This window comes from Pseudophryne corroboree, chromosome 4 (assembly GCF_028390025.1).
Source record: "Pseudophryne corroboree isolate aPseCor3 chromosome 4, aPseCor3.hap2, whole genome shotgun sequence".
Taxonomy (NCBI): Eukaryota; Metazoa; Chordata; class Amphibia; order Anura; family Myobatrachidae; genus Pseudophryne; species Pseudophryne corroboree.
The window spans coordinates 22,889,882-22,961,970 of record NC_086447.1 but is presented as its reverse complement, the minus strand read 5'-3'; the positions used below and the strand labels follow the sequence as shown (position 1 = coordinate 22,961,970).

The 72,089-nt window shown below is 45.4% G+C and overlaps 1 non-coding gene and 2 pseudogenes across 1 annotated transcript; 1 reads left to right on the top strand and 2 right to left on the bottom strand.

Moving 5' to 3' along the window:
• Positions 1 to 16,147: 16,147 nt before the first annotated feature.
• On the bottom strand, positions 16,148 to 16,221 carry TRNAS-GCU (transfer RNA serine (anticodon GCU)). Its single transcript has one exon. It is a non-coding gene; the product is annotated as a tRNA-Ser (tRNA).
• A 40,137-nt stretch (positions 16,222 to 56,358) lies between these two features.
• LOC134912423 (5S ribosomal RNA) lies at positions 56,359 to 56,478 on the bottom strand (annotated as a pseudogene).
• A 7,533-nt stretch (positions 56,479 to 64,011) lies between these two features.
• On the top strand, positions 64,012 to 64,131 carry LOC134913807 (5S ribosomal RNA; annotated as a pseudogene).
• The last annotated feature ends 7,958 nt before the right edge of the window (positions 64,132 to 72,089 follow it).

Genomic DNA, 72,089 nt, shown 5'->3' with positions numbered 1-72,089 from the left:
ATTGCGGGCTCGTCCTATACTTCTCACATCTGCACTAGGTAGATCAGCAGACATTATCCCTCCAGCAAAGGGTGGGAGGTTGTCTCACAGTGCTGACGGGATAAGCGTCTGCTTCGCTTAGATAAAGAGTGCTGAAGGAACCCGGTAACCGGAAGTAAGAACAAAACGCTTGTGTCTTTTAAAACTTTTATTTCTCTTCTGTCTTGCGTATACACGCACGCATACATATATCTGCATTTCTGTTTCATTTTTCGTATATCACTATTCCTGTTTGCCAATTTTATAGTTGATAGAAAGTGCTAAAAAGAGATTTGCTGTTATTTAATAGTAGAGGTGATAGTTAAAGTATAGAACAAACACACGGTTTGTCTGAGATACAAGGCAGTCAGTGTGGATTGCGGTAGATGATCAGGGATCATTTACATTGATAAAAATATATTGTGTTACGGTGGATCCTTTGCATTGCGTACACGTGTCGCTAACAAAGACTAGCGTACGCAATCCAAAAGGCAGACGCACGCAGCGTACATTACGCAACGTAGCATCTGGTTACGCAACGTAGCTCAAGTCACGAAAAGTTGAATTAGCGCAAAGCGATAAGTAACGCAAAGGCGATAATTAACGCACAGCGGTAGATAACGCGAAGCGGTAAATAACGCAAATCTATTTTTGGAAAATCTGAAATTTAGTTTAGCAGATCCTGCTCCTAATTGGTAACACTTTTGGCCTAAAGACAATTTCTGCGCAGAAATAGATATAGAAACAAAAGTGTACTTGTGTTGAGTGAGTGTGTTTTGTATACAAAAGTTTATATAACTTTAAGGTGGAACCAAAAGGAAAGCCGGGTACTCGTCAAGGGACATACGTGTAAGTGACATATACGGTGGCTAGGGAGGCATCCCTGGTTAAATAATATTTGAGCATTAGAGTATAGCGGACCATAAGGTAACAAGACCAGGAGGTCATAAGGTAACAAGACCAGGAGGTCGTAAGGTAAAAGGTCCGCTATAAAAGTCCAGTGGCACAACGCCTGGGGTGTTGGTGCAGAACCCATATAGGCCATACAAGCTCTGGCTGAAGGAATCGCAGCCGGAAACATAGATTCCATTGATCTTTCAGTACATGACAAGTAGTGCTCGTATACTGAACGATTGGACCGCACGTTATTGTGTGCAGTAGTTAGTAATCTGACCTAATACCATTAGAGTAAAGTGGTCACAAACGCTATCTGTACATTCTGACGTGATTTGTGTAATTTTTTATTTTTTGGAAGGGAAGTTCGCTGGTCACTCAGGAACTATCTAACAACCCCAACTTTACTGGAAAGAGTAAGTGTCCTGCGGGTAACCCTCATATGTTCCAGTAAACTAAAGGTTCACAGGGGCCCTAGGTTGGGTCCAGCAGCTCTGGCTACAGTGATTGCAGCACAGGCCAACGTGGGCGAGAAGTAAGTGGGGTACTTGATAAACCACCACCGCCGGCCTGCCCAAGGACATCTTGGTTTGTTTGTAAGGGTTCGCTGAAAGCCTTGATATTCAAGGAGGAATAAGCAACGCCTGCAGATTATGGGGGCCATTTGTTCAGGTAGGGGGCGATCAACCCTGGTTCAGGTTGATTCTGTGAACCGACCAGTTGGGTCGGCACGATATGTAATGTGTGAAAAATATGGAATTCACACCGAATCTTTATGTGATGAATGGGAGAGAATGACTGTACAAGACAGGGACAAGTTCCCAAGAATAGGTAGCTTTAGTCCAGAAGTGTTACAAAATTTAAGGAGGAGGATATGTCTCGTAAAATCAACAAAGAGACGAATTCAACATCATGATTGTTTACAGTTATGGCACCAGGAAGGTGAGATACAGAGAGGTTTGGCTCTGGCGGCAGGATCTGGGGCAGTCAGGAAGTTGATTGCCACAGCTCCTCCTCCACCATACATTGCAGGAGAGAAGTTGATTGCGGAGAGAAACGCACTGGGTTGTAAAACACAAACTCTTAGTAACCCTGTAAATGTTAATGATGTTAACCAAATAACTCATGCAAGTATTAACCCGTGCAAGATGTACCCTGTTTTGAACCTTCCTCAGGAGTGTGATCAAGAAGACGATTCAGCAACAATTTCAGCTCTCTCTCTTGCAGCCACCATAGCAGAGACCACAGTAGGCACAGCGACACCCACGAGATTAGTGAAAGCCCCTAGCGGAGGGATAGGTGAGGTCGTGTCAACGGGTTGTCTTATTGATAGATGGGAAGGACCATACCAGGTCTTATTGACTAGCACCACAGCATTGAAGGTTGCTGAGAGAGAGACTTGGGTCCATTCATCCCACTGCAAAAAGGTTGCTGATCCAGAGAAGTCCCGCGATAAGGAACAGACGGTAGAGGTTGTATCACTGGAGTGTCTGTTCCAGGAGGATTGAGGCGGCACCTGAGCCTTGAAGATCGAAAGCAGCTGTCGACTCCCCTCTCCCTTTTATTGTTTTTCTCCACTTCCCAGCCCCTCTCCCTTAAAATTTCTTTTTCCCCCTCCTCATTCTTCTCTATTTCCTCCTCAAAGATGGACTTGCCCCAAGAGACTGTGATCCGGATTTTGATGTTAACCATGATGTTGACCAGAGCAGTCTGTTCCGGCGAGAGTACCATAGAGGTCGAAAGAGGTTCTGGAATGGGTTCCGATTATGATGATGGAGGCGTAGTTTTCCAAGATCAACCAAACCAACAAGCAAAGGCGAGTATCAGAAAACGATCCGATAGAAGAAATTGTGATGGATTGTTAGCTGAAGAAAATTGTATCTGTAGGCTCTGTGATAATCTGGTTGAAGATGGATGCATAAAGAAATGCCAATCTAGTTTTAATATCCATATAGACCGGCATCCATTGAGTGACTATCACTCCTTAGTGGGTAACGTGTTAAACCAAACAGATTGTTGGGTATGCTCTCAAGTACCTCAGGGTCACAGCAAATCAGGGCTAGTACCATTTCCTTTAACGTTAGGGGAGGTACTTGAGCTAAGTGGTGGGAGACCGGTGGACAGGAGGTTTAACATCTCCAGCCCTCCTAGTTTGAAGCTCCACCAATACCATGTGGATAGGTCCCTCTTATGTTTTAACATCTCCAATCCCAGAAAACCGGGAAATTGGGAAGTGTCATGGAGCAACCTTACCATGACCTTTTCACACAGAGCAGATAGAATGCCTACAGATACAGAGCTCGTACGCCACATAGCCAGTAGAGGAAAATCTTTCCGGTATCGATATACCTTAGGAAATAGGATTACTAGAGTTGGAGAGGTATCACCAGGATACTGTGCACATATCGTACAAACCGATACGTGCATTAAGCAGTTGGAAGAATTAGGGTCAGGAGATTTCACCTGGAAGGTTTGTAACATGGTCATGTCCTTCTCCGTCCCATATGTTCTCCCCGATGATGCATATTTCATATGCGGGAGAAAGGCGTACAAGTGGCTTGCCCCAAACTCTGAAGGATTGTGTTATATTGGAAAAGTATTGCCTGAAGTGATGACTGTTACACATGACAAAATGAAGGACATACACCGTGGTGCCCAAGCTCCTTATACTCACACTCATTACGAGCACCGAGTTAAAAGACAACTGTCAGAAAGGCTAGAGCATCCGGCCTCTGATCTTATCCATGAATCCACCGGGATTCAGGTTCTGGTAGCGTTAGATTTCACTCGTACCGCTCGGGGAGTGATGAATTATAGATACATTTCCGCACTCGCCAATTTGTTAGATAATATCACTGAAATGTATGATGACACGTTTAGATACACTGGAAGAGAACTTCAAGCTTATAAAACAGAACTAGTTCAGCATAGGATGGTTCTTAATTATCTTACAGCAGTAACAGGCGGATATTGTGTTACATTGGCAACACAGTACGGCATAAAGTGTTGCACGTATATCACAAATAGCACCGAGGATCCGGTAGAGGTCATAGACCAAAAGATGGACGATATTCTCCAATTGAAGTGGGAATTTCGTCGAAAACACAATCTCACCCTTGCTGCTGTAGGTAATGAGCTGACTGGTTGGGTGTCATGGTTGAACCCGCGAAATTGGTTCTCCGGTTTAGGAGAGTGGGCTCAAGGAGTCATAATGGATGTTGGAAAGTTTCTACTATGTATCTTGGGTGTCGTTATATCGATTGGATTGATATTTAGATGCGGGCAGGCTTTAATGAGGTGCAAACAAAGTACAAAAGTGATGAGCTTGAGGAGTGAGGAAACTGTAATTAACCTGGATTTGATTTATGACCCAATGATAGAAACCAGGATGTGATGAAAATGCGATTATACGGTCCGTTTCTTTCACCTGTTTTTCTGCTTTTCTCCAAGATACAAAGACCCCCTTGGACGAGGAAGCTGACGAGACGAGATGTATACAGACAACGGATTGACCAAAGAAGAAGATTTGACAACTTTAAATATGGACACTTGATGAACTTTGCCATGGATCCCCAGTTTCCCTAGTATTTTTAAACTCACGCTAGCCCAACATTTTTGTAAATCTGATGGCACTGACAAAGCTTGTTGCTCATGCCTAAGGAGCAAAACAGCGCAAAGAAGACGACTCTCAACAGATACCGAACACAACTTCGACGACAGATGTACATTTCCCTGACATAGAATATCATTGCATTTTTTCGTAAGTGTTCTTTATCTTCATCTCTACAACCCTCAGGTAACGACACACATAGACGATAGGGAACACAGGCACAGATATCAGCAACCACATACCTCCCCCATTCATGTATCATCAACTAAAATGTGCATCCCCATTTTGTTACAACCATAGCCGAAAAGAGCTCGGTAAAGTTTGACAGCCCATCCACAGACCTGTACCACAGGATAAGAAGGAATTCAAATGTATACTTCGCAATACCTCGAAGCTTGATTTACCACACGTACGGCACGATGATACATGACCCCCCAAACATGGACTCATACACACATGCTTCTGCTTTCTCACTAGGTCATACCCTCTTCACACCTTCTCCTCTCTCCTCCCCTACCCAACCATGGAAATCAATTAACCCCTGACTTACATTTTTCTCCTTAAATGTTTTGTGGCAGTTATTATTGACTGCCAAAGGGTGGACTGTCAAAGTCAGAAAAATGTCTCAATGCACGTTGCCATATTTGCACCGCACACTGGTCCGCGCTGCGCGTGCATGCGCTCTCCCGTGGATTCGCATACCCGCAATAACGTGCACTCGCAGGCGCGGTATGCGTATTTACGGTAGAGTTTATGTAGTCGTAGCGTGCGACTCATTCGTTACAAATGTTCACAATTAATGTAGTTTATAGATCATGGTCCCTTTGATAGATTCTGAAAGTTTGGTTAAAATACAATGTCCCAGAGCTGAGGAATCCCTCTTTATATCGTACAAAGGGTCTAACAGGAATCATACAGCAGTGTTTGGTACCCATCGGAAGAGTATTTAATTAGCAATATTCCGGTGTTGGTTTGGAGCGTATTAATCGCTCGTGCGAATAGTTATGGACATAAGAAGTTTATGTCCATTTCTATTAATTACACATACTCAGGTATGCGGCGGGAAACCCAGTTTCCCACCCACCTGAGCTGTTGGAAATCGTCACAGCACACCTGTATGAATCACCCTATGACCTTTTGTTATGATGCAGGGCCGAATTCCTTCGGCCAATGGACAATGGGATTGTAGGACCAGGAGATTGCATTGTGTGTGGGGCATAAATAGGCAGACCGACCACATCCAGCTCTCACTCTCTCATCAACGGTTATCTGCTGATAGCCGGGAGCTGGATATCGAGGCGCAGGCGATCATACCCTTTGTGCGTAAGTTTCTCTCCGTTATCATTGTCTTTCTGTGAGCCAATTTCTCTCATCTCATCTCTCTCTCTCTCTCTCTCTGGTCTGTTCTCTCATATCTCCCCTAGACTAGGCTAGTATTGTATTGTATTAGATAGTATTGTATTGTATTAGATAGTATTGTATTGTATTTCATTTAGGTCAGAGTAGTATTGTCCTTTTGTATTTATTGTTTAGTTCTGTGGTTAGGAAGTCTCTGTTATATTGTAGTGTATCATTTGTACTGTTATCCCCTTTTACAAGTATATTAGATATAATACAGTTAATAGGCCTTGGAACCTAAACCAGTATCTGTGTATTTTCTATAGTGTTAAGTGTTCACTTGAGCGTCGGTGACGCTCAAGCAGCTTTGTAGTTAGTCAGGTTACACAAGGTTGCACTTACACCCTGTACTCACATTAAGGTATTCAGTGTATTTCATTGGTATAAGGTTTTATCATAAAGGTATAGTGTTGTGAGCGTCTGCATCGCTGGTGACCTCCTCGTGGTCTCGAGCGTATGCTACGCTACAGCGAATCATTCCCCTAGACATAACCAATAACGTGTCCTGTGATCACTGGGCCGTGAGCGAACGTGACGCTTGAGCGTCTCACCTACGGCTGAGCGATCGCTACGCAGATAGCGTACCATTACGGTACTTCTTAAGTAAACAGCGTACAGTGTTCTTAGCTTCATAAAGGGTTGTTTATACGACAAAGGAATTTAGCATTGTCACTATTTTGGGGAGCATTATTAGGAGGAGTACTACTATACTGTATACTACTCTACTACTTGCTGAAGTGATATTTATAGAGTCATAGGGAGAGGACGTGGCTGGCGTCCTCTCCGTTTAGAGAAGAGAGAGACAGTATTTTGGGGAGCATTATTAGGAGGAGTACTACTATACTGTATACTACTATACTACTTGCTGAAGTGATATTTATAGATTAGATAGTGTGACTGTAAGTGTATTATCTGACTTGTGGGGGAGACACTGACAGTGGGGAGCAGTTAGAGTCTGAGAGCAGGACTCAGGAGTACATATAACGTACAGTGCACACTTTTGCTGCCAGAGTCAGTGCCACACTGCCATTGTTGTGACCACACTGACCACCAGTATAATAATATATTTTGTGATTGTCTGCTTAGGACTCGGAGTACTAGTTGCAAGTTGCAACGTGACCTGACCACCAGTTTAATAATCAATCACCACCAGTTTAATATATATATAATTGTATATAATATATATATATATATAATATTGTATACCACCTACCCGTGGTTTTTTTTTTTTCTTTCTTCTTTGTACATGCTACTATAGTATAGTAGCTTACTGTAGCAGTCTGCGGTGCTGCTGAGCTGACAGTGTCCAGCAGGTCCGTCATCAGTCATCATTACCAATACCTAATAAATATATTATCTACCTGTCCGGTTGCAGTACTAGTGATATTATATATACATACATATATATATTGATTTCATCTCATTATCAATCATCCAGTCTATATTAGCAGCAGACACAGTACGGTAGTCCACGGCTGTAGCTACCTCTGTGTCGGCACTCGGCAGTCCATCCATAATTGTATACTAGTATCCATCCATCTCCATTGTTTACCTGAGGTGCCTTTTAGTTGTGCCTATTAAAATATGGAGAACAAAAATGTTGAGGTTCCAAAATTAGGGAAAGATCAAGATCCACTTCCACCTCGTGCTGAAGCTGCTGCCACTAGTCATGGCCGAGACGATGAAATGCCAGCAATGTCGTCTGCCAAGGCCGATGCCCAATGGCATAGTACAGAGCATGTCAAATCCAAAACACCAAATATCAGTAAAAAAAGGACTCCAAAACCTAAAATAAAATTGTCGGAGGAGAAGCGTAAACTTGCCAATATGCCATTTACCACACGGAGTGGCAAGGAACGGCTGAGGCCCTGGCCTATGTTCATGGCTAGTGGTTCAGCTTCACAGGAGGATGGAAGCACTCAGCCTCTCGCTAGAAAACTGAAAAGACTCAAGCTGGCAAAAGCACCGCAAAGAACTGTGCGTTCTTCGAAATCCCAAATCCACAAGGAGAGTCCAATTGTGTCGGTTGCGATGCCTGACCTTCCCAACACTGGACGTGAAGAGCATGCGCCTTCCACCATTTGCACGCCCTCTGCAAGTGCTGGAAGGAGCACCCGCAGTCCAGTTCCTGATAGTCAGATTGAAAATGTCAGTGTTGAAGTACACCAGGATGAGGAGGATATGGGTGTTGCTGGCACTGGGGAGGAAATTGACAAGGAGGATTCTGATGGTGAGGTGGTTTGTTTAAGTCAGGCACCCGGGGAGACACCTGTTGTCCGTGGGAGGAATAGGGACGTTGACATGCCTGGTGAAAATACCAAAAAAATCAGCTCTTCGGTGTGGAAGTATTTCACCAGAAATGCGGACAACATTTGTCAAGCCGTGTGTTGCCTTTGTCAAGCTGTAATAAGTAGGGGTAAGGACGTTAACCACCTCGGAACATCCTCCCTTATACGTCACCTGCAGCGCATTCATAATAAGTCAGTGACAAGTTCAAAAACTTTGGGTGACAGCGGAAGCAGTCCACTGACCAGTAAATCCCTTCCTCTTGTAACCAAGCTCACGCAAACCACCCCACCACCAACTCCCTCAGTGTCAATTTCCTCCTTCCTCAGGAATGCCAATAGTCCTGCAGGCCATGTCACTGGCAATTCTGACGAGTCCTCTCCTGCCTGGGATTCCTCCGATGCATCCTTGCGTGTAACGCCTACTGCTGCTGGCGCTGCTGTTGTTGCTGCTGGGAGTCGATCGTCATCCCAGAGGGGAAGTCGTAAGCCCACTTGTACTACTTCCAGTAAGCAATTGACTGTCCAACAGTCCTTTGCGAGGAAGATGAAATATCACAGCAGTCATCCTGCTGCAAAGCGGATAACTGAGGCCTTGACAACTATGTTGGTGTTAGACGTGCGTCCGGTATCCGCCGTTAGTTCACAGGGAACTAGACAATTTATTGAGGCAGTGTGCCCCCGTTACCAAATACCATCTAGGTTCCACTTCTCTAGGCAGGCGATACCGAGAATGTACACGGACGTCAGAAAAAGACTCACCAGTGTCCTAAAAAATGCAGTTGTACCCAATGTCCACGTAACCACGGACATGTGGACAAGTGGAGCAGGGCAGGGTCAGGACTATATGACTGTGACAGCCCACTGGGTAGATGTATGGACTCCCGCCGCAAGAACAGCAGCGGCGGCACCAGTAGCAGCATCTCGCAAACGCCAACTCTTTCCTAGGCAGGCTATGCTTTGTATCACCGCTTTCCAGAATACGCACATAGCTGAAAACCTCTTACGGCAACTGAGGAAGATCATCGCGGAATGGCTTACCCCAATTGGACTCTCCTGTGGATTTGTGGCATCGGACAACGCCAGCAATATTGTGTGTGCATTAAATATGGGCAAATTCCAGCACGTCCCATGTTTTGCACATACCTTGAATTTGGTGGTGCAGAATTTTTTAAAAAACGACAGGGGCGTGCAAGAGATGCTGTCGGTGGCCAGAAGAATTGCGGGACACTTTCGGCGTACAGGCACCACGTACAGAAGACTGGAGCACCACCAAAAACTACTGAACCTGCCCTGCCATCATCTGAAGCAAGAAGTGGTAACAAGGTGGACTTCAACCCTCTATATGCTTCAGAGGTTGGAGGAGCAGCAAAAGGCCATTCAAGCCTATACAATTGAGCACGATATAGGAGGTGGAATGCACCTGTCTCAAGTGCAGTGGAGAATGATTTCAACGTTGTGCAAGGTTCTGATGCCCTTTGAACTTGCCACACGTGAAGTCAGTTCAGACACTGCCAGCCTGAGTCAGGTCATTCCCCTCATCAGGCTTTTGCAGAAGAAGCTGGAGACATTGAAGGAGGAGCTAACACGGAGCGATTCCGCTAGGCATGTGGGACTTGTGGATGGAGCCCTTAATTCGCTTAACAAGGATTCACGGGTGGTCAATCTGTTGAAATCAGAGCACTACATTTTGGCCACCGTGCTCGATCCTAGATTTAAAGCCTACCTTGGATCTCTCTTTCCGGCAGACACAAGTCTGCTGGGGTTGAAAGACCTGCTGGTGAGAAAATTGTCAAGTCAAGCGGAACGCGACCTGTCAACATCTCCTCCTTCACATTCTCCCGCAACTGGGGGTGCGAGGAAAAGGCTCAGAATTCCGAGCCCACCCGCTGGCGGTGATGCAGGGCAGTCTGTAGCGACTGCTGATGCTGACATCTGGTCCGGACTGAAGGACCTGACAACGATTACGGACATGTCGTCTACTGTCACTGCATATGATTCTCTCAACATTGAAAGAATGGTGGAGGATTATATGAGTGACCGCATCCAAGTAGGCACGTCACACAGTCCGTACTTATACTGGCAGGAAAAAGAGGCAATTTGGAGGCCCTTGCACAAACTGGCTTTATTCTACCTAAGTTGCCCTCCCACAAGTGTGTACTCCGAAAGAGTGTTTAGTGCCGCCGCTCACCTTGTCAGCAATCGGCGTACGAGGTTACATCCAGAAAATGTGGAGAAGATGATGTTCATTAAAATGAATTATAATCAATTCCTCCGTGGAGACATTGACCAGCAGCAATTGCCACCACAAAGTACACAGGGAGCTGAGATGGTGGATTCCAGTGGGGACGAATTGATAATCTGTGAGGAGGGGGATGTACACGGTGATATATCGGAGGATGATGATGAGGTGGACATCTTGCCTCTGTAGAGCCAGTTTGTGCAAGGAGAGATTAATTGCTTCTTTTTTGGTGGCGGTCCAAACCAACCCGTCATTTCAGTCACAGTCGTGTGGCAGACCCTGTCACTGAAATGATGGGTTGGTTAAAGTGTGCATGTCCTGTTTATACAACATAAGGGTGGGTGGGAGGGCCCAAGGACAATTCCATCTTGCACCTCTTTTTTCTTTAATTTTTCTTTGCGTCATGTGCTGTTTGGGGAGGGTTTTTTGGAAGGGACATCCTGCGTGACACTGCAGTGCCACTCCTAGATGGGCCCGGTGTTTGTGTCGGCCACTAGGGTCTCTTATCTTACTCACACAGCTACCTCATTGCGCCTCTTTTTTTCTTTGCGTCATTTGTGCTGTTTGGGGAGGGTTTTTTGGAAGGGACATCCTGCGTGACACTGCAGTGCCACTCCTAGATGGGCCCGGTGTTTGTGTCGGCCACTAGGGTCGCTTATCTTACTCACACAGCTACCTCATTGCGCCTCTTTTTTTCTTTGCGTCATGTGCTGTTTGGGGAGGGTTTTTTGGAAGGGACATCCTGCGTGACACTGCAGTGACACTCCTAGATGGGCCCGGTGTTTGTGTCGGCCACTAGGGTCGCTTATCTTACTCACACAGCTACCTCATTGCGCCTCTTTTTTTCTTTGCGTCATGTGCTGTTTGGGGAGGGTTTTTTGGAAGGGACATCCTGCGTGACACTGCAGTGCCACTCCTAGATGGGCCCGGTGTTTGTGTCGGCCACTAGGGTCGCTTATCTTACTCACACAGCTACCTCATTGCGCCTCTTTTTTTCTTTGCGTCATGTGCTGTTTGGGGAGGGTTTTTTGGAAGGGACATCCTGCGTGACACTGCAGTGACACTCCTAGATGGGCCCGGTGTTTGTGTCGGCCACTAGGGTCGCTTATCTTACTCACACAGCTACCTCATTGCGCCTCTTTTTTTCTTTGCGTCATGTGCTGTTTGGGGAGGGTTTTTTGGAAGGGACATCCTGCGTGACACTGCAGTGACACTCCTAGATGGGCCCGGTGTTTGTGTCGGCCACTAGGGTCGCTTATCTTACTCACACAGCTACCTCATTGCGCCTCTTTTTTTCTTTGCGTCATGTGCTGTTTGGGGAGGGTTTTTGGAAGGGACATCCTGCGTGACACTGCAGTGACACTCCTAGATGGGCCCGGTGTTTGTGTCGGCCACTAGGGTCGCTTATCTTACTCACACAGCTACCTCATTGTGCCTCTTTTTTTCTTTGCGTCATGTGCTGTTTGGGGAGGGTTTTTTGGAAGGGACATCCTGCGTGACACTGCAGTGACACTCCTAGATGGGCCCGGTGTTTGTGTCGGCCACTAGGGTCGCTTATCTTACTCACACAGCTTCCTCATTGCGCCTCTTTTTTTCTTTGCGTCATGTGCTGTTTGGGGAGGGTTTTTTGGAAGGGACATCCTGCGTGACACTGCAGTGACACTCCTAGATGGGCCCGGTGTTTGTGTCGGCCACTAGGGTCGCTTATCTTACTCACACAGCTACCTCATTGCGCCTCTTTTTTTCTTTGCGTCATGTGCTGTTTGGGGAGGGTTTTTTGGAAGGGACATCCTGCGTGACACTGCAGTGACACTCCTAGATGGGCCCGGTGTTTGTGTCGGCCACTAGGGTCGCTTATCTTACTCACACAGCTACCTCATTGCGCCTCTTTTTTTCTTTGCGTCATGTGCTGTTTGGGGAGTGTTTTTTGGAAGGGCCATCCTGCGTGACACTGCAGTGACACTCCTAGATGGGCCCGGTGTTTGTGTCGGCCACTAGGGTCGCTTAGCTTAGTTATCCAGCGACCTAGGTGCAAATTTTAGGACTAAAAATAATATTGTGAGGTGTGAGGTATTCAGAATAGACTGAAAATGAGTGTAAATTATGGTTTTTGAGGTTAATAATACTTTGGGATCAAAATGACCCCCAAATTCTATGATTTAAGCTGTTTTTTAGTGTTTTTTGAAAAAAACACCCGAATCCAAAACACACCCGAATCCGACAAAAAAAATTCGGTGAGGTTTTGCCGAAACACGGTCGAACCCAAAACACGGCCGCGGAACCGAACCCAAAACCAAAACACAAAACCCGAAAAATTTCCGGCGCTCATCTCTATTAAAAAGGCAATAATCTGGAGAGTTTTGCAAGATTTTTCTACCATTGACCAACGAAGAAACACATTGGTACTTTCACATGATGAGTGAGTACTTCAGGGTCTCTGACACTAAAATGAGCAGCAGAGTGGCGCAGCGGAAGCGTGCTGGGCCCATAACCCAGAAGTCGATGGATCGAAACCATCCTCTGCTATGTGCACTTTGTTTTTTGTTAATTAAATTCTTCCAAAACTGGGATTGATATTTTGACTCTTTTATTTTTACTTAAAGTACAATAACTTTTAACATTTTAATTTGTTTTAATAGTATATTGACAGCATTGTTTTCTTTCAGAAATCCACTTAATTTTCTTTACCCTATTACAGAAATGGTAATTGACAAAAACAATCTACATTGTCACCAGAAGAGCAATGCAAAATGTACAATTGATATTTAAAAATCATCTTTCCAGCTTGAAATTCAATGATGAATTGGGGCAACGATTTTGTGAGAAACATCTTCACCCTTAAAGAAAGATTTTCTTAACTCTTTACCTGTGTGCTGATTAGATATCACCTGGTTTTCACATTAAACAGATTCCCACTTGAGAAAGCAGCAAGGATGCAGTGAGGTTTATGTTTCCTGGTGTCAACCTGTATTATTTCAGTGGACATTGTAATGAGGATGCATCTTGCTGCCTTTCCAATGAAGCAAGTTTTAATCAGTAATAGGTGAAAAACCATTCCTACAAAGGTGTTAATCAGAGACTTGGCTTTGTGGACACTTTTCAGAGAGCAAATGTGTTAGCATAAAAATAAAGCCAGAAAATGGAGAGCTGATTAATCACTCAATTGGATTTCTCTGCCTGTACAATTTTTTTTCTCTGCAACCCCATGCTAAATTGTGCTTCCTAACTGTTTTTTAATAACATGACTAAATCAAATCTAACTCTGATTGCATCAGAGAAGGCCAGGTACCCTACACTATAAGAGGTGGTTTGAAATTTTGACTTGTATACTTAAAGATCACCAAAATTTGATAACAAGGTCAATTACGCTCCTGGGTGGGATTGAACCACCAACTTTTATGGTTAATAGCCAAATGCGCTAACCAATTGCGCCAAAGAGACACATTGGAAAAGCATATACTGACAAAGGCTAAAAAGCATTCATCTAGAAAGTTTCCTAGAAAAAGGTTAAAAAGGCAATAATCTGGAGAGTTTTGCAAGATATTTCTTCCATTGACCAACGAAGAAACACATTGGTACTTTCCCATGATGAGTGAGAACTTCAGGATCTCTTACACTTACATGAGCAGCAGAGTGGTGCAGCGGAAGCATGCTGGTCCCATAACCCAGAGGCTGATGTATCGGAACCATCCTCTGCTATGTGTACTTATTTTTTTGTTAATTAAATTAATCCAAAACTGGGATTGATATTTTGGCTCTTTTATTTTTACTTAAAGTACAATAACTTTTAACATTTTCATTTGTTTTAATAGTATATTGACAGCATTGTTTTCTTTCTAAAGTCCACTAAATTTTCTTTACCCTATTACTGAAATGGTAATTGACAAAAACAAGCTACATTGTCACCAGAAGAGCAATGCAAAATGTTCAATTGATATTTCAAAATCATCTTTCCAGCTTGAATTTCAATGATGCATTGGGGCAACGATTTTGTGAGAAACATCTTCACCCTTAAAGAAAGATTTTCTTAATTCCTTACCTGTGTACTGATTAGATATCACCTGGTTTTCACATTAAACAGATTTCCACTTGAGAAAGCAGCAAGGATGCAGTGAGGTTTATGTTTCCTTGTGTCAACCTGTATTATTTCAGTGGACATTGTAATGAGGATGCATCTTGCTGCCTTTTTAATGAAGCAAGTTTTAATCAGTAACAGGTGAAAAACCATTCCTACAAAGGTGTTAATCAGAGACTTGGCTTTGTGGACACTTTTCAGAGAGCAAATTTGTTAGCATAAAAATAAAGCCAGAAAATGGAGAGCTGATTAATCAATTGGATTTCTCTGCATGCACAATTTTTTTTCTCTGCAACCCCATGCTAAATTGTGCTTCCTAACTGTTTTTTTATAAAATGACTTAATCAAATCTAACTCTGATTGCATCAGAGAAGGCCAGGTACCCTACACTATGAGGTGATTTGAAATTTTGACTTGTATACTTAAAGATCACCAAAATTTGATAACAAGGTCAATTACATTCCTGGGTGGGATTGAACCACCAACCTTTTGGTTAATAGCCAAATACACTAACCAATTGCGCCAAAGAGACACATTGGAAAAGCATGTACTGACAAAGGCTAAAAAGCATTCATCTAGAAAGTTTCCTAGAAAAAGGTTAAAAAGGCAATAATCTGGAGAGTTTTGCAAGATGTTTCTTCCATTGACCAACGAAGAAACACTTGGTACTTTCCTATGATGAGTGAGAACTTCAGGATCTCTTACACTTACATGAGCAGCAGAGTGGTGCAGCGGAAGCATGCTGGTCCCATAACCCAGAGGTCGATGGATCGGAACCATCCTCCACTATGTGTACTTATTTTTTTGTTAATTAAATTAATCCAAAACTGGGATTGATATTTTGGCTCTTTTATTTTTACTTAAAGTACAATAACTTTTAACATTTTCATTTGTTTTAATAGTATATTGACAGCATTGTTTTCTTTCTAAAGTCCACTAAATTTTCTTTACCCTATTACTGAAATGGTAATTGACAAAAACAAGCTACATTGTCACCAGAAGAGCAATGCAAAATGTTCAATTGATATTTCAAAATCATCTTTCCAGCTTGAATTTCAATGATGCATTGGGGCAACGATTTTGTGAGAAACATCTTCACCCTTAAAGAAAGATTTTCTTAATTCCTTACCTGTGTACTGATTAGATATCACCTGGTTTTCACATTAAACAGATTTCCACTTGAGAAAGCAGCAAGGATGCAGTGAGGTTCATGTTTCCTGGTGTCAACCTGTATTATTTCAGTGGACATTGTAATGAGGATGCATCTTGCTGCCTTTCCAATGAAGCAAGTTTTAATCAGTAATAGGTGAAAAACCATTCCTACAAAGGTGTTAATCAGAGACTTGGCTTTGTGGACAATTTTCAGAGAGCAAATTTGTTAGCATAAAAATAAAGCCAGAAAATGGAGAGCTGATTAATCAATTGGATTTCTCTGCATGCACAATTTTTTTTCTCTGCAACTCCATGCTAAATTGTGCTTCCTAACTGTTTTTTTATAAAATGACTTAATTAAATCTAACTTTGATTGCATCAGAGAAGGCCAGGTACCCTACACTATAAGAGATGGTTTGAAATTTTGACTTGTATACTTAAAGATCACCAATATTTGTTCACAAGCTTAATTATGTCCCTGGGTGGGTTTGAACCACCAACCTTTCAGTTAGCAGTTGAATGCACTTACCAACTACGCCACAGAGACACTTTGCGAAAGTGTGTACTGACAAAGGCTAAAAAGCATTCATCTTGAAAGTTTCCTAGAAAAAGGTTAAAAAGGCAATAATCTGGAGAGTTTTGCAAGATGTTTCTTCCACTGATCAACGAAGAAAAACATTGGTACTTTCCCATGATGAGTGAGTACATCAGGATCTCTTACACTTACATGTGCAGCAGAGTGGAGCAGCAGAAGGGTGCTGGGCCCATGACCCAGAGGTTGCTGGATCGGAACCATCCTCTGCTATGTGTACTTATTTTTTGTTAATTGAATTAATCCAAAACTGGGATTGATATTTTGGCTCTTTTACTTTTACTTAAAGTACAATAACTTTTAACATTTTCATTTGTTTTAATAGAATATTGACAGCATTGTTTTCTTTCAAAAATCCACTTAATTTTCTTTACCCTATTACTGAAATGGTAATTGACAAAAACAAGCTACATTGTCACCAGAAGAGCAATGCAAAATGTACAATTGATATTTCAAAATCATCTTTCCAGCTTGAATTTCAATGATACATTGGGGCAACGATTTTGTGAGAAACATCTTCACCCTTAAAGAAAGATTTCTTAATTCCTTACCTGTGTGCTGATTAGATATCACCTGGTTTTCACATTAAACAGATTTCCACTTGAGAAAGCAGCAAGGATGCAGTGAGGTTTATGTTTCCTGGTGTCAACCTGTATTATTTCAGTGGACATTGTAATGAGGATGCATCTTGCTGCCTTTCCAATGAAGCAAGTTTTAATCAGTAATAGGTGAAAAACCATTCCTACAAAGGTGTTAATCAGAGACTTGACTTTGTGGACACTTTTCAGAGAGCAAATTTGTTAGCATAAAAATAAAGCCAGAAAATGGAGAGCTGATTAATCAATTGGATTTCTCTGCATGCACAATTTTTTTTCTCTGCAACTCCATGCTAAATTGTGCTTCCTAACTGTTTTTTTATAAAATGACTTAATCAAATCTAACTCTGATTGCATCAGAGAAGGCCAGGTACCCTACACTATAAGAGGTGATTTGAAATTTTGACTTGTATACTTAAAGATCACCAAAATTTGTTCACAAGCTTAATTATGTCCCTGGGTGGGTTTGAACCACCAACCTTTCGGTTAACAGTTGAATGCGCTTACCAACTACGCCACAGAGACACTTTGCAAAAGTGTGTACTGACAAAGGCTAAAAAGCATTCATCTAGAAAGTTTCCTATAAAAAGGTTAAAAAGGCAATAATCTGGAGAGTTTTGCAAGATGTTTCTTCCACTGATCAACGAAGAAAAACATTGGTACTTTCCCATGATGAGTGAGTACATCAGGATCTCTTACACTTACATGTGCAGCAGAGTGGAGCAGCAGAAGGGTGCTGGGCCCATAACCCAGAGGTTGATGGATCGGAACCATCCTGCGCTATGTGTACTTATTTATTTGTTAATTAAATAAATCCAAAACTGGGATTGATATTTTGGCTCTTTTACTTTTACTTAAAGTAGTATACAAGACAAGGCCAGTGTACTTTGATTTTAACAACAGCACCCCTGTATTTTTACAGCATACAAGACAGGGCTATTGTACCTTATTTTTACAGCACCCCTGTATTTTTTTAGCATACAGGACAGGGCCAGCACCCCTGTATCTGAGCAACACCCCTGTAGTTTTATAGTATACAAGACAAGGCCAGTGTACTTTTATTTTAACAACAGCACCCCTGTATTTTTACAGCATACAAGACAGGGCCATTGTACCTTTATTTTCACAGCACCCCTGTATTTTTACAGCATACAGGACAGGGTCAGCACCCCTGTATTTGAACAACACCCCTGTAGTGTTATAGTATACAAGACAGGGCAAGAGTACTTTTATTTTAACAACAGCACCCCTGTATTTTTACAGCATACAGTGTTATGAACCACAAGCAGTGGTTCATTACTGTTTGCTTTCTGTTCATGAATTTTTTGTTATATTTCTGTTTGCATGCCAGGATTTCTCTTGTACTTGTTTAGAAGACTCTTGTTGGCCACCTGTGGTGAGTCTGTGTAACTGCAGCCTGTTTTCTCTGTGTTAAGCCTCACCTGTCAGATAATTTGGTCATTATGTGGTGAGTCTGTGTACTGCAGTCTGGCTCTTGTCTGTGTAGCCTCACCTGCCAGTATTTTGGCCATTACCTTGTGTCTGACTTCCAGCCATCCTGATTGGGGCGTGCTTTCCTTGTTACCCAGCTAGCCCTGTATTCCAGCGCCGGTGATAGAAGTTTGTTGTTGTACCTGTATGTTCCAGTTCTTGGTTAGCTTCCTGCAAGCTTGTTCCTGACCCCTGTCAGCAGCTTCCTGTGGAGCCTGTCTTCCTGTCTCTGGTGTGTTCCTGCATCCAGCTTGTGTACTCCAGTGTCCTGTGTCCAGTTTCCTGAGTCCTATCTTTGGGATCATTTCCTGCTATCCTCTGAGTTGCCGACCAGTAAAGTGGTCTGGTATCCGAAGCTTCTGGGTTTTGGTTGTTTTCTGCGTACACCTGTCGTGATGTCGTGAGTAGCGGCTCTGCTGCACTTTATGGCTGAAGCCTTATTGTCTTTATCTATTATTGGTTGTGTTATTTTTGTGGAGGTTTCCGCATTGCTGTCCTCGCCTTATTACGACGGGTTTGTATTTGGCAGTTAGGCTGCATTACTTGATTTGCTGTTGTTCCAAGCGGATGCGCTGCACATAAACTACTTTGTTATTTTTTGTATCCTTCTCTGTTTTAGTCGTGTCAGTCTTAGTTAGTTCTCCTTGGTCTCGGTTAACGCCTTGTCTACTATTAAGACCGGGGGTATTGGAGTCTGTGCGGACCTAATTCGCCCATTCAAACGCGGCTGCCGTGGGCACAAGAAACCATAGTCTTGCAGGCGTTAATCAACCACTGGGAAGGACAACGGAGTCAGGGATTTTTGTCAGGGGAAGCTGCGTATCTCAGTTCTATCGCAGCTTTACGTATCTGTACTCGGAACCCTTCTATTGCCACCCAATCTCTTGGGTTCCAAGTATGTTGAACATAATATACAGTACAGGGACAGAACCCCTATATTTGAACAACACCCCTGTAATTTTACAGTATACAAGATAGGGCCAGTGTACCTTTATTTTAACAACAGCACCCCTGTAATTTTACAGCATACAGGATAGGGCCAGCACCCCTGTATTTTTACAGCATACAAGACAGGGCCAGTGTACATTTATTTTCACAACACCCCTGTAATTTTACAGCATACAGGACAGGGACAGAATCCATGTATTTTTACAGCACCCCTGTATTTTTTACTGCATACAAGACAGGGCCAGTGTACATTTATTTTAACAACAGCACCCCAGTATTTTGACAGCATATAAGACAGAGCCAGTGTACTTTTAGTTTAACAACAGCACCCCTGTATTTTTAAAGCACACAGGACAGAGCCAGCTACCCTGTATTTAGACAACACCCCAGTAATTTTACAGTATACAAGGCAGGGCCAGTGTACCTTTATTTTAACAACAGCAATCCTGTAATTTACAGTATACAGGACAGGGCCAGCACCCCTGTATTTTTACAGTATACAAGACAGGGCCAGTGTACATTTATTTTAACAACAGCATTCCTGTATTTTTACTGCATACAAGACAGGGCCAGTGTACATTCATTTTCACTTCACCCCTGTAATTTTACAGCATACAAGACATAGCCAGTGTACCTTTATAACATCCCTGAATTGTTTACAGCATACAGGACAGAACCAGCACCGCTGTATTTTTACAGCACCCCTGTATTTTTGCAGCATACAGGACAGTGCACATGTACAGCAGTGACAGAACATCAAAATACATGTACTGCTGCAGCACCCCTAACTGCACATGACACCACAGTGACAGGAAAGCACCCCTAACAGCACAGGGACACACAGTGACAGGACAGCACCCCTAGAGAGCACACACTGACCCCACCCGATGCCACCACCTGAAGAGAGACAGAGGTCTGTCTCCCTCACTCTCCAAGTCCTGAGTAAAAAGGCACCCCTGTATTTTTACAGCATAAAGAACAGCACCAGAACCCATGTATTTGAACAACACCCCTGTAATTTTACGGTATACAAGACAGGGCCAGTGTACTTTTATGTTAACAACAGCACCCTTGTATTTTTACAGCATTCAAGATAGGGCCAGTGTACCTTTATTTTCACAGCACCCCTGTATTTTTACAGTATACAGTACAGGGCCAGAACCCCTGTATTTGAACAACACCTCTGTAATTTTTCAGTATACAGGACAGGGGCAGTGTACTTTTATTTTAACAACAGCACCCCAGTATTTTTACAGCATACAAGACAGGGCCAGTGAACTTTTATTTTAACAACATCACTCCTGTATTTTTACAGCATCCAAGACAGGGCCAGTGTACTTTTATTTTAACAACAGCACCCCTGTATTTTTACAGCATACAGGACAGGGCCAGCACCCCTGTATTTGAAGAACACCCCTGTAATTTTACAGCACACAAGACATGGCTAGTGTACCTTTATTTTAACAACAGCACCCCTGTATTTTTACAGCATACAAGACAGGGCCAGCACCCCTGTATTTTCACAGCACCCCTGTATTTTTACAGCATACAAGACAGGGCCAGTGTACATTTATTTTCACAGCACCCCTGTAATTTTACGGCATACAAGACAGGGCCAGTGTACATTTATTTTCACTGAACCCCTGTAATTTTACAGCAAACAAGACATGGCCAGTGTACCTTTACAACACCCCTGAATTTTTTACATCATACAGGACAGAACCAGCACCCCTGTATTTTCACAGCACCCCTGTAATTTTTACAGCATACAGGACAGTGCCCATATACAGCACTGCAAAATCCATGTACAGCTGCAGCACCCCTAACAGCACATGACACCATAGTGACAGGTAACAGGAGAGCACCTAACAGCACAGGAACACACAGTGACATGACAGCACTCCTAGAGAGCACACACTGACCCCACCCGACGCCACCACCCACAAAAAGACAGAGGTCTGTCTCCCTCACTCTCCAAGTCCGGAGTAAAAATGGCGGTGATGCGTGGCTCTTTATATGGAATCCAAAACCTGCGAGAATCCGCCAGCAGGATGATGACATTTTGCCTCGTTTTGGGCTCCGAGTCTGGCGGGAAGTCCCAAGCCGGACCCGGTACCTGGCTCGGATCGTGAAGTTTGGGGTGGTTCGGTTCTCTGAGAACCGAACCCACTCAACGCTAATATATGTATATATATATATAAATATACACACACAGTTACACGCACCTTCCCTATTTCCAATATGGGGGAGGGGCGCCAGTCCCTTACTTTGCCAGGGGTTCTCAGACCCATAGATACAGCCCTGATAGAAACGTTCAAATATATCAAGGGTTTTAACAAAGTCCAGAAGGGAAACAGTCTTAAAATGAAGAGATGCAATAGGATACGAGGACAGGCACTGATACTGGAGGAAGGTAGGTTCAGAGGAAATCTGAGGAAAAATTACTTCAGAGAAAGAGTAGTGGGCAAGTGGAATAGCCTCCCATCAGTGGTGGTAGAGGCTAAGACAGTAGAGCAATTTAAACATGCATGGGATACACATAAGGATATCCTTACAAAGAAACAAGGATCAAAAAAGGTTTGAGGGAAAAAATATGGTAAAAAAGGGGCAAACTATATGGGCCAAGTGGTTCTTATCTGCCATCACATTCTATGTTTCTATGTTTCTATCCATGACTGGAATGCCAATTCACAAGGTGCAAAGTCCACTGACTGGGGAAGACCCTTCATAGTCACCTCTGTAAGGGATGTCACTAAAGAACTAAAGTCAGTGACAACTTGTCTGTAGGGCTTTACAGTTCATAAGGTCAGTACCTGTCTGGGGGTAGTCTGTCAGGGACAGCCTCTGGTCACCTCTACCTCTGTGGGTTTAGGCCAACCCCTGTATCCTCCCACACAGTACCCCAGGCACTGCACCTGTCATCTCTGTCTGACATTTATCTGCACTAACTGTCAGACCTGCCCTCCAGTCATCCACTAACAACCTATGACTCGGGGAACAAACCCTGTCACCTAGGTCTGCTTTTACACCTCATTCGCTACCTGTTCCACAGTGATGGCAGCCAGACTACCAGCCTCTGGATCCCATGTGGCATTCACCATGGGGAGGCTGCGTGTCTTCCCCAATCTACTGGGCACAGACAGGGGAACTGCAACTTGCTGTGTGTCACGGTCCGGCAACTTGCTGTGTGTCACGGTCCGGCGGATCGGGTTCCGGGACCAGCGGTACTTAACTGTCCGGACGCTCTGGCGCGGTCCCTCTGGTGGGGGTGCGGGCTGCTGGCGAGGGGCACGACTTGCAGGCATATCTGGGAGGAGAGGTCTCAGAGGCAGCAGTAAATGTTTGTGCAGCTTCCAGCTGCAGAGGTATGGGATGGGCGTCGCCGCCTTGGAAGGATCAGCTAATCTAAAACACTCAGTCACCTGCAAGGTTTGCAAAACCAATGGGAAACAGTCTGCAGGTATAAATCTGGGGATTTCTGGGTAAGGAATCGCCAGTACAACGTCTCTCACACAGTACTGTGTGTTTGTGTGTGTGTGTGTGTGTGTGTGTGTGTGTCAATCTGTGCTCCACAGCCTTGAATCTACAGCATTCTGTTCCAGTTTCTCTGCAAGTTCCTAGAATTCCAGGCTTCTTCACTTCACCGACTGAATCCTCAGTTTTCAGCTCCAGCATAATCCTCTCAGAAGTCCTATGAAAAAGACTTTCATCCAGCCTGCCCGTTTTATCCTGTGGAAAGCTACCGACACCGAAACCCAAGCCACAACTCCGGATATTCAAAATCCAAGCCCCGTGACAGTTTGCACTGGCCCAATGGATTCGGAGGAAGCTCAAGGTTCTGGTGCGGACCTTCTACAGAGTATCGCTTCTCGTCTCGGGAGCCTGGAGGAGTCCCAGCGTCAGTTGGCGCAATTTTTTCAAGGTATATCTACTCTGCAAGATTCCATGCAGGTCGAGATCGCCAACATTTCTGCCAGTCGACGAACTGAACCTCAACAGGTTGTGCCTCCTCCAGTGCCTATGGTTGCTTCACCCTCTTCCTTACGCTTACCCACGCCCACCAAGTTCGACGGGAACCCAAAGATGTGTCGCGGGTTCTTGAATCAGTGTGAGATTCATTTCTCTCTACAGCCTTTCAACTTCCCGTCCCAGAAAGCTAAAGTTGCTTATATGTATCTCTCCTGGCGGGCTCTGCTCTGGACTGGGTGTCACCTCTGTGGGAAAGAGCCGATCCCCTACTTGATAATTACTCTAAATTCCTAGTCTCCTTCCGGAAGATTTTTGACGAACCCGGAAGGACCACATCGGCTTCTATTGAGATAATGTGTCTCCGGCAAGAAAACTGGACCGTCGGTCAATACGCAGTACAGTTTCAGACCTATGCCTCTGAACTCCGGTGGAACGAGGAAGCGTTAGTAGCCGCCTTCTGGAGTGGTCTGGCAGAGAAAATTACGGATGAACTGACTACTAGGGATTTACCACCCAAGTTGGACAATCTGATTTCCCTGTGTACCAAGGTGGATCTGCGCTTCCGAGAGCGACAATTAGAAAAGAATCGAGGGGAACGTCCAAGATTCCATCCTCTGCCACCTCCTTCTACCTCTCCACCTGAGGTGACTCAAGACGAGCCTATGCAAGTTAATAGGGCTCGCCTCACGCCTGAGGAACGTCAAAGGAGATGCAGGGAGAACTTGTGTCTGTATTACGGAGCTTCTGGCCACTTGGTGGCTTCCTGCACTCAGCGTCCGGGAAACTAGACCTCCTAACCAGCCGTGGAGACACTAGGTTAGGAGTGTTGAATTCGTCTCCATCTCACTCTGAACCAGCCTTTGAAGTTACCTTGACCTTGCCGCAGGGTCCTAAAGATTTCCTTTCTCTTCTAGATTCGGGAGCCGCTGGGAATTTCGTCACAGCAGATGTGGTGCAGCAATTTCAGATACCTACAGTCAAGCTTCCTCGTCCGATTTCTCTTTCCGCTGTGGACGGTAGCAGAATTTCCAGAGGAATTGTCACCCAACAGACTCTCCCTCTTCAGTTATGTGTAGGTGCACTCCATAAGGAGTTACTTAATTTCTTAGTTATTCCAAAGGCTACTCATGATATTGTTTTAGGGCTTCCTTGGCTCCAGAGGCACAACCCAAGAATTAATTGGGAAAATATGCAAGTTTTGGCTTGGGGAGAGACCTGTTTCCGTTCTTGTCTTCCTTGTATCAAACCTCTGAATAAATGCAACCTGGAATCTCACCCTCTAATTCCGCCTCAGTATTCTTCTTATTCCGATGTTTTTAGCAAGCAAGCAGCAGAGGTTCTTCCTCCTCACAGATCCTGGGACTGTCCTATTGATCTTCTACCTGGGAAAACACCTCATAGGGGGCGAGTATACCCTCTCTCGGCTCCTGAGACAGATTCCATGTCGGAGTACATTAAGGAAAATCTAGCCAGAGGGTTCATCCGGCCTTCCACGTCCCCGGCCGGTGCAGGGTTTTTCTTTGTACAGAAAAAAGATGGAGGTCTTCGCCCTTGCATCGATTACAGGGGTTTAAATGAAATAACAATGAAAAATCGTTACCCGTTACCCCTGATCTCGGAGCTTTTTGATCGAGTTAAGGGTGCTTCAATCTTCTCCAAATTAGATCTCAGAGGAGCATATAATCTGATCCGGATTAGAGCGGGTGATGAGTGGAAAACGGCCTTTAACACTCGAGACGGGCATTTCGAGTATCAAGATATGCCCTTCGGTCTTAGTGATGTGCCAGCTGTTTTCCAGAACTTTGTGAACGAAATCTTCAGAGATCTACTGTATATATCGGTTGTAGTCTATTTAGATGACATCTTGATTTTCTCGTCCTCTATGAAAGACCATCGTTTGCAAGTTCAAGAGGTGCTTAAGAGACTGCGGCAACACCACTTATACTGCAAGCTTGAAAAATGTGTTTTTGAACAGCCTTCTATGCCTTTCCCTGGGTACATAATTTCAGGCTCTGGGATGGAGATGGACCCAGCCAAGGTACAAGCGATCCTCGATTGGCCCAAACCCAACACTCTTAAATCTATAAAGTGATTCTTGGGCTTTGCAAACTTCTATCGAAGATTTATCAAGGGATTCTCTGCTATAGTGGCTCCCATCACCGCTCTCACCCGGATGGAGGCTAATCCTAGGGACTGGTTGCCAGCAGCTGAAGCGGCGTTCCTACACTTGAAACAGGCCTTCACTACGGCTCCGGTTCTAAGGCAACCTGATACCAACAAAGACTTTGTATTGGAGGTCGACACTTCTGCCGACGCTGTGGGAGCAGTCCTCTCCCAGAGGTCGGAGGATAACAAGTTGCATCCATGCGGATTCTTTTCCAAAAAATTTCTTCCAGCGGAGAGGAATTATACTATAGGGGAGCAAGAACTTTTGGCCGTAAAGTTAGCTCTAGAAGAGTGGCGGTATCTCTTGGAGGGAGCCAAATTCCCCATCTCTATTTTTACTGATCATAAGAACCTAATCTTCCTCAGGAATATCCAGTGTCTGAACCCTCGCTTAGCTCGGTGGGCTATGTTCTTCACCAGATTCAACTTTGTTCTTACTTTTAGACCCGGGGCTCAAAACCAAAAAGCGGATGCTCTCTCCCGGTCCTACTCCTCAGATGACTCTAAGGACTCACCTCCCCCTCAGCCGGTACTAGAGACTCAAAATTTTGCTTTGACTAAGATTCAACCCCCAGTGGGGAGGGTGTTCGTTCCTCTCTCTCTCTCCAGAAGAAGTTGTTAGCCTGGGCTCATTCTTCACGGTTTTCTGGTAATGCTGGAGTCCACAAGACGACCGAATTTATTCAGCGCTCTTATTGGTGGCCTTCTTTAAAGTCCGATGTCTCTACCTTCATTGCTTCCTGTACCAAATGTGCACAACACAAGATCCTTCGACAACGTCCCGTTGGGCAATTGTCTCCGTTGGCTGTTCCCAAGTTGCCTTGGACACATCTTTCTATGGACTTTGTAACAGATTTACCCGCCTCTAAAGGGTACACAACCATTTGGGTAGTTGTCGATCGCTTCTCCAAGATAGCTCGATTTGTACCCCTCAAGGGTCTTCCTTCGGCACCTGAATTAGAACAGCTCTTCATCTCAGAAATCTTCAGATTCCATGGTCTTCCAACCGAGATAGTTTCCGATCGAGGAGTCCAGTTCGTGGCCAGGTTTTGGAGGACTCTCTGCACAGCTTTACAAATTCAACTAAAATTTTCGACAGCGTATCATCCTCAGACCAACGGGAGCACGGAAAGAGTCAACCAAGATTTGGAGACCTTCCTTAGAATTCATGTCTCTTCCTCCCAGGACGACTGGTTCGAACAGCTGCCATGGGCAGAATTTGCTCATAACAATTCCTACCACTCTTCCACAGGTCATACTCCTTTCTTCACAGTATATGGGTTACAACCCCGGGTTCCTCAGTTCTTAGCTCTACCTACTCTGGATCTTCCAGCGGTACAAAAAACTTTCAAGGAACTCTCCAGAATTTGGAAAATAGTTCATCAAAACCTACGAAAGACATCCATCCGTTATAAATTCTGGGCGGATAAGAAAAGAAGTATTGCACCTAAACTATCTGTAGGTGATCAAGTTTGGCTCTCAACTCGTAACTTGAGGCATGGCCGTAACTAGGGGGGCCCCGGGCGCTGGAAGAAGGGGGGCGCTGAGAACTCTGCCCAGCAATTCGACCAGCCGCTCCTCCATCCCCGCTGTCCCCACCGTCACTGTGTGCTGTCCCTCCCACGTTAATAGGTGGAGTGGGCGGGCAGCGATTAAACGGTGTCTCCCATAGCCCACCTCCTCAAGTCCCCCTCCGACGTTGACCGCAACGGCGGGAATTACACAACGCAGTGCCATCACCGTCTCGCCTGCACCGTTAAGAGGAGGAACTGCCAGCCAGAGCCCATAGACAGGATAACCCACGGTGAGTTACAAGTAGAAAGATGTAAATGAGGGTGGGTAATGTGCGCTGTGTCAGGGATTAAATGTGTTGGGGAGGGGGAGAGCTGTGTGTGGAATTATTTGTGCTGGGGGGGAGCTATGTCAGGGATTATATGTACTGGGGAGAGCTGTGTAAAGGATTATATGTGCTGGGGGGGAGATCTGTGTCAGGGATTATATGTGTTGTGGGGGAGATCTGTGTCAGGGATTATATGTGTTGTGGGGGAGATCTGTGTCAGGGATTATATGTGTTGTGCGGGAGATCTGTGTAAAAGATTATATGTGCTGGGGGGGAGATCTGTGTCAGGGATTATATGTGTTGTGGGGGAGATCTGTGTCAGGGATTATATGTGTTGTGGGGGAGATCTGTGTCAGGGATTATATGTGTTGTGGGGGAGATCTGTGTCAGGGATTATATGTGTTGTGGGGGAGATCTGTGTCAGGGATTATATGTGTTGTGGGGGAGATCTGTGTCAGGGATTATATGTGTTGTGAGGGAGATCTGTGTAAAAAATTATATTTATATGTGCTGGGGGGAGAGTTTTGTTGTGGATTATATGTGCTGCTGTGTGGAGAGCTGTATCATGGATCAAATGTTATAATGTGCTGGGGGAGGGCTGTGTGTGGAATACCCCCGTATACCTGCCTGGCACCACACACTTTGTTGCAGGGTTATGTAGGAGTGCATGCCCCCCCTCTCTCCCGCCCCCCCATCTCTCCCTCACCCCTCTCTCTCTCCCATCTCTCTCCTCCGTGGGACTGCGTAATGATAGGTACTACTGTGCAGTGTTTTTTACTTTAAATTTTTAATTATGTATTTTTAATTTATTTTATTTTATTTATTTATTTTTAATTTTGTTTATTTTTTAGTTTGGGGCGGGAGGGGGAACCAAATGACTGCCTTGCCCCGGGTGCCGAAAATCCTAGTTTCGGCCCTGCTTGAGGTTACGTGTTCCGTCTATGAAGTTTGCTCCTCGCTACATCGGTCCCTTCCCGGTGGAACAGGTGATCAGCCCAGTAATTTGCAAACTTAAATTACCTTCCTATTTAAGAGTCTTCCCAACCTTCCATATCTCGCTTCTAAAACCCCTAATTTTAAACAAGTTCTGCAAAATTCTTCCCCATTCTCCAAGAGTGGTCACAGACCGTGGGGTCGAATTCGAGGTTAAAAAGGTCCTTGATTCCCGGATGCGACACGGTCGTCTACAATATCTCCTGGACTGGAAGGGGTATGGTCCTGAAGAGCGTTCTTGGGAGGATCCATCAGATATACACGCCCCTGCGTTGCTTCACAAGTTTCATGAAAAGAATCCCAGCAAGCCTGGTGGCTGTCCAGTGGTCATTCCTAAAAGGGGGGGTAATGTCACGGTCCGGCGGATCGGGTTCCGGGACCAGCGGTACTTAACTGTCCGGACGCTCTGGCGCGGTCCCTCCGGTGGGGGTGCGGGCTGCTGGTGAGGGGCACGACTTGCAGGCATATCTGGGAGGAGAGGTCTCAGAGGCAGCAGTAAACGTTTGTGCAGCTTCCAGCTGCAGAGGTATGGGATGGGCGTCGCCGCCTTGGAAGGATCAGCTAATCTAAAACACTCAGTCACCTGCAAGGTTTGCAAAACCAATGGGAAACAGTCTGCAGGTATAAATCTGGGGATTTCTGGGTAAGGAATCGCCAGTGCAACGTCTCTCACACAGTACTGTGTGTGTGTGTGTGTGTGTGTGTGTGTGTGTGTGTGTGTGTGTGTGTGTCAATCTGTGCTCCACAGCCTTGAATCTACAGCATTCTGTTCCAGTTTCTCTGCAAGTTCCTAGAATTCCAGGCTTCTTCACTTCACCGACTGAATCCTCAGTTTTCAGCTCCAGCATAATCCTCTCAGAAGTCCTATGAAAAAGACTTTCATCCAGCCTGCCCGCTTTATCCTGTGGAAAGCTACCGACACCGAAACCCAAGCCACAACTCCGGATATTTAAAATCCAAGCCCCGTGACACTGTGAGGGCTCTACTATGGGCAGAGGCCTGGAGAAAACATAAACAATGGAGTGCTTAAACTGCCAATACATGGCACAGTACTTATAGTTGGTCTGGGCATCGTTTGATATTCCAGGCTCTGTGACAGGCACTTCAGTGTATGGTCCTTCTCCGGGTGACTATCCAAAGGGGTTTTGTGGGCAACTGCAGCAGTTGCGCAGGAGAGCTCCTGGGGGGACCAGCTGGACATGTCCCTAATCTGGACTATCCCCTTCTACCTTCCTGGCTTCCCTGTACATTAACCCTACCTGCAAGGTCACACTTCCAGCACCAATCCCATCAAGGCCACTTCCAGCTTGGTGCCTCAAGCCTTTAAGGGATGGGTCAAAGAGTTGAGCCTCACTAAACTCCTGCCTGGGGCTCTCAATCTCTCCTAAATTGGGACACTCTACAGTGGGATCTAGGTTGGAATTGCTAGGGTCAGTCTGGTTAGTGTCAGTCATCGAAATGTCAGTGTGGTCGCTCATACTCACCACCAAAGTTGGCAAACGACTAGGGTCAGGACCATTACTGGACACCCCCACAGGAACAAACAAGCTGGAACCCACATCCTCTGCATTGCTAGGGGACATAGGCATACCAGAGGCCAATGGCATGCTGGATAGATGTGCTGTTCTAGCCGCAGTAATCTTTTCCTCTGGGCTGGTTGATGCTGTGGTTGGCTGTGCTGGCAGTTGTCTAGCCACTGTAGTCTTTTCCTCTTGGCTGAACTGTGCTGGTGCAGATTATGCAACTTGACTCCGGGTGATGGTGTTAGCAAAGGCAGTAACTATTCCACCACCAAGATCATTCCCCAAGGCTACATCAGTTGGGGGGCCATCCATGATGGCAACATCTTGCAACTCTTGTCCAGCTCCCCAGTCTAGATAGACCCTTGCCAGGGGTACCTCTCGCTCCATTCTATCTACCATGGTAACTCTGGTAGTGTAACTCTGCAATACTGAAGCAGGATCTATAAGGTGGGGGCTCACAATGGTGATTGAGGCCCCAGAATCCCTTAAGCCTTCACCCTGCAGGGACCCTACTTGGACGACTGCAGGTGCCACCACATATTTTATGGGGGCTTCTTGGCAATGCAGGTGACTCTCTTCGCAGAGTCCACATGCTCTACAATGCACTCTGTCAGACTGACTGGAGGGAAAGTCTCTGTTGGTTCATCTCCATGTGTTAAACAAGCATGCCGGGCTCCAGCACTCGGATTTGGGGCATGAGTCTGGTGTGCTTGGAGTGTAGAACAGCTAATCCTCAGAGGTCCAATTTTTCCACAGCCATAGCACTTCCTGTCCAGTTGAGGCTCTGGTGGTCTCTGATGGGACACTGTTGGGCGGTTGCTGGCCAAAAGCACCCAGGTTGGAAGATGGTTATTTTAGGCAATAAGCTGAAGAGGGGTGTCCCCTGGTTGTACAGTCTTTCGGGGTTTGCTGCTGCTTGGGAACTTCTGCCCGTGTGGCCGAATTGCCAGTTATACTGTATGTCAGCTAGCTGAATAGTCAGCTTTAAGCTGGGTGGCTCCCAGTTTAGCACCCACTCCATCACTTCTGGAGCGCACTTGCAATAAACTGGTCCTGGCAAATCAGGTTGATCAGTGCATCCCAGGTAGTGGCTTCAGATTCCTTCACCCACTTTACCATGTTTTGCCACGGCATGGGTGCTGTTAGGGTTCTCCGGCAAGTACTGGAACTTCTTCCTGTAAGACTCGGGAGTGATGAAGAATCGCTGGAGGAGGGCCTTTACAACTTCATCGTAATCTCTACAGTCCTTATTTGTAACTCCTCGATAGGCCTCCAGTGCCTCTCCATGCAGAGTGGGCAAAAGGTGTCTTACCCACTCCTGCTTGGCTAAATCATGGAGTTTGCAAGCCCTTTCAAAAACTTGTAAATGTCCATTAATGTCCCCATCACTGGCTGCAAACTTGGCAAACTGTATATGTACCAATCTGGGTGCAGCAGCTGGCAATGTTTCTCATGGAGCCCACTAATCACACCACATCTCGATGATGATAAAGCATTCTCACTCCATTGCCATTTCTCCCAATTCTGCTAGCCGATCTGCTAGGGTATCCTGGTATGCTGGGATTCCTGCCTTGCTAGGGAAGGTTGAGAAACATGGCTGCTGTGAGAGAGGGCGGGGCTTGGGGAATCTAATCTCTCTGGGTCCTGATGAAGGTCCACTGTTTGGTCACCCTCTTGGGTATTGCTGCCTTCAGTGCTTCCCACCTCCATCTGATGCATCTCTTCCCAGCTCACGATTGCCGCCCTCATGATGCTTTTTGATGCATTGAAAGGGATCACCACACTCTTTTCCTGACACACTATCGCAAGATCGTCCTTGGGCTGTAGTCAGCCATCCTGCATGTTCTCCTGTGCTGCAGTTAATTTTCTCCTGAGTAACTTGGCTTCTCCAATCAGGTGACCGAAAAGCTACCTGGGACTATCCCACAGCTATGCTACCAATATCTGTGACTAGATGCCTGCCCTCACTGTCTATGCCCAGTGATCACAGATTGGGTTCGGGTCACACAGGACCTGGCCTATAAGGGGATTCCCTCTTACCATCAGTAACCACCTGTCACTGACTCCATCCACTTTGCAGTGAGCGGGTATGTCACTGCCACCACTAGGCTCCTAATACGTGGGACCCAGAACAGTTGGGGGGCGTGACTTAATCATGGACCCGTGGCCACGCCCCCTTAAAAAACACAGAAGTTACCGCAAGCCTGCCCAGCAGAGACCATGTTAACAGCCCACCGGTATTTTACCCCGGCATCCCACCAGGTCAATACACCCCTGCTCAATTGTAACTTACTCTACTTTAAAACACAATTTATGCAACATTATAATCTTTTATTTCACTTGAAACTATGGGGCAGATGTATTAACCTGGAGATGGCATAAGGAAGTGATAAACCAGTGATAAATGCAAGGTGATACATGCACCAGCCAATCAGCTCCTAACTGTTAATTTACATATTGGAGCTGATTGGCTGGTGCATGTATCAGCTTGCATCTATCACTGGTTTATCACTTCCTTATGCCTTCTCCAGGTTAATACATCTGCCCCTATATTATTGTTGTTGAACATTCACATTTACCAACAATGTACTTTTACCTGCACTCCTGCTATTCTACTGCTCTGTCTCTATCATACTGTCGCCACTCCTATCACACCGCACTCCCTCCCTGCCCTCCTTCTGCAGTTTTCCCTCCTAGCTCAGAAGCCCGCACCAACACTACACCCACTGTACCCCTGCCATACAGATTAATCTCACTTCAAAGCTACAGCAAACCTGATAATCTCATTTACATCTCTCTCACAAACTCACCCTTCCATCCTGCGCCCTATGGAATGCCAGATCTGTCTGTAACTAATTTGTCCCCACCCATGACTTATTCATCTCTAACTCTCTTCATCTTCTAGCTATTACTGAAACTGGATTACCCCTTCTGACACTACTTCTCCCACTGCTCTCTCTGCTGTGGGTCTCACACTCTCTGCCCCCCACCCCCTTCACGACCTAAGGGTTACCAAAGCAGTTACACCTCTAACAACTCACACCAACTCCTACCACCGAACCATCCCTTACATTCTCTACATTTGAGACCCATGCTATACACCTCTTCCAACCTGTCCATCTTCGACCAGCTGTCATTGACTGGGCCACAGTCATTCTCTACAAATTCCTTGACAACTTTGCTTCCTGGCTTCCTCTCTTCTAACATTACCTCCATTATCTTAGGTGATTTAAACATTCCAATCGATATCCCCACAAAATCCCCTGCCTCCAACTGCTTAATCTCAGATCTTCACATGGTCTCTCCAAGTGGACCTACTCACCCTCCCATGTGAATCGGAGCTCACTTGATATGGTCTTCACTCACCGTTGCGATATTTCTGATTTCTCCAACTCCCTATTTCCCCTCTCTGACCACCACCTGCTCTCTTTTAACTTATCTCTCACTGCTTCTTCATCTCTACCTCAAAAGGCTACCACCACTAAGCATAGCATTGAGGCTATCGACACCACCTTTTGACTCTGTCGCTCCATTGAACACTATTCACCCTCGCAGATTAACACCTCATCCTTGGCACACTAAATGCACCAGATATCTGCAAAAATGCTCATGCACTGCTGAGCGACAGTGGAGGAAATCACGCTCTAAGGCAGACTTCTTCCATTTCTATCTTAATCGCTCATCCTTAAGTGCTGCCCTTTCCCTCGCTAAACAGTCATACTACAAGAACCTCATCTCCTCCCAGTTTCAAAGCCCCCGGCGCCTTTTTGCCACTCTCAACTCCCTCCTCTGTCCACCCTACCTCATCTCCCCCACCTCTTTTCCCCCTCTCACTTCTGCTCTTGACTTTGCAACTTCACATCTAAAATTTACGCACTATATGTCAGGACATCACATCCCACCGAACCATCAGCAACCGGTCACATCCTTTCTTTTATCACCCCTCCCCATCCCTCTTACAACTCTGACATCTTTCTCTCATGTATCTGGTAAAGAAGTCATGGCCCTCATCCATTCCTCCGCCCTCCACTTGAGCCTACATCCCTACCAGCTCCTTCACCCTCTTTTTTCCTGTTCCCATCATGCCCACATCCAGTGCCAGATTAAGGTCCTCATGGGCCTGGAGCTGAAATTTTCGAAGGGCCTATTGTGTACTTCCGTAGGGGTTGTGGGGGGGTGACGGGGGCTACTGATATGGGTGCGTGACCAGTGCTGTATTTAAATAAATATATACAGTGGTCGAAGTGGAAATTTTGAAGTGGGGGTATGGAAAAGTGAAGGTTGTAATTCGACGTGCGCTCCGGAAAAGGGGGCGTGGTCACTCAAAAGGGGGCATGTAGTTTACCACACCATGTACCCCTTATACACCACATTAGTAGGACCCCTTTTCCTATCTAGTACTGGTGACCTTGCACATTATACCACACTGTATGAGCCGAAAATTCACATTATAGCACATGGAATGAGCCAAAATTCACATTATAGCACACGGTGTGACCCGAAATATCACATTATAGCACACAGAATGAGCCGAAATTCACATTATAGCACACAGAATGAGACGAAATTCACATTATAGCACACGGTATGACCCGAAATATCACATTATAGCACACAGAATGAGACGAAATTCACATTATAGCACACAGAATAAGCCGAAATTCACATTATGCCACATGGAATGAGACAAAATTCAAGGAGAGTGACAGCAGGGACAGGGAAAGTGACAGAGAGAGGGACAGCAAGGGCATATAGTAGGGACTAGAGAGAGAGAAAGGCAGCAGGGTAAGATTACCTATTTAGCAGCGGTGGTGCTGAGGATGCTGTGGTCTGCGGTGCGGTGGATGAGGAGGCTGTGGTCGGCGCGGAGCGGAGGAGGCTGTGTTCCTCGGAGATGGTGCGTGAATAAGGAGGCTGTGGGAGTTGGCGGAGGTGCAGAGAGGTGCAGAGAAGGACTGAGGGCGGCAGAGGAGGCTGAGGGCGGCATCGGTGCAGCGGAGGAGAAGGCAGAGGACGGCGGTGCAACGGAGGAGGAGGCTGTGGTCGGCGGCCTTTGGTGTGGCACTGCAGCTCCTATGACCGCAGCGGTACTATTTCAAATCTGCCTTGGACCGGCAGCCAATCAGGAGCAGCCACTCCTGATTAGCTGCCGGTCCGCGGCAGATTTGAAATAGTAGTGCTGCGGTCAGCTCGATGCGGTGGCGGGGGTCACACACTACATATAAAAAAAAATATTACATTTAAAAAATATGTATATCTAATATGTACAACTCGTTCATATCGTTAAGTGTGTAGGCACCAATGATGAACGATCCGCGGCCCCGTGCGCGTTCATTGTTGGTGCCTGGTGGCTTATACAAGCAGGCCAATATGGACAATATCGTCCATATTAGCATGCACTGCTATGGAGCCAGGTGACGGGGGGTGCCGTATCAGCCGTCGGACACCTCGGGGGCATATCGCCGAAAGTGTAGGGCCCTTTAGTCATTTTTTTATTCATGATGGGAGTGCTGCACTTCTGGCATCGTGTGTGTGTGTGTGTGTGTGTGTGTGTGTGTATATATATATATATATATAAAGAGCAGATTTGCCTGGCACTCAAGTATCCCGGGTGCCCACGCAGCAGAATAAAGTAGAGATGAGGTAAATGAAGCAGCGGCACTCCGGTTTAAATCAATCAACGAACGTGTATTGTATCAAAAGCATGCATGAAGTGGTCACATAGGGCCAACGTTCCGGGGTCCGCAACCCCTTTGTCAAGGTTTGAACTGTTCACGTCTTGACAAAGGAGTTGCGGACCCCGAAACGTTGGCCCTATGTGACCACTTCTTGCGGACCCCGAGACGTTGGCCCTATGTGACCACTTCATGCAAGCTTTTGATACAATACACGTTCGTTGATTGATTTAAACCGGAGTGCCGCTGCTTCATTTACCTCATCTATATATATATATATATATATATAGATATACAGATACTGTGTATATATATATATATATATATATACACACACACACACACACACACACACACACACACACACACACACACATATTGTACAGGATATATACATGCTATATAAATATATATACATATGTACAGTCAGGTGGCCCGCCCCTTGAAGTGTCAAATATCTCACTGTGATCCTCTCTACTGAGGAGCGACGGCGTCAGACACTATCCGGACCAGCCAGGGCTTCCTTCACTGGGCTTGCAGCAGAGGGAGCAGTGCCTGTGCTGTGCTGCGCTGCGAAGCTGGACACTGTGTGCGGTGGCGGGGCGGTGCCTATATGACGTCACACGTCGTGACGTCTGCGGCGCGGAGGAGGCGCCGGGTCTCACTGTAAGAACGCGGCGCAGGGAGGGCAAGGAAAGCCTTTCACTGCGCCGTCATTGTGAATATTTTTATGCCTGTGGGCTGTGGCGGCATTTGAATCATCTCTAAGGCGGCGGGGGAGGTTAGGAGGAGGAAGGCAGCGGGGATGTTGGAATGCTGTTGTAGAAGGAAAACATTTTTCCTGTCTACAGCAGCTTAGAGCAGTGGAGATGCAGTGGGCCTATTTGATGTGTGGGCCTGGAGCTGCAGCTCCATCCGCCCCATTGTTAATCCGGCCCTGCCCACATCTCTCCCTCTCATCAGGCACTGTCCCCTCTGCCTTCAAGCATGCACTCGTCTCCCCTATTCTTAAAAAAAACCTACCCTTGACCAATACTCTCTCCATCTACTGACCCATCTCTCTACTCCCTTTTGCCTCCAAACTCCTGGAGCGTATTATCTACAACTTCCTTACTGCCTTTTTTTCTCTCCTCCCACTTAATGTTTAACCCATTCCAGTCTGGCTACCATCCTCTCCACTCCAATGAAATTGCCCTCATGAAAGTTTGCAATGACCTTCTCTCTGCTAAATCCAAAGGCCACTACTCTCTGCTAATTCTCCTTGACCTGTCTGCTGCTTTTGACACTGTGGACCACCCACTCCTTCTGCAAATCCTTCACTCCATTGGTCTGCATAATACTACCCTCTCCTGGCTATTCTCCCACCTCTCTGACCATTCCTTTTCAGTCTCCTCTCAAGATTCCACCTCCCCCCCCCACACACACTTCCACTAACTGTAGGTGTCCCTCAAGGTTCTGTTCTTGATCTGCTCCTTTTCTCTCTCTATACGTCCTTCTTAGGTGGGCTCATTAGCTCTTTTGACTTACAATATAACTTTATGCAGATGATACTCAAATCTAGCTTTCCTCACCTGACCTCTCCCCCACTCTCCTCACTCGTATCTCCAACTGTCTCTCTGCTATCTCTTCTTGGATGTCCCAGCGCTTTCTTAAACTTAACATGTCTAAGACTGAGCTGATCATCTTCCCACCCTCCCACATAACCTCACCTCCCACAATTTCATTTTCTATGGTACTACTATCTTTTCTAGAACCCAATAATAAGAATAATCCAACTCCCATTCAGTACCTCTCACAAACCTTCCAATTTCACCTAAAAAATATTTCCAGAATCAGACCCTTTCTCACCCAGGATGCCATGAAGACCCTTATCCAGATTGGTCATCTCCAGATTGGACTACTATAATCTCCTCCTATGTAGAAATGAGCGGGTTCGGTTCTCCGAGATCCGAACCCCCCCGAACTTCATCTATTTTACATGGATCCGAGGCAGCCTCGAATCTTCCCGCCATGCTTGGTTAACCCGAACGTGCCCGAACGTCATCATCCCGCTGTCGGATTCTCGCGAGATTCGTATTCTATATAAAGAGCCACTCGTCGACGCCATTTTCACTCGTGCATTGGAGATTGAACGGAGAGGACGTGGCTGCGTTCTCTCCCTGAAAAGCTCCGTAATCTGTGCTCAGTGTGCTGCAAATATCTGTGCTCAGTGTGCTGCAAATATCTGTGCTCAGTGTGCTGCAAATATCTGTGCTCAGTGTGCTGAAAATATCTATGTTCTCGGCCTGAAAACGCTCCATATCTGTGCTCAGTGTGCTGCAAATATCTGATCAGTGTGCTGCAAATATCTGTGCTCAGTGTGCTGAAAATATCTACGTTCTCTGCAGAGGCAGAACTCTTGGAGGCAACGGAGTCAGCTGCCGCCGGGCTCCTGCTTTGAAGGGGGGCACCTCTCCTCCTGTTCCGTGTGTTCAGCGACATTAAACAATTAAGTTAATTGACAGCAGCCGGTATCTCTTCCGTAGCCGACTTCCCCACTAGTCACTACACCTTACAAATCATACCCTCTTTATTATAGATACACTGGAAGCAGACACCTTACTGATGAAGCTATTTGCTCCTATAAAGGAAGCATGACAATTCTAACTATATGAAGTTATTTCTCTGACAATTACAAGTAACTTCATATAGTTAGAATTCTCCTACTTCCTATGCAAGAGCAGATATCTCCATCAGTGAGGTGCATGCTTACAGTGTAATAGGTTGTGGGTTCTAATCCTGGGTATGACACTTGTAAATTAATTGTCAGAGAAATAATGAGCATTGTGAGTGACTGAGCAGATCTATGTAGTGTGTGGCTGGACCCCTACATAGATCTGCCTAGTTGCAATGGTGTTGTAGTAGCTTCATATAATTAGAATCGGCAGGCTTGCTATGCAGGAGCAAAAAATAATTTTTTTTTTTTTAAATATATATATAGGGGGCACCAATATTTTTCTTGCCTCTGGGCAACTGTGACAAACTTACGCCACTGGTTCTCTGCCTGAAAATGCTCCATATCTGTGCTCAGTGTGCTGAAAATATCTGTGCTCAGTGTGCTTTATTGTGGGGACTGGGGACCACCAGTATAATAGTAGTACAGTACAGTAGGCCATTGCTGTATCTTACAGCTCTGTGTCACTGCAAGTATCCATTCCATATCTGTGCTGCATTTTTGTGAGCAGTATATATAGTATTACAGTGCAGCATTTTGGTGACCAACAGTATATAGTTGTACAGTACATTAGGCCATTGCTGTAGTATCTTGCAGCTCTGTGTCACTGCAAGTATCCATTCCATATCTGTGCTGCATTATTGTGAGCAGTATATAGTAGGACAGTGCAGCATTTTGGTGACCAGCAGTATACATATATAGTACAGTACAGTAGGCCATTGCTGTATCTTGCAGCTCTGTGTCACTGCAAGTATCCATTCCATATCTGTGCTGCATTATTGTGAGCAGTATATATAGTATTACAGTGCAGCATTTTGGTGACCAACAGTATATAGTTGTACAGTACAGTAGGCCATTGCTGTATCTTGAAGCTCTGTGTCACTGCAAGTATCCATTCCATATCTCTGCTGCATTATTGTGAGCAGTATATAAGTAGGACAGTGCAGCATTTTGGTGACCAACAGTATATAGTTGTACAGTACATTAGGCCATTGCTGTAGAATCTTGCAGCTCTGTGTCACTACAAGTATCCATTCCATATCTGTGCTGCATTTTTGTGAGCAGTATATAGTAGGACAGTACAGCATGTTGGTGACCAGCAGTATACATATATAGTACAGTACAGTAGGCCATTGCTGTATCTTGCAGCTCTGTGTCACTTCTAGTATCCTGATCAGTGCTCAATATCTGCTGCATTGTTGTGACCAGTATGTATACTGTACTGTGTTATACACCTGGTGATTATACATCCAGTAATCTGTACTGAGCGATGTGTGAGATACACCTGGGGATTATAAACCCTATATACTGTACTGTGTGATGTGTGAGATACACCTGGGGATTATAAACCCTATATTATTATTATTATTATCCTTTATTTATATGGTGCCACAAGGGTCGTGCAGCGCCCAATTACAGAGTACATACATAATCAAACAGGAAAACAGCAACTTACAGTTGATGACAGTATAGGACAAGTACAGGGTAAATACACATAGTTACATCAGCAGATGACACTGGAATAAGTATCAGGTGGCAGAAGACTGCTGGATGTGGTATAGTTGAAGATTATTAAAGTAAGACAAAGGATAAGTACATGAGGGAAGAGGGCCCTGCTCGTGAGAGCTTACAATCTAAAGGGGAGGGGTAGACACACATGGGTGACACAGATGGGGTACATAGAGAACGTGGAACAGAGGGTTAGGATGAGATTTGGGTGGGTTTGGTGAAGAAGTGGACCCCCAGAAGGCACAACTCAATACTTGACATTGCAACATTTTACTGGGCTATGCAGGAGAAAATTAAAAATAGGGGGAAATAAAAATTAAAAAAAGAATTGATAACTTCTACCGCTTTCAAAAAGGTAAATGGAAGCTGAAATAATGGACAACTACCTCATGGAAGCCAGATACAGTATACCAAACAGTACTTAGCAGAGTTAGGAATGAGCGCTTATGAAATACAGTAACATTTTGTCATAATATTTCAGAAACTGCATGGCTGGTCTCTTGCACTCTTTTGCTCTAATGCACCACCTGCTTTAGGATTTATATTCAAAAACATTATGTCTCCATAATCCCCAAAATTTCAGTCTTCTTGGAAAGTGGTTTGTTCCTTTGTAAGGGAAAACAACGGTTTCTCAATTTATTTTTCCTCTGGGAAGGGATTGTGGATTCGCAGGAATGTCTGAGCATTTCTGTAATCAGAAAGCAGCGACTTTCTACAAATGTTTACGAATAATTCCAGTGATTTTGTCATTTTCTTCCAGTGATTTGGACCAATAATACCATTGATTAGAACGAATAATTCCAGTGATTTTGTCATTTTCTTCCAGTGATTTGGACCAATAATACCATTGATTAGAACGAATAATTCCAGTGATTTTGTCATTTTCTTCCAGTGATTTGGACCAATAATACCATTGATTAGAACGAATAATTCCAGTGATTTTGGCCCTCATTCCCAGTTGTTCGCTCGCTAGCTACTTTTAGCAGAAATGCAAACACAAAGCCGCCGCCCTCTGGGAGTGTATTTTAGCATAGCAGAATTGCTAACGAAAGATTAGCAATTGCTAACGAAAGAGTAGCAATTCTGCTAATATTAGCAGAATTGCTAACGAAAGCAATTTCCTTGCAGTTTCTGAGTAGCTCCAGACCTACTCCTAGATTGCGATCACCTCAGTCCGTTTAGCTCCTGGTTTGACGTCACAAACACGCCCAGCGTCCGAACAGCCACTCCTCCATTTCTCCAGACACTCCTGCGTTTTTACCTGGCATGCCTGCGTTTTTTAGCACACTCCCTGAAAACGGCCAGTTTCCGCCCAGAAACTCCCACTTTCTGTCAATCAGCAGAGCGATTGAAAAGCTTTGTTCGCCTGTGAGTAAAATAGCATAGTTTTGTGTAAATTTGCTTAGCGTGTGCGCCCTGAGATGCATACGCATGCGCAGAACTGCCGGATTTTAGCCTATTAGCAATTCTGCTAAAATTAGCAGCGAGCGAACAACTCGGAATGAGGGCCTTTGTCATTTTCTTCCAGTGATTTGGACCAATACCATTGATTAGAACAAATAATTCCTGTGATATTGAGGTGTTTGTGTCGCTTAGCTTAGCCGTCCAGCGACCACAGTGCACCTCTTTTTCTCTTTTCTCTGCATCATGTGCTGTTTGGGGCCAATTTTTTTAAGTGCCATCCTGTCTGACACTTCCGTATATGTCCAGTGGTACTGCCATTTAATATAATTTCCGACATTATTGCCATTTAATTCCAGTGATTTTGTCATTTTCTTCCAGTGATTTGGACCAATAATACCATTGATTAGAACGAATAATTCCAGTGATTTTGTCATTTTCTTCCAGTGATTTGGACCAATAATACCATTGATTAGAATGAATAATTCCTGTGATATTGAGGTGCTTTTGTCGCTTAGCTTAGCCGTCCAGCGACCACGGTGCACCTCTTTTTCTCTTTTCTTTGCATCATGTGCTGTTTGGGGCCTATTTTTTTTAAGTGCCATCCTGTCTGACACTGCAGTGCCACTCCTAGATGTGCCAGGTGTTTGTGTTGGCCACTTGGGTCGCTTAGCTTAGTCATCCAGCGACCTCGGTGCAAATTTTAGGACTAAAAATAGTATTGTGAGGTGTGAGGTGTTCAGAATAGACTGGAAATGAGTGGAAATTGTGGTTATTGAGGTTAATAATACTATAGGATCAAAATTACCCCCAAATTCTATGATTTAAGCTGTTTTTTGAGGGGTTTTTGAAAACACCCGAATCCAACAAAAAAATTTCAGGGAGGTTTTGCCAAAACGCGTCTGAATCCAAAACATGGCCGCGGAACCGAATCCAAATCCAAAACACAAAACCCGAAAAATTTTCGGTGCACATCTCTACTCCTATGTGGCCTCCCTGACAAATGGCTCTCTCCATTCTAATCCATCCTAATGCTGCTGCCCAGCTCATCTTCCTCACCAAACATACTATGTACACATCCCCTCTCTTACAAGCTGTTCACCCAATGCCCTCCCATTTAGATCTCCGACCTTATCTCCCTTTACACTCCCACCCATCCTGTTCGCTCCAATAATGCACGCCACCTCTCCTTCCTCTAAGATTTTGCATGTGTTGCTCTCTTTCTCTGGAATTCTTTACATCTCCCACTCAGACTCTCCCCCTCTCTATAAAACTTCAAGCGGGCTCTCCAGACCCCCTTCTTCACCAAATGCAGCCAACTGTCCTACTAAAGCTGGGTACACACTTGTCCAATCCCTGGGAGATCAGACTGTTTACACAATCCTTCTGCAGACCTGCTCGCAGATTCTACAGCCAATCCTCACTACAGTACACACTTATCCAATTTTTCAGCAGACCAATCTGTGACCAATTCTGCGATAAAAAATTATTTGGCCGTGGGAGAAGGGAGATATATTAATGACAAATGTATTTAATTGTAATGGCCAATGGGGAGGGGGGGGGAGCATTTCAATGCTCTGGGAAAAAAATGTGGGTCCCCCCCAAAAGGCATAACCAGCCCCAGGCTCTTTGAGCCAGCCCTGGTCCAAAAAATATGGGGAACAAAACATGTAGGGGTCCCTCATATTTAATGAACCAGCACCAGGTTCTTTGAGCTGGCCCTGGCTCTAAAAATATGGGGAACTAAATGAGTATGGGTCCCCCATATTTTCAGAACCAGCATCGGGCTCCACTAGCAGGGGAGTAATGTCACAGCCAGGGGAAACACTTGATGGGGTCCCATGGCCAAAGCATCCATCGCCCTAACTAGTCAGCCCAAACTGGGGATTCCTGTAGAAGTGGGGACCCCCCCAATAAAGGTGTCCCCCTCTCCAAGGCAGCAAAGGCAAGGGCTGAAGCCCATGGCTATCCCTGGCACCCCATACAATATTTTCTTTTACAGAAGGACTACAGGTCCCAGCAAGCCTCACCTGCATACTGGTACTTGGAAAACCACAAGTACCAGTATGCAGGGTAATAAGGGCCCGCTAATATCTATAGGCCCCTTGTTGAAGAAATATTAAAATAAATACAGGACACAGATTGTTTTAGTATTTTATTATCCAGCACGTTCACCTGGAGGACTTCCCTGGTGTCTTCATCTGGAGGGCGGCGTCCGTTAAGCTCTTTTGCATGGCCGCCACCCATCCAGGATTTCCCCAGTGTCTTCTATCTTCTGAAGCTCTTCCTTGCTCCTTCTTCGCCGTCAGACTGACATCCGCTGCCTTGTGCCGGCAAATATTAGCCGGCACAAGGGGGCTGGGTGATGACGCGGCGAGCCACGATTGGCTATTCTCGGCCATCTTAATTTCAAAAGTAGCGCTACGGCGGCATTTTTGAAACGGGAAGCCGTGCCCGCTGACAAACTCTGCTTTGAAGGTAAAGCCCGCCACCATGCCCACACCACTCTCCGCAGCCGCTGTGCCCATGCCGCCTCTCGCCATCACCCTGCGCTGTCAGCACCTCATCCCGCAGCAGCAGCAGACAGTGCTGGGATCCCGCACCGCTGCCACGCTGATAGTGTGCTGGGCTGCCGGGACCGGAGATCGGTGGCGTGCTCTGGTCTCCGCAGCCTACACATTACAATCGCTGTCGCCTGGTCAGTGGTCGGGTCCATTGGCGGATACAGCAGGGGGCGATTGTTGTTCTCTCCGTCCTCCCAGCTGTTGGTGCATACGGTGGTTAACTGCGGGAAGACATGGAGACCGTGACAGCGCCGGTGCCATTTTAAGTGTATTGCTGGCCGCCAGCAAGCCAATCGGAACTCGAGGACTGGCAGCCAATCAGGAGCGGCCATATCTGTGGCCCCTGATTGGCTGCTGGGCGACAAGCTCCGATTGGCTCATGGCCGGCGGCACATTTAAATCACCGCCGGCGCTGTCACGGTCTCCATGGCTCCAAGATTGGCCCACACAGGAAGCAGCAAAACACAGCATTTATCCTGGCTGTAGTGACTGTATCTACATTCCCATGTTGGACTCACCAAGCCGCTGGCGCCCGGCAAGATGGAGGAGACGAGAGGAAGCAGCGGCTAGCAAAATCAGCACATGGGACTCACCAAGCTGCACGGGGAGGTGGACATTTGCTAAGGTACATTGGGGGTCATTCCAAGTTGATCACTAGCTGCATTTGTTCACTGCGCAGCGATCAGGCAAAAAAATGGCAGTTCCGCGCATGCGTATTCGGCGCAATGCGCACGCGTGACGTACGGGCACAACGAACTATGTAGTTTTGCACAGTGTCTAGTGAAGCATTTCAGTCGCACTGGTGGGCGCAGAGTGATTGACATGAAGTGGGCGTTTCTGGGTGGCAACTGACCATTTTCAGGGAGTGTTCGGAAAAACGCAGGCGTGCCAGAAAAAACGCAGGCTGGGTGAACGTTGGGTGGGTTTGTGATGTCAAAAATAGGATTTTGATAACCTACCGGTAAATCCTTTTCTCCTAGTATGTAGAGGATGCTGGGGATGACATCAAGACCATGGGGTATAGATGGGATCCGCAGGAGACATGGGCACTCTAAAGACTTTTCATTGGGTGTGAATTGGCTCCTCCATCTATGCCCCTCCTCCAGACCTCAGTTGTAGGAACTGTGCCCAGGGAGACTGACATTTCGAGGAAAGGAATTACTAAACTAGTGGTGAGATATCTACCAACTCACACCCTCAACCATGCCGCACACATGGCATTCAGCATAACACACACCAACAGGCATGAACCAAATGCAGCAACATGCTCAAACCAAGAAAACACAACTTGTGTAACTCTAATAACTAAACTGTGTCAGGTCTCTGGTTTTGTCTGTCCCCGGCGGGGGCGCTAGTGGGTCAGTGTTGGTGCGATGTATAAAGCGGGAAGGCAATATAAAAGTCCTGCGCATAAGCGCTGATATTTATTAATGCAAAGCAGATGGTATAATACTGAATACAATGGAAACCGGTAATGTGGAAAACTATGACAGGTAACTGAATCCAAATAACATAAAAGTCTCTTGCAGCAGAACGTAAATAACTTGATAATGAATGCAGATGAAATAACAGAACTCCAGTAGTATTTGGAAATACACAGTCTCTGAGTAACACAGGTTAAACTGATAATGATTAGGAAAGCAGAACTCCGGAATATATGAATAACTCACAGTCTCTGTAAAGCACAAGTCCATATAGCCACACTAAGGCTAAAGCAGGAGACAGTCTCTAAGCCAGTAGATGTTATGCGGCTGAGTTGCACAGATGGTATGCTGACGATTAGTGCACAGGTAAGTAATGAGAAAGAACACCTGAGGAGAGTCTCTTACTGCTAATGGGTTTGAAGCTGGATGTAGCTGAAGTCCGGAGTAACAGGAGAGCTGTAGAAATGGAAGCTGGAACAAATGAAGTATCCACAGGGGATCGCTGGATACAGGAACGCAGGAACTGGAAGAACTAGACACAGGGTATGTGACTCGTTGTCCGAGGCAATGAGAGTGAGCCCCGGACAGGAACTTATACCCCTTGCTCTGCAGTGATTGGACGCAGTGTTCTGGCTGGAAACACAGGGCTGGATTAGATGCAGGAATCATAGCAGCATCCACACGGACCGGATGCCGGCACACAACAGAACACAAACGCAGGACCAGACTCAGGGGTACTCAGCAACACGGGAAATGACGCTCGCAGTCAGCACATCCATACAGCCATGACTGGGGCCATGACCTCCAGAGGCCTGCACACCAGCGCGCTGGTAGGTGAGACGCAGCTGACCGCCGATTCCTGACAGTACCCCCTCCTTTATGGGTGGACTCCGAACACCCACGAGGCTTGGCAGGGAAGAGTCTGTGGAAGGCTTGCACCAACCGTGGAGCGTGCACATCCGTAGCGTTGACCCAACTCCTCTCTTCAGGACCATATCCAGACCAGTCAATTAGGTATTGCAAATGATCGTAGCGATGACGAGAGTCCAAGATCTTTTCCACCTCGTATTCCACGCCCCGATGAGTTTGTACCTTTGGGCCTACTGGAAGCGCTCTCTGGAAACGATTGAGAATTAGTGGTCTGAGGAGAGAAATATGGAATGAGTTGGGAATTTTCAAATAGGAAGGCAGTTTTAATTTATAAGCCACCGGATTAATAACACTTTCTACTGGAAATGGTCCTATAAACCGTGGGGCAAATTTCATCGAAGGAACTCTGAGACGGAGATTCTGAGTAGATAACCAGACTTTGTCGCCTGGCTTTAAACTGGGAACTGCTCGTCTCTTTCGATCAGCAAACATTTTATACCGCTGAGAAACCTTTTTAAGAGATAGATGAATCTTCTTCCAAATTTGAGAGAACCGCTGAAGAGCAGAAGCAGCTGCAGGCACGTCTATGACGGGTAAATCTTGGAACTCCGGTACTCTAGGATGTTGACCATGAACTGCGAAAAAAGGAGTTGTATCTGTAGAAGTATGATAACGGAAATTATGAGCAAACTCCGCCCAAGGCAATAAATCTACCCAATTATCCTGTGAAGAGGAAATATACAGTCTTAGATAGGTCTCAAGCTCTTGATTTACCCTCTCCGTCTGCCCATTTGTTTGAGGGTGATAGGCCGTAGAGAACTTAAGTTTGACTTGTAGCTCGGAACACAGAGCCCTCCAAAACTTTGCCACAAACTGTACACCACGGTCGGATATTATTTCTGTTGGAAGTCCATGTAACCTAAAGATTTCACGAAGAAATAACTGTGCCAGCTTTGGAGCAGAGGGTAACCCCATGAGTGGGATGAAGTGTGCAATTTTTGAAAACCTATCAACCACTACCCAGATGGTATCATATCCATTAGAGGGAGGAAGGTCTGAAATAAAGTCCATTGATAAATGAGACCAGGGGCGCTTGGGAATGGAATTTGGTAGCAATTGGCCTGCAGGAGCCTGACGAGGAACTTTGTGCTGAGCACATTTGGGACATGAAGCTATGAATTCTTGAACATCTACTTTCATATGAGGCCACCAATAAGTTTGGGACAGAAACTTGAAAGTTTTTAAGACTCCAGGGTGACCAGTAAATTTAGATGTATGAGCCCAGGATAGGAGATTTGGATGAAGCTCAGGAGAGACAAACATCTTGCCTGGAGGTGGAACTTGGGATACCCCTGTAGCTGCGAACACCACAGGATTTAATATGGGTCGAGATGATTCCTCATTTGAACTAATAGAGCGAGATAATGCATCTGCCTTATCATTTTGTGAGCCAGGTCTAAACATCAACTTAAAATCAAAATGAGAAAAGAATAGGGCCCACCTTGCTTGTCAGGGATTCAGACACTGCGCTGCCTTCGAGTAAAGAAGGTTCTTGTGATCCGTGTAGATGGCAATAGGGAATTTCGCACCCTCCAGCAGATATCTCCATTCTTCAAGGGCCAATTTGATTGCCAACAGCTCCTGGTCACCGATGGTATAGTTCATTTCTGCGGGGCAACAATCTACGAGAGAAAAACCCGCAAGGGTGAGTCTTACCATCAAAGCCCACCTGGGACAGGACTGCGCCCACGTCAACCGTTGGGGCGTCTACTTCCAAGATGAAGGCCTTGTTGACATCTGGCTGTTGTAACACGGGAGCTGAAATAAAAACCTGTTTTATTTTATGAAAAGCAGACAGCGCTTCATCAGACCATTGGGAAGGATTTCCCCCTTTTCGGGTTAGGCAGGTAATTGGGGCTATTAATGTGGAAAAGCCCTTAATAAACTTCCTGTAGTAGTTAGCGAAGCCAATAAAACGTTGAACTGACTTGAGTGTTGTTGGAAGAGACCAGTTCTCTATGGCTTCTAGTTTAGCTGGGTCCATTTGAAGGTCTGTTCCGGAAATAATGTATCCCAGGAAAGATATTGAAGAAGCTTCAAACGTACATTTAGATAGTTTGCCATACAGATGATTCTGCCGAAGACGTCGAAGAACCTCTTTTACCTTTTGGCGATGAGTAACTAAATCGTGGGAAAATATCAGGATGTCATCGAGGTAAACTACCACACACTTATACAGGAGATCTCTAAATACTTCATTGACGAAGTTTTGGAACACAGCCGGGGCATTACTCAAGCCGAAGGGCATCACTAGATGTTCGTAGTGGCCGTCACAAGTATTGAAGGTGGTTTTCCACTCATCACCACTTCGAATCCCGATTAAATTGTAAGCCCCGCGAAGATCCAGTTTCGTGAAGATGGAGGCACCTCTGACTCTGTCAAACAGCTCTGTGATGAGAGGTAACGGGTAGCTGTATTTAATCGTGATGTCATTTAAACCCCGATAATCAATACAGGGGCGTAGTCCTCCATCCTTTTTCTTAACATAGAAGAATCCCACACCGGCCGGGGAAGAAGATGGACGGATAAACCCTTTTTGTAAATTCTCCTTAATATATTCGCTCATTGCTTGAGTCTCTGGAACTGAAAGAGGGTACGTTCGCCCTCTAGGTGGCTTGCTCTCTGGGACCAAATCAATGGGACAGTCCCATTCTCGATGAGACGGTAAGACATCAGCAGCTTTCTCACTGAAGACGTCAGTGAATTCCTGATAGGCCTCTGGAAGACCAGACTGAGGCTTTACACTTGTGGATTTTATTGGACATACTTGAGCTAAGCATGAATGGAGACAGGAGGGACTCCACGCCGTCAACTGTAAGGTAGACCAGTCAAATTGTGGATTGTGCAATTGAAGCCAAGGCATACCCAGTACAATCTCATAGGTAGCTTTTGGTATGACCAGGAATTTGATGAGCTCAGAATGCAGGAAGCCCACTCCCAGAACTACCGACTTGGTCTGCTGAGTGATGGATCCTTCAGCAATACGGCTTCCGTCTACAGCAGTAAGATAAACCGGATGAGACAGCTTTGACACTGGGAGAGAAAGTCTATCCACTGCAGCTTGTGTGATAAAATTCCCAGCAGCACCACAATCCACTAAAGCGGACAGAGACTGGAGTCCATCTGGCATTTCCAAAGTGACAGGCAATATTAAGTCTTGAGATGAAGGAGCTTTCTTCAAGGTCCCTAACTTGACTCCTCCTTTGCAAGTTAGGACCTGGCGTTTCCCGACCGAGCAGGGCAGGAACCAATCAGATGACCATCAGCAGCACAATAGAGACACAGTCTTTCCTTTAATCTTCTGGACTGCTCCTCAGGTGTTAAACGAAATTTGTTTACCTGCATAGGTTCGTCAGCAGTAATAGGTGGAGACTGTACAGGAGGCATAACTCGGTGCTTGCGAAGATCACCTCGAGAGCGTTCACAGGCTCGCTCGCGTAAACGTAGATCCAACTTGACACATAGAGAGATTAGGGCTTCCAGTTGCTCTGGTAGATCTCAGGTAGTCAATTCATCCTTTATGCGGTCAGACAGACCATGCCAGAAGGCAGCAACCAATGCCTGGTTGTTCCACTTCACCTCTGACGCCAATGTCTGGAACTGAATGACATACTGACCCACAGTACGTGTTCCCTGGCGGATCTGAAAGAGGTCTGAGGAAGCAGAAGTCGTATGCCCAGGCTCCTCAAAGATGCGTCGGAATGCGGCAACAAACTCTGTATAATTATTCAGTAGTGCATCTGCTCGCTCCCACAGCGGAGAGACCCAATTCAGAGCAGAACCAGCTAACAGAGAGACAATATATGCAAACTTTGTTCTAGGTGTTGGAAAGTTCTGTGTTTGCAATTCAAAGTGGACTTCGCATTAATTCAAAAATCCACGACACATTTTAGGATTACCATCAAATTTACTTGGTGTAGGAAGATGGATGCGAGACATCGGAATAGAAGCAACTAGAGAGCTAGAAACTATGGAACTAGGAACAGGAGCAGAAACTGATGAGGACACTGGAGGAGCTGAAGTTGGAAATGACTGTTGCAGAGTATCTAAACGAGAAGACATTTCCTGCAGGTATTGTATAATCTGCTGCTGCGCAGCCTCTTGACCATCTAGTCGTGACACTAAGCCTTGGAGTGTCCCTGACCCCACACTCTGACCACCGTCCAGGTCCATGGGCTTCGGACAAACTGTCAGGTCTCTGGTTTTGTCTGTACCCGGCGGGGGCGCTAGTGGGTCAGTGTTGGTGCGATGTATAAAGCGGGGAGGCAATATAAAAGTCCTGCGCATAAGCGCTGATATTTATTAATGCAAAGCAGATGGTATAATACTGAATACAATGGAAACTGGTAATGTGGAAAACTATGACAGGTAACTGAATCCAAATAACATAAAAGTCTCTTGCAGCAGAACGTAAATAACTTGATAATGAATGCAGATGAAATAACAGAACTCCAGTAGTATTTGGAAATACACAGTCTCTGAGTAACACAGGGTAAACTGATAATGATTAGGAAAGCAGAACTCCGGAATATATGAATAACTCACAGTCTATGTAAAGCACAAGTCCATATAGCCACACTAAGGCTAAAGCAGGAGACAGTCTCTAAGCCAGTAGATGTTATGCGGCTGAGTTGCACAGATGGTATGCTGACGATTAGTGCACAGGTAAGTAATGAGAAAGAACACCTGAGGAGAGTCTCTTACTGCTGATGGGTTTGAAGCTGGATGTAGCTGAAGTCCGGAGTAACAGGAGAGCTGTAAAAATGGAAGCTGGAACAAATGAAGTATCCACAGGGGATCGCTGAAACAGGAACGCAGGAACTGGGAGAACTAGACACAGGGTATGTGACTCGTTGTCCGAGGCGATGAGAGTGAGCCATGGACAGGAACTTATACCCCTTGCTCTGCAGTGATTGGTCGCAGTGTTCTGGCTGGAAACACAGGGCTGGATTAGATGCAGGAATCATAGCAGCATCCACACGGACCGGAAGCCGGCACACAGCAGAACACAAACGCAGGACCAGACTCAGGGGTACTCAGCGACACAGGAAATGACACTCGCAGTCAGCACATCCATACAGCCGTGACTGGGGCCATGACCTCCAGAGGCCTGCACACCAGCGCGCTGGTAGGTGAGACGCAGCAGACCGCCGATTCCTGACAAACTGCAGGTAAAGTACGCACTGGGTCGGGCGCCCAGCATCCTCTACGGACTAGGAGAAAAGGATTTACCGGTAGGTTATCAAAATCCCAGTTTCAGATACGTCCTAGAGGATGCTGGGGACGACATCAAGACCATGGGGTCTATACCAAAGCTCCAGTATGGGCGGGAGAGTGCGGATGACCCTGCAGCTCCGATTGACTAAACTTGTGGTCCTCATCGGCCAAGGTGTCAAACTTGTAGAACTTAGTAAATGTGTTTGACCCTGACCAAGTAGCTGCTCGGCAAAGTTGTAATGCCGAGACCCCCCGGGCAGCCGCCCAGGATGAGCCCACCTTCCTAGTGGAGTAGGCTTTTACCGACGTCGGTAACGGCAAACCAGCCGTAGTATGAGCTTGCTGAATCATATTTATAATCCAACGTGCAATAGTCTGCTTGGAAGCAGGACACCCAATCTTGTTGTGAGCATACAGGACAAACAGAGCCTCTGTTTTCCGTATACAAGCCGTTCTAGCGACATAGATTTTCAAAACTCTAACCACATCTAGAGATTTTGAATCAGTGAATGTGTCAGTAACTACTGGCACTACAATAGGTTGGTTTTTTGAATAGGTTGGTTTATGTGGAAAGATGAAACCACCTTCGGAAGAAAATGTTGACGAGTCCTCAACTCTGCCCTATCTTCATGGAAGATCAGGTAAGGGCTCTTGTGAGACAAGGTCCCCAATTCAGACACCCGCCTTGCGGATGCCAAAGCCAAAAGCATCACCACTTTCCAAGTGAGAAACTTCAACTCTATCTTTTGTAGAGGCTCAAACCAATCCGATTGAAGGAACTGCAATACCACGTTAAGGTCCCATGGTGCCACTGAGGCACGAATGGAGGCTGGATGTGCAGAACCCCTTTCACAAAAGTCTGAACCTCTAGAAGAGAGGCCAATTGTTTCTGGAAGAACACTGACAAGGCCGAAATCTGGACCTTGATTGATGCCAATTGGAGGCCCGCCTCCACACCATCTTACAAAAAATGGAGAAAACGTCCTAAGTGAAACTCTTCCGTAGGAGCTTTCTTGGATTCACACCAAGATACATATTTTCTCCAAATATGGTGGTAATGTTTTGACGTTTCTCCCTTTCTGGCCTGAATAAGGGTGGGGATGACCTCCTCGGGAATACCCTTCCTGGCTAGGATACGGTGCTTAACAGCCATGCCGTCAAACATAGCCGCGGTAAGTCTTGGTACACACACAGCCCCTGCTCCAGCAGGTCCTCTCGAGGAGGAAGAGGCCGAGGATCTCCTATGAGTAACTGCTGAAGATCAGGGTATCAAGCCCTCCTTGGCCAGTACGGGGCAATGAAGATTGCTCAAACCCTTGTTTTTCTTATGATCCTGAGTACTTTTGAGATCAGCAGAAGTGGAGGGAAGACATACACTGACGGAAACACCCATTGGGTCACCAGTGCATCCACTGCTACTGCTTGAGGGTCTCTCGACCTGGAACAGTATCTCTGAAGCTTCTTGTTGAGACGAGACGCCATCATGTCTATTTGAGGAACTCCCCAAAGACTTGTCACCTCTGCGAAGACTTCTTGGTGGAGGCCCCACTCTCCTGGATGGAGATCGTGTCTGCTGAGGAAGTCTGCTTCCCAGTTGTCTACTCATAGAATGAATATTGCTGACAGAGCTTGTAGATGTTTTTCTGCCCAGCGGAGGATTTTTGTCGCCTCTGCCATTGCCGCTCTGCTTTTCGTTCCACCCTGCCTGTTTATGTACGCGACTGCTGTTAAATTGTCCGCCTGGATCTGCACGGGACGGTCATGAAGGCCGTTGTAAATGGCTCTTAGCTCCAGAACGTTTATGTGGAGGCAGGCTTCCTGTTGTGACCAACGTCCCTGGAAGTTTTCTCCCTGAGAGACTGCTCCCCAGCCTCGGAGACTTGCATCCGTGGTTACCAGGACCCAGTCCTGAATCCCGAACCTGCGTCCCTCTAGCAGGTGAGAGCAGTGTATCCACCACAGGAGCGAAATCCTGTTTTTTGACGACAGGATTATCTTTCTGTGCATGTGTAGGTGTGACTCCGACCACTTGTCCAACAGGTCCCACTGGAATACTATGGCATGGAACCTGCCAAACTGTATGGCCTCATAGGCCGCCACCATCTTCCCCAACAACTGAATGCACTGATGGATCGACACACTTGATGGTTTCAATATCTGTTTTACCATTTTCTGGATTTTCAGAGCCTTTTCCAGCGGAAGAAATACTCTCTGAACTTCTGTGTCCAGAATCATCCCGAGGAAAGACAACCTTGTCGTCAGTTCCAACTGTGACTTTGAGTAATTTATGATCCACCCGTGTTGTTGGAGTATTGACAGAGAGAGTGATATGTTTTGTAACAACTGCTCCCTGGATCTCGCCTTTATCAGGAGATCGTCCAGATAAGGAATTATATTGACTCCTTTCTGACGAAGGAGGACTATCTCCGCCATCACCTTGGTGAATACCCTCGGCGCCGTGGAGAGACCGAAAGGCAACGTCTGGAATTGGTAATGGCAATCCTGGACCGCGAATCTCAGATAAGCCTGGTGAGGAGGATAAATGGGAACATGCAGGTAAGCATCCTTTATGTCCACCGACACCAAGTAGTCCCCCTCCTCCAGACTGGCAATCACTGCCCGAAGTGATTCCATCTTGAACTTGAACCTTTTTAGGTAACAATTCAGATCTTTTAGATTTAGGATCGGTCTGACCGAGTCGTCCGGCTTCGGAACAACAAAGAGGCTGGAATAAAAACCCCTTCCTTGTTGAAACGACGGTACCAGGACTATAAACTGGTCTTGACATAATTTTTGGATTGCCGCTGTTACTGCTTCTCTCTCTGGCAGAGAAACTGGCAAGGTCGATTTGAAAAATCGTCATGGAGGAACGTCTTGAAACTCCAGTTTGTATCTCTGGGATACTATTTGCAACACCCAGGGATCCAGGCCAGACTTAATCCAACCCTGGCTGAAGAGTTTGAGATGTGCCCCCACCCGAGCGGCCTCTCGCAAGGGAGCCCCAGCGTCATGCTGGGGATTTGGCAGAAGTAGGGGTAGACTTCTGCTCTTTGGAACCTGGAGCCGCTGTGGGCTTCTTTCCCCTTCCCCTTCCCCTACCTGAAAAGAAGGGGGTACCTCTCGTATTACTGTATTTATTGGGCCAAAAGGACTGCATTTGCGGGTGATAGGTCTTTTTTGCCGGTGCAGGCGCAGAGGGCAAAAATGTCGACTTACCTGCGGTAGCCGCCGAGACTAACGCATCCAGGCCATCGACAAATAAGGCCTCACCTTTATATGGGAGAGCCTCCATGTTTCTTTTGGAATCTGCATCCGTGTTCCACTGGCGAATCCACAACGCCCGCCTAGCCGATACTGCCATGGTAGCGGCCTGTAAACTCAAGAGTCCAATATCCTTCATTGCTTCCAGCATGTAGGCGGCAGCATCCTTGATATTCCCTAATTTAAGGAGTATCTCATCTTTATCAATCATGTCAATTTCTGATGACACGCTTTCTGACCATTTTTCAATAGCGCGACTCACCCATGCGCAGGCAATAGTGGGCCTGAGCAGTGTACCACTGGTAACATAAATGGATTTTAATGTCGTTTCCATTTTGCAGTCTGCAGGTTCTTTAAGAGATGCCATGCCAGAAGCAGGGAGAACTACTTTCTTTGTCAACCTGGAATGTGCACTGTCTTACACAGGGGGTGACTCCCACTTTTTCCTGTCCTCAGCCGGGAAAGGGTAAACTATGTGAATCCTTTTGGGAATACGAAATCTTTTATCAGGATTCACCCACATCCCTTCAAACAGAGCATTTAGTTCGTGTAAAGGGGGAATGTGACTTTGGATTTCTTTTCCTTACATAAATACGCCTTCTCCTGAGGTACAGGAGTGGTTTCTGTAACCTCCAACACGTCCCTTATAGCCACAATCATATATTGTATATTTTTTGCCATTTTACGATCTATCTCTCTGGATTCACTATCGTCAACACAAGAGTCAGAATCCGTGTCGGTATCAGTGTTTACAACATTTACAAATGGTCTCTTATGTGACCCAGAGGGGCCGCCCGCATAAGGAATAACAGCATCCTGAAAAATCACATCTTCCACAGATTTTCTCCAGCATGCAGCCTTAGATTCAGATTTATCTAATCTACGGTTAATCAGATGCATACTGTCACGTATCTCTTTCACCCATGCAGGCTCTTGGTGTGCTGGTAGCACCACCACATTACAACTCTGTGTCCCTAAAATGGCTTCCTCCGGGGAGGAACTCCCTGCCTCAGACATGCCTCACACGTGTACAGCACATCAACAGACACACTGGGAATTATTTTGGGGACAGACCCACAGTAAAATCTGTCAGAGGGACTCAGGATAGGAGCAGCCAGTTCACAATCCCAGCGCCAGTATTTGCTGTGAACACAGTATATCCACAGCCTGACAGCGCTTTTTAAATAGTAATATACGCTATGCAACGCACCACAATCGCTTTGTGTCCCCCCTTAATAGCACCCTGTACTTGTCAGAAGTGGAGGAGAGGACCAGCGTGTTCTCTGCAGCCTGAGGAGAGAGAGAAAATGGAGCTGAGTAGTGTGCTGGCTGCCTGAGGAAGAAGCTCCGCCCCCGCAATGGCACATCCTTACACTCATATATACACTGTAATATTTATACTGGCGGGGGTAGGGCTGTTATCAGTGATGCTCCCGAGAGTCAGAGAAGTATCAACTAAGAAAAACCAACAAAAGAAAGTTGGAAAGTAGACTCTTGTGTGGGAGCACTCTAATTCAGAGGAATAGGTGTATATTAATCAATTCTGATAAAACATAACTTTATTTGTTCATTAATAAAAGGTGATTATAGGAGTGAATTGTACGTGAATAATATAGCTACGCGAAAATATAACACTTATGTTAAGAATAATTCATGTGGTTTTCAATACCACAATAAGAACCGGAAATCCAAATCTTGGGACTAATGGATTTGCTATAATCACAGTAATGCCTTTGTGTAATATATGACCATCATTTGTTCTACAGCAATCCTATTCAGGATTATTTTGACGTAGAGAGTAAAATCATAAGTCATACAGAACCGAATGCCAATTGGTATTATTGGGGATCACTCTAGATCGGGCGGAATAATTTTTTGCAGTACCAGGGTGTTCCAAGGTGGTCTCCCATCCAAGTACTGACCCGGCCCTCCACTGCTTGGCTTCCAAGATCAGACGAGATCGGGCATCGCCAGCGGGGTATGTCCGCAATTATTTAATCCGCCAGTTCAGTCAATCCCAATACCCGTATCGCCCAAATTATGTATCCAAAGCGATCTAGATCAATCGTGTGTTCAGTATCTGTATTTATCTTATGCCCATGAAAAAGGAGTGAAATTATAGCAAAATCCAGATAATGGTAGTGGGACAATTATCATGTGCAATAATTATATGCAGAGATGTCCACTGTGCAATTTAGCAAAATCACGATAAGGACAATTATCATATGCAAAAAATCCTATGCAAGGGCGTCAACTTGCATAGCCAGGATAAAGTGGTGATATACAGTGAGGCAACAATTATAGCAATCCTGTTGCTGTCATAATTGTTATGTACTGGTTTGTGTGTTCAACATCAGAAATGCAGTACATATAGACTCTAATAATTTATATCACGCACACCGATCCGAATTCTCACTATATGTGAGCCTCTAAAGCCTGAACATACATTTGCAAGAAAATTCTTACAATGTGTCAGAGAGGCTATAATGAGAGAAAGAGCGCAGATAAACAGCTGAAAATGTTATTCAATAACCATAGCAGACAGTAATGTACATGAAGATAATTATATAGCAATCTGTTACAAAATTAAAGCTAAACCACAGCTTAAGAATTCTTTGTACAATAATCTGCCACCCAATACCTGTTGGGTACCACACAGCTCCAGCACCTCTTGGAGCAACCAGAATATGCACATGCACTATGATATTCAGATAGTTATAGGACTTAACCTATCCATGATAGGCACATGAAGGCTTTGTGTGAAAAAAATTACTCACATAATATCAATTTCTCCAGCGGAAAACTGTTAGATATCTATGTATATATATACACACACATGGGCAACATCTCAGTGCATTCACATAATATCAATTTCTCCAGCGGAAAACTGTTAGATATCTATGTATATATATACACACACATGGGCAACATCTCAGTGCATTGATTTAAGGCGGATTAATACCCTAATGTGGCTGTAATAAATATACTGAGAAGTTTTTAGATGTAAGGTATGTGTTCATACGATACCAATACCAATCCTGCTGTAAGAGCTGTCTGTAGCCAATTACCGCTGGTAAATGGCTCCGGAGGTGCGATGGAAATGAAGCCGTATACTGACTTCAGTGTGGAGGGTGTGGAGAGGTTGTCAGCTGCTTTCTTAGCGCTGCTGTCTCTGATCCGCGTGCAGCCGCTGCTCTCCAAGATAGTGCAGCATGTAGTCGCGGTGTATCTCCCGGCTCTCGACGGCTTGCCGCCGTTGTCTGGGTAACTGTCCCTGAGTTCCGGTTGTTGCGATCACGTGTGCGCACCACGTGACCGCAGGGTAGAGTGACGTACGTTTCGCAGTGTAGCTTGATCACAGAACGTAGTGTGATCAGTAGGAGTTTCTTATTTAAGGACGGTGCTGAATGCTCATTGGATATTGAGTTATGATGGACACTTTTCTGTACCTATCCTTGGATCTATTGAGACATCAGTTGAATTAAAGGGAAAACATAATAATCTGCACGCTAATAGGTGTCCATTTGATGGCACATTATAAATACAATGATATTGTTCTTGTATATGCTTGTTTGATAATAAATAGGGGATTTGTAGTAATTAAACATGGTACACAAATCTCAGTATCCCAAATAAATAAATATATAAGTAATAAAATAAATAAATAAATAAATAATGGGATTTAAATTTTAGAGAGTTAATTATCATAAATGTGATATAGAAATAATTATGTGCGTGTTAGTGTGCATATCTATATGATAAAGTGAATGATAGCGTGGTATATCCCCAACGTGCTTAATTACGAATTAAATAGTTTTTATGGTGATTTTTTTGATAAAAGTGTGATGATGAAATGTGAGATTTATGTATTTTTAATGGAACAGAAAAAGGATAGAAAGGGGGGGGAAGGGGGGAAAAAGGTTTTTTTTTTTTTTTTTTTTTGGGGGGGGGAGGGGTTTGTTTTCTTTTTTTGTGTAGTTTTTGTGTTTTTTTCTTCTTTTTTGGAGGGAGAGGGGAAAGATAAAAAGAAAGGGGGGGAAAGGAAAAAAGGGAGAGAGGGAAAAGAAGGGGAGAGGGGGGGGCGAAGAAAAGGTGGGAGTGGATATAGTTGGTTATTGAGAAGGGAGGGATAGTGAATGTGATGAATAAGTGATAGTGGATAATAATAATAGTATTATTGTAATGATTGGTGGTGAAAATGAAATGAATATATTTCTTAATAAATAATATGTGCCAGGTGCAATTAATTAAATATTATAACGTGACAATTATGAGGGCAATTTGTGCATAGACTCTTCATCTTACTGATTATGTGAGAAAAATATAAACTAAGAGCCCAAGTTTAGGAGAGGTGAAAAAGTGATGTGTGGTGATGTATGAAAATTAAATTCCTGTATTAATTGTGCCATTAATTTATATTGTACTGTTGTACTAATTGTGTTGATACTGAGTAGCATATGTCAATAGTATTATATGTGACCAGGATGGAATAGAATTCTTCGTGACTCTAACAGTAAATTAATTAATTTAAATAGACCCCAAAGTTAATGTTTTCATTCATGCCAGCTGGATATATGGTTCCCATCTTGAAGATCCATACGCTTTCTTTCTTCAGTAGACTATCAGTTAGGTTTCCTCCTCGTATTCCAAGTCTAATCCTTTCCAAACCAAAATTTTTTAGCTCTTCATACCTGCTCCCATGACAAGTATAAAAGTGACGGGCAACGGATGTCAGTTGTTTCATCTTTTGCTTATCCGTAATGGCATTGCGTATGGATCCTATATGTTCTAGGATACGTTGTTTGAAAGGTCGTGTCGTCATGCCAATGTATTTCTGGTTACAACTACAACTGAGGCAGTAGATGACACCCTCTGTTTGACAATTCATGTAATCCGTAATTAGAATTATATTCCCATATTTGTCCTCTATTTCTTTTATTGGGACAATGTATTTGCAGGCTTTGCATTTCCCGCAGGGGTATGTGCCTGTGATAATTGTTTTTTTGTCAGGGAATTTCTGGAAGTGACTCTGTACCAGTCGATCTTTTAAATTTTTTGATCTGCGCCAACTCATAGAGACTTTGGGACCAAGTTTCTTAGATAGAGCGGGGTCTGTGTGTAAAATGTGCCAGTGCTTCTGTATTGCTTCGTTGATCTTTTTCCATTCTTGGCAAAAATTTCCAACGAAGCGGATGGTGTAATCAGACTTTTTTTCTTTTTTGTGATCCTTGAAGATAATATCTTCTCTCTTGATGACTTTAACAGATTTTATGCTTTTTTTACGGAGGTTTTACTGTATCCTCTGTTGCAGAGTCTCTGTGCCAGATCTGCGCTTTGTATTGTAAAGTTCTTATTGTCTGAACAGTTTCTACGCAGACGAAGAAATTCCCCTTTCGGTATATTTTCTATCGTCGGGGGTAAATGAGAGCTTGTTTGGTGTAGTAGTGTATTAGTCGCAGTGCTTTTGCGATATAGGCTCGTAGCAATCATACCCTCTGGATTTTTATAGATCATTAAGTCCAGGAATGGTACTTCCGTTTGACTTATAGTGTGAGTGAGGCGAATGTTAAGATCATTCTTATTCAGATGTTCGATGAATTGATGCAGTAATTGTAAGTCCCCTTCCCAAATCATATGGATGTCGTCTATGTACCTATTCCACATAATGACATGGGTTGTAAAATTGTCATTGTGATCTTTGAAAACAAATTCTTTTTCCCACCATCCAAGGAATATATTTGCATATGTGGGTGCACACGCAGCCCCCATAGCTGTGCCTCTTGTTTGGAGGTAAAATTGATTGTTAAATGTAAAAAAGTTGTAATGCAGGACAAAATGGAGTAGTTTGATGAGAAAATCATGAAAATCCTCTTTTCCATCGTTGTGTAGAAAATACTCTACTGCCGTTATCCCATCTTTGCGGCTGATAGATGTATATAGTGCCTCGACATCTAGAGTTACTAGATATTGGTTATCTTCTAACCTTAGATCATGCAATTTCCTGAGTATGTCTGTTGTGTCCTGAACATACGAGGGAAGATCCAAAACAAAGTGTCTCAGGTGTAGATCGAGAAAGATACTCGCCTTCTCCGTTAGTCCCCCTATGCCGGACACTATTGGTCTCCCTGGGGGAGTCTGTAAGTCTTTGTGTATCTTCGGAAGCATGTAAAACGTTGGAATTCTGGGATTCGGTATCAGTAAGTATTCATACTCCTGCTTAGTGATTGTACCCTGTGCTTGTGCTTGCTTGATTGATAATTCTTTCATAGATAGTTTTGTAGTTCTGTAATGGATTGAGTAGCATTCTTTTATAACAATCAGTGGTAGTAAGTTGTCGCTGTGCTTCCTTGATGTAATCTGTTTTGGGCCAGATGACAATGTTTCCCCCTTTGTCTGAGGGCTTTATAACCACGTCTTGCCATGTCTGTATTTCTCTTATGGCCTTCCTTTCTTGTGAAGTTAAATTAGAATGACCCTGGTATCTTTTTTTGTTTAGATGGATTTGATCAAATTCTTTGGCTACCAGCTTCATAACGACCTGTACTTCAGGGCATATATGTTCTTGTGGAAAGTATGTGGACTTCTTTTTACAAATAGGTCTGATGGAAGATTCAGCTCCAATGCTGGGATTTTGTTCTTGCTCTAATTCTTGTAAGGCGGCGAGAGCGTCCTGTTCAACCTGAGATAAACTTAGGGATTCTGATTCCAAGAGTATTTGCGGAGTCACAAGTGGGGTTGTTGTATCCTCTTCTATGTTGGTCTGGGTCGTGAATGGGGTAGTCTCTTTCTCGGTATAAATTTTTGTTAGTAGCAACTTTCTTCCAAATAGTTTGAGATCTTTTTCCCACTTAAATCTATCAAAGTGTTCTGTGGGGGAAAAAGTCAAACCTTTGTTAAGTATAGATTCCTGTATTGGTGTAAATTCATGCTCTGAAAGATTGATAATCTTCAATTTTGAATCTTCATTATCCCCAGTTGCTGTTACCATCGATCCTGTTGATGTTGTCTTTTGTACGTGTTGCGTGTCAGTGGTGGCGAGGAATCCCATTGTGATGGTCCTCTTCTTCTTCTTGCACCCCCGCCTTGTCTTCCTCCTCTTTGTCTGCCTCTTCCTCCTCGGGGATCCCCTAAAAAAGTGGCTGTATTCTGAGTATTAACAGATATATCACTTCTGGGGTTTGCATATCTTTCTGTGGTGTAATCTGGAATATCTTCTGCTCCCGACGTCTCAGCCTCTGAAGATGAATATTGGCCTGTATATCTGGGAGGATCTTTTTTCCAGGATGTTTTATGCCATCTGAAGATTTTCCCGGACACAAAGTCTCTTTTGTCTCTGGCGTATTTGGTGTTATTCCTGTCAATGATCATTTGTTCATAGGCTTGAAGTTCTAATTTATTTTTCTCAAAGCATCTTTGAAATTGAGAATCTTTTTCCCAGATCTCTAATTTCTTGCCTAGTTCCTCTAACTTGTGTTCACATTCCTCTAATATGAGATTATTGTGTTTGATTAGAACATTCATCAAATCATTGGAACATTTTAGAAGAACGTGTTCCCATTCTTTTTTGAGGCTCTTACCGGCAAGGTCGAATGTTGGAAAAACCCTTGGGCGGAGACCACGTGGGGATATTTTATTTTTGATGTAATTTTCTTAAGTAGTTAGATCCCAGTTGGTTCTGATTTGTTTGCGTAATATGGAGTCCAGTTTATGAAAGTCCTCCTCCCAACTGATATGGGGTCCAGTGTCTACCAGGTCACTTGGGAAAATATCGTCTAGGTTGTCCTTATTTTTCCGTCTTGAACTAAGCTCTTGCTTTAAGTTGAAACTCATACTAGAAAAAACTTTCTAAAATTTAAATCCCATTATTTATTTATTTATTTATTTTATTACTTATATATTTATTTATTTGGGATACTGAGATTTGTGTACCATGTTTAATTACTACAAATCCCTATTTATTATCAAACAAGCATATACAAGAACAATATCATTGTATTTATAATGTGCCATCAAATGGACACCTGTTTTCCCTTTAATTCAACTGATGTCTCAATAGATCCAAGGATAGGTACAGAAAAGTGTCCATCATAACTCAATATCCAATGAGCATTCAGCACCGTCCTTAAATAAGAAACTCCTACTGATCACACTACGTTCTGTGATCAAGCTACACTGCGAAACGTACGTCACTCTACCCTGCGGTCACGTGGTGCGCACACGTGATCGCAACAACCGGAACTCAGGGACAGTTATCCAGACAATGGCGGCAAGCTGTCGAGAGCCGGGAGATACACCGCGACTACACGCTGCACTATCTTGGAGAGCAGCGGCTGCACGCGGATCAGAGACAGCAGCGCTAAGAAAGCAGCTGACAACCTCTCCACACCCTCCACACTGAAGTCAGTATACGGCTTCATTTCCATCGCACCTCCGGAGCCATTTACCAGCGGTAATTGGCTACAGACAGCTCCTACAGCAGGATTGGTATTGGTATCGTATGAACACATACCTTACATCTAAAAACTTCTCAGTATATTTATTACAGCCACATTAGGGTATTAATCCGCCTTAAATCAATGCACTGAGATGTTGCCCATGTGTGTGTATATATATACATAGATATCTAACAGTTTTCCGCTGGAGAAATTGATATTATGTGAATGCACTGAGATGTTGCCCATATGTGTGTATATATATACATAGATATCTAACAGTTTTCCGCTGGAGAAATTGATATTATGTGAGTAATTTTTTTCACACAAAGCCTTCATGTGCCTATCACGGATAGGTTAAGTCCTATAACTATCTGAATATCATAGTGCATGTGCATATTCTGGTTGCTCCAAGAGGTGCTGGAGCTGTGTGGTACCCAACAGGTATTGGGTGGCAGATTATTGTACAAAGAATTCTTAAGCTGTGGTTTAGCTTTAATTTTGTAACAGATTGCTATATAATTATCTTCATGTACATTACTGTCTGCTATGGTTATTGAATAACATTTTCAGCTGTTTATCTGCGCTCTTTCTCTCATTATAGCCTCTCTGACACATTGTAAGAATTTTCTTGCAAATGTATGTTCAGGCTTTAGAGGCTCACATATAGTGAGAATTCGGATCGGTGTGCGTGATATAAATTATTAGAGTCTATATGTACTGCATTTCTGATGTTGAACACACACACCAGTACATAACAATTATGACAGCAACAGGATTGCTATAATTGTTGCCTCACTGTATATCACCACTTTATCCTGGCTATGCAAGTTGACGCCCTTGCATAGGATTTTTTGCATATGATAATTGTCCTTATCGTGATTTTGCTAAATTGCACAGTGGACATCTCTGCATATAATTATTGCACATGATAATTGTCCCACTACCATTATCTGGATTTTGCTATAATTTCACTCCTTTTTCATGGGCATAAGATAAATACAGATACTGAACACACGATTGATCTAGATCGCTTTGGATACATAATTTGGGCGATACGGGTATTGGGATTGACTGAACGGGCGGATTAAATAATTGCGGACATACCCCGCTGGAGATGCCCGATCCCGTCTGATCTTGGAAGCTAAGCAGTGGAGGGCCGGGTCAGTACTCGGATGGGAGACCACCTTGGAACACCCTGGTACTGCAAAAAATTATTCCGCCCGATCTAGAGTGATCCCCAATAATACCAATTGGCATTCGGTTCTGTATGACTTATGATTTTACTCTCTACGTCAAAATAATCCTGAATAGGATTGCTGTAGAACAAATGATGGTCATATATTACACAAAGGCATTACTGTGATTATAGCAAATCCATTAGTTCCAAGATTTGGATTTCCGGTTCTTATTGTGGTATTGAAAACAACATGAATTATTCTTAACATAAGTGTTATATTTTCGCATAGCTATATTATTCACGTACAATTCACTCCTATAATCACCTTTTATTAATGAACAAATAAAGTTATGTTTTATCAGAATTGATTAATATACACCTATTCCTCTGAATTAGAGTGCTCCCACACAAGAGTCTACTTTCCAACTTTCTTTTGTTGGTTTTTCTTAGGGGGTAGGGCTGTGCCAGCGGCAACTTATGCCCTCTTTAAGCCAGTTTGAGGTATTTTTATTGCTGCCCAGGGCGCCCCCCCCCCCCGCGCGCCCTGCAGTGCCTATGTGTGTTGGCAGCAATGGCGCGCTGCGCTCCCGCCAGCTGCGCCGCACTTCAGCCGTCACTTACTTGATAGAAGATCATTCTTATTATACTCACCTGTCTTCTGACTTCTGGCTCTGTGAGGGGGGTGACGGCGTGCTGTGGGAGTGAGCATCTAGACACGGCTAGCGTTCAAATCCCTTCAGGAGCTAATGGTGTCATGTCAGCCAGAAGCAGAGCCATGAAACTCTGAGGAAGTTGGTTCTGCTTCTGCCCCCTCAGTCCCACGAAGCAGGGAGTCTGATGCCAGCAGGTCTCCCTGAAAATAAAAAACCTAATATAAGTCTTTTCAGAGAAACTCAGTAGAGCTCCTCAGAGTGCATCCAGTCGACCTGGGCACATTTCTAAAACTGAGGTATGGAGAAGGGACATAGAGGGAGGAGCCAGTTCACACCCAATGAAAAGTCTTTAGAGAACCAATGTCTCCTGCGGATCCCATCTATACCCCATGGTCTTGATGCCGTCCCCAGCATCCTCTAGGACGTATGAGAAAATAGGATTTTGATACCTACCGGTAAATCCTTTTCTCCTAGTCCGTAGCGGATGCTGGGGATGACATCAAGACCATGGGGTATAGACGGGATCCGCAGGAGACATGGGCACTCTAAAGACTTTTCATTGGGTGTGAACTAGCTCCTCCCTCTATGCACCTCCTCCAGACCTCAGTTGTAGGAACTGTGCCCAGAGAGACTGACATTTCGAGGAAAAGAATTACTTAACTAGTGGTGAGATATCTACCAACTCACACCCTCAACCATGCCGCACACATGGCATTAAACATAACACACGCCAACAGGCATGAACCAATTGCAGCAACATGTTGAAACTAAGATAACACAACTTGTGTAACTGTAATAACTAAACTGCAGGTAAAATACGCACTGGGACGGGCACCCAGCATCCTCTACGGACTAGGAGAAAAGGATTTACCGGTAGGTATCAAAATCCTATTTTCTCATACATCCTAGAGGATGCTGGGGACGACATCAAGAACATGGGGTATATACCAAAGGTCCAGTACGGGCGGGAGAGTGCGGATGACCCTGCAGCACCGATTGACTAAACTTGAGGTCCTCATCGGCCAAGGTGTCAAACTTGTAGAACTTAGCAAATGTGTTTGACCCTGACCAAGTAGCTGCTCGGCAAAGTTGTAATGCCAAGACCCCTCGGGCAGCCGCCCAGGATGAGCCCACCTTTCTAGCAGAGTGGGCCTTTACCGATGTCGGTAACGGCAATCCAGCCGTAGTATGAGCTTGCTGAATCATATTCCTAATCCAACGTGCAATAGTCTGCTTTGAAGCAGGACAGCCAATCTTGTTGTGAGCATACAGGACAAAGAGAGCCTCTGTTTTCGTATACGAGCCGTCATAGCAACATAGATTTTCAAAGCTCTAACCACTTCTAGAGATTTTGAATCAGTGAATGTGTCAGTAACTACTGGCACTACAATAGGTTGGTTTATGTGGAAAGATGAAACCACCTTCGGAAGAAAATGTTGACGAGTCCTCAACTCTGCCCCATCTTCATGGAAGATCAGGTAAGGGCTCTTGTGAGACAAGGCCCCCAATTCAGACACCCGCCTTGCGGATGCCAATGCCAAAAGCATCACCACTTTCCAAGTGAGAAACTTCAACTCTATCTTTTGTAGAGGCTCAAAGCCAATTCGATTGAAGGAACTGCAATACCACGTTATGGTCCCATGGTGCCACTGGAGGCACGAATGGAGGCTGGATGTGCAGAACCCCTTTCACGAAGGTCTGAACCTCTGGAAGAGAGGCCAATTGTTTTTGGAAGAACACTGACAAGGCCGAAATCTGGACATTGATTGATCTTAATCGGAGGCCCGCCTCCACACCATCCTGCAAAAAATGGAGAAAACGTCCTAAGTGAAAATCTTCCGTAGGAGCTTTCTTGGATTCACACCAAGACACATATTTTCTCCAAATACGGTGGTAATGTTTCGACGTTAATCCCTTTCTGGCCTGAATAAGGGTGGGGATGACCTCCTCTGGAATACCCTTCCTGGCTAAGATACGGCGCTCAACAGCCATGCCGTCAAACGTAGCCACGGTAAGTCTTGGTACACGTACGGCCCCTGCTGCAGCAGGTCCTCTCGAGGAGGAAGAGGCCGAGGATCTTCTATGAGCAACTGCTGAAGATCTGGGTACAAAGCCCTCCTTGGCCAGTCTGGGGCAATGAAGATTGCTCGAACCCTTGTTTTTCTTATGATCCTGAGTACTTTTGGGATCAGCGGAAGTGGAGGGAAGACATACACTGACGGAAAAACCCACTGGGTCACCAGTGCATCCACTGCTACTGCTTGAGGGTCTCTTGACCTGGAACAGTATCTCTGAAGTTTCTTGTTGAGACGAGACGCCATCATGTCTATTTGAAGAACTCCCCAAAGACTTGTCACCTCTGCGAAGACTTCTTGGTGGAGGCCCCACTCTCCTGGATGGAGATCGTGTCTGCTGAGGAAGTGTGCTTCCCAGTTGTCTACTCCCGGAATGAATATTGCCGACAGAGCTTGTAGATGTTTTTCTGCCCAGCGGAGGATTTTTGTCGCCTCTGCCATTGCCGCTCTGCTTTTCGTTCCGCCCTGCCTGTTTATGTACGCGACTGCTGTTACATTGTCCGCCTGGATCTGCACGGGACGGTCTTGAAGAAGATGTACCGCTTGTTGAAGGCCGTTGTAAATGGCTCTTAGCTCCAGAACGTTTATGTGAAGGCAGGCTTCCTGATGTGACCAACGTCCCTGGAAGTTTTCTCCCTGAGAGACTGCTCCCCAGCCTCGGAGACTTGCATCCGTGGTTACCAGGACCCAGTCCTGAATCCCGAACCTGCATCCCTCTAGCAGGTGAGAGCTGTGCAACCACCACAGGAGCGAAATCCTGGTTCTTGATGACAGGATTATCTTTCTGTGCATGTGTAGGTGTGACCCCGACCACTTGTCCAACAGGTCCCACTGGAATACTCTGGCATGGAATCTGCCAAACTGTATGGCCTCGTAGGCCGCCACCATCTTCCCCAACAACCGAATGCACTGATGGATCGACACACTTGATGGTTTCAATATCTGTTTTACCATTTTCTGGATTTCCAGAGCCTTTTCCAGCGGAAGAAATACTCTCTGAACTTCTGTGTCCAGAATCATCCCGAGGAAAGACAACCTTGTCGTCGGTTCCAACTGTGACTTTGGGTAATTTATGATCCACCCGTGTTGTTGGAGTATTGACAGAGAGAGTGATATGTTTTGTAACAACTGCTCCCTGGATCTCGCCTTTATCAGGAGGTCGTCCAGATAAGGAATTATATTGACTCCTTTCTAACGAAGGAGGACCATCATCTCTGCCATCACCTTGGTGAATAACCTCGGCGCCGTGGAGAGACCGAAAGGTAACGTCTGGAATTGGTAATGGCAATCCTGAACAGCGAATCTCAGATAAGCCTGATGAGGAGGATAAATGGGAACATGCAGGTAAGCATCCTTTATGTCCACCGACACCAAGTAGTCCCCCTCCTCCAGACTGGCAATCACTGCCCGAAGTGATTCCATCTTGAACTTGAACCTTTTTAGGTAACAATTCAGATCTTTTAGATTTAGGATCGGTCTGACCGAGCCGTCCGGCTTCGGAACAACAAAGAGGCTTGAATAAAGGCCCTCATTCCGAGTTGATCGGTCGCAAGGCGAATTTAGCAGAGTTACACACGCTAAGCCGCCGCCTACTGGGAGTGAATCTTAGCTTCTTAAAATTGCGACCGATGTATTCGCAATATTGCGATTACTAACTACTTAGCAGTTTCAGAGTAGCTCCAGACTTACTCTGCCTGTGCGATCATTTCAGTGCTTGTCGTTCCTGGTTGACGTCACAAACACACCCAGCGTTCGCCCAGGCACTCCCACCGTTTCCCCGGCCACTCCTGCGTTTTTTCCGGAAACGGTAGCGTTTTCAGCCACACGCCCCTGAAACGCCGTGTTTCCGCCCAGTAACACCCATTTCCTGTCAATCACATTACGATCGCCGGAGCGAAGAAAAAGCCGTGAGTAAAAATACTTTCTTCATAGTAAAGTTACTTGGCGCAGTCGCAGTGCGAACATTGCGCATGCGTACTAAGCGGATTTTCACTGCGATGCGATGAGAAATACCGAGCGAACAACTCGGAATGAGGGCCAAAAACCCCTCCCTTGTTAAGACAACGGTACCAGGACTATGACCTGGTCTTGACATAATTTTTGGATTGCCGCTGTTACTGCTTCTCTCTCTGGCGGAGAAACTGGCAAGGTCGATTTGAAAAATCGGCATGGAGGAACGTCTTGAAACTCCAGTTTGTATCCCTGAGATACTATTTGCAACACCCAGGGATCCAGGCCAGACTGAATCCAACCCTGGCTGAAGAGTTTGAGACGTGCCCCCACCCGAGCGGCCTCCCGCAAGGGAGCTCCAGCGTCATGCTGGGGATTTGGCAGAAGTAGGGGTAAACTTCTGCTCTTTGGAACCTGGAGCCGCTGTGGGCTTCTTTCCCCTTCCCCTACCTGCAAAGAAGGGGGTACCTCTCGTCTTTTTGCATTTATTGGGCCGAAAGGACTGCATTTGCGGGTGATAGGTCTTTTTTGCCGGTGCAGGCGCAGAGGGCAAAAATGTCGACTTACCTGCGGTAGCTGCCGAGACTAACGCATCCAGGCCATCGACAAATAAGGCCTCACCTTTATATGGGAGAGCCTCCATGTTTCTTTTGGAATCTGCATCCGCGTTCCACTGGCGAATCCACAACGCCCGCCTAGACGATACTGCCATGGTAGCGGCCTGTGAACTCAAGAGTCCAATATCCTTTATTGCTTCCAGCATGTAGGCGGCAGCGTCCTTGATATTCCCTAACTTAAGGAGTATCTCATCTTTATCAATCGTGTCAATTTCTGATGACACGCTTTCTGACCATTTTTCGACTCATCCATGCGCAGGCAATAGTGGGCCTGAGCAGTGTACCATTGGTAACATAAATGGATTTTAATGTTGTTTCCATTTTGTAGTCTGCCGCCTCTTTTAGAGAAGCCGTGCCAGGAGCAGGGAGAATTACCTTCTTTGTCAACCTGGAAAGTGCACTGTCTAACACAAGGGGTGACTCCCATTTTTAAATGTCCTCAGCCGGGAAAGGGTAAGCTATGTGAATCCTTTTGGGAATACGAAATCTTTTATCAGGATTCACCCACATCCCTTCAAACCGAGCATTTAGTTCGTGTGAAGGAGGGAACGTGACTTTGGATTTCTTTTCCTTACATAAATACACCTTCTCCTGAGGTACAGGAGTGGTTTCTGTAACCTCCAACACGTCCCTTATAGCCACAATCATATATTGTATACGTTTTGCCAATTTATGATCTATCTCTCTGGATTCACTATCGTCGACACAAGAGTCAGAATCCGTTTGCAAATGGTCTCTTATGTGACCCAGAGGGGCCGCCCGCATAAGGAATAACAGCATCCTGAAAAATCACATCTTCCACAGATTTTCTCCAGCATGCAGCCTTAGATTCAGACTTATCTAATCTACGGTTAATCAGATGCATACTGTCACGTATCTCTTTCACCCATGCAGGCTCTTGGTGTGCTGGTAGCACCACCACATTACAACTCTGTGTCCCTAAAATGGCTTCCTCCGGGGAGGAACTCCCTGCCTCATACATGCCTCACACGTGTACAGCACACTCACAGACACACTGGGAATTATTTTATGGACAGACCCACAGTAAAATCTGTCAGAGGGACACAGGATAGGAGCAGCCAGTCCACAATCCCAGCGCCAGTATTGCCTGTGAACACAGTATGTCCACAACCCAACAGCGCTTTTAAATAGTAATATACACTATCAAATGCACCACAATCGCTTTGTGCCCCTTCTTAATAGCACCCTGTACTTGTCAGAAGTGGAGGAGCGGACCAGCGTGTTCTCTGCAGCCTGAGGAGAGAGAGAAAATGGTGCTGAGTAGTGTGCTGGCTGCCTGAGGAAGAAGCTCCGCCCCTGCAATGGCGCATCCTTACACTCATAAAATCACTGTGATATTTATACTGGCGGGGGTAGGGCTGTGCCAGCGGCAACTTATGCCCCCTTTTAGCCAGTTTGAGGTATTTTTCTTGCTGCCCAGGGTGCCCCCCCCCCCGCGGCCTGCACCCTGCAGTGCCTGTGTGTGTGGGCAGCAATGGCGTGCTGCGCTCCCGCCAGCCGCGCCGCACCTCAGCGGTCACTTACTTGAAAGAATATCATTCTTCTTATACTTACCTGTCCAGGGCCGTCTTTTCGTATGGGCTCAATGGGCACTTGCCCAAGGGCCCCAGGAGTATAAGGGCCCTAGTCTGATAGCTGAGGGTCCCCTCTTTCCAGGGGTACCAGATTTTTTAAAATCGGCCCTAGGGAACCGGAGATATCCGACTTCAAAGCAGTGGTCTCCGTCAGAGCCTGTTAATTGCTCTTCCGAGACAGATCTCTCAGGCTCTTTCTGACTTAGAGTTTTTCTGAGGGTATACTCCAAAAGCTTGGACTCTCCCCTTTCGGTGGTCACTGGGAGCGTGTCTCTACTATGCCCAGAACCAGAGATATCAACCTTCAAGCAGCTGGACCCTGCTCCAGCTCCCCAAGCCTAATATGCAGTTTTATATATTCGTCACGGGATTGCTCTGGCTCCTGAACTCTGATCCCCAAGTCCCCAGTACCTCCTGATAGGTGGGACGCTCTAGATTTTTATCAAATTCAAAGCTTAGAAATCTTTTAACAGGAACTTGATATCTGCAGTCAAGCACGCTGCCCTCTCACCAGAAAATTATTAATATTAAGCCCATTCCACTATTGACCCCTCCCCTACGTATTAAACACCCCCTACCACCCTGGAAGTCATGTACCGGGGCCCCTTTATTCAGCCCAATGCCCCCTTCTACAGTTTAGTGTTCTCCCTCCCACCCCATATGTGCAGAAAAAATAAGATTTTACTTACCGATAAATCTATTTCTCGTAGTCCTAGTGGATGCTGGGACTCCGTCAGGACCATGGGGATTAGCGGCTCCGCAGGAGACAGGGCACAAAAATAAAAGCTTTAGGACTAGGTGGTGTGCACTGGCTCCTCCCCCTATGACCCTCCTCCAAGCCTCAGTTAGGATACTGTGCCCGGACGAGCGTACACAATAAGGAAGGATTTTGAATCCCGGGTAAGACTCATACCAGCCACACCAATCACACCGTACAACTTGTGATCTGAACCCAGTTAACAGAATGACAAACGTAGGAGCCTCTGAACAGACGGCTCACAACAATAACAACCCGATTTTTTTGTAACAAGAACTATGTACAAGTATTGCAGACAATCCGCACTTGGGATGGGCGCCCAGCATCCACTACGGACTACGAGA